This window comes from Metopolophium dirhodum, chromosome 1 (genome assembly GCF_019925205.1).
Source record: "Metopolophium dirhodum isolate CAU chromosome 1, ASM1992520v1, whole genome shotgun sequence".
In the NCBI taxonomy this organism is placed as follows: domain Eukaryota; kingdom Metazoa; phylum Arthropoda; class Insecta; order Hemiptera; family Aphididae; genus Metopolophium; species Metopolophium dirhodum.
This window is the reverse complement of record NC_083560.1, coordinates 142,252,401-142,323,043: the sequence shown is the minus strand read 5'-3', so window position 1 is coordinate 142,323,043 and position 70,643 is coordinate 142,252,401. Positions and strand designations below refer to the sequence as shown.

Genomic DNA, 70,643 nt, shown 5'->3' with positions numbered 1-70,643 from the left:
TGACGACGTAACCCAGCCGTCGCACATTGTCGGATAGCCTACCCTTATTACTACGGCGAACGTCATTCGAGGTGATTGACCTGCTAGACATCCATAAAAAGACGGAGGCTATATGATTTTCATGGACCCCTAATTAATATAGAACTATAGGTACCTAGGGTAGAATGTGGTAAGTTGACGAACTTAAGGATTGAGTAATATTTACATTGTTAAATAATAGTCAGAAAATCTTCAAATTCGATTTAGTAATTATACTTATGGTATTCAGGAAATCGTTACTTCAAATGAACCAACCAAAAATGTTCTCAAAACGTGATTGGGGGAAGAAACATTGATAAAATATTTAATTCTCCTCGATATCGAGAAATGATTTGTTCGTAACATCATGTATGTAATCGGTTACTAATATCTTCGACCATATAAACTAATAGACGCGCCTTATCATATACTAGTACATGAACAATTATGTAGCCCACATGTTTAGTGATATGACGTCACGTTTGGGCAAAACAATTAACATTAATGATGAATAATAAGAAATAACTCGATTCACTACTTGACTTTTTTAGGTCCGTTACCCCAGTACCACCAAACTAAAAATCAAAGTCAAAAAGTATCCTATCGATTGTTATTTCATTTTTACACATTTGTAATACTAATTAAAACATTTGTACACCTCCCCAAACTTGGGAAAATCAATTTTCCTTTGGCGGTACTGGGGTAACGTTACTCCAGTACCACCATCGGCTTGTATTGGTTCCACCAGGCCCGTATTGAGGGGAGGGCCAGGGTGGGCCATTGCCCCTCTTGGTGGGACTTGGGGGTGGTAAATTTTTATGAACTTTTTTTATTATTAAGCAAACATACTTATAACTTTAAAATTATGTAAAATAATTTTTTCCTTATGTATAGTGATTTGGTGGAGATTTCTCCAAAGTTTATTTTAGGATGATATTCTTTCAAATTGATTTTATACTAATAATAATAATTCTTTGGATAACTGACAATGGCATGATAACAGCCCACAGCTAGCGTAGTTGTAAATAAGTAAAAAACAACATAATAATAAGGTTTATTTTACAAAAAAATATACATTTGTAACAAAAATGTATAATTGATACACAATCTAGATTTTAGATATGATAAAACAATCAAATTTGATAAACAATGTATTATTTAATAAAAAAATCTTGATAAGATTTAAATATGATTAAAAAAACTATATTGATTTTGGTAAATATCTTGATAAAAAATGTATATAACATAAAATAAATTTTATAAAAAAAATATGAATTTTAAAGAAAAATGTATATTAACACACAATTATTGAGATTCTAGATATGATGAAAAATACAAATTTTATAAAAAAAATATATTATTTCATAAAAAATATAAATAGAATAAAAAAATCTAAATAAGATTTAAATAAGATAAAAATCTATATAAATGTTGATAAAAAAATCTTTAAAAAATCTAAAATTTTTAAGAATTTTGATAAAAAAATGTATACTAAATAAAACAAATCTAAATAGAATAAAAAAATCTTGGTAAGATATAAATATGATAAAAATCTATATTTGATAAAAAAAAACTAAATTTTATAAAAATCTTGATAAAATCTTTTTGATAAAAAAAAAATTTGATTAAAAAAATGTAAATTTAATAATAAATGTTTATTTGAAGTACAATCTAGATATAGAATCTACTGGGAAATTTTTACTTTTGGCCCCCCAAAGCACTAACTAGATTCATTTTCCTAACAGAAAAACTACTGTTGAAGAAAATCCAAGTACTTTTGCTGTCCTAATAGGTAATAGCAGACACACAAAAATATACATTTTTCTTTCAAATTTATTTATTTATTTTATAGATTTTTTATATATTTTTAGTTTAGTTTTATTTAATTTTATATACATTTTTGTATAAATTAAAGATTGTTTTATCATGATTTTTATCAAATATAGATTTTTTATCATATTTAAAACTTATGAATATTTTTTTATTCTATTTAGAGTTGTTAAATTTTATTTAGTATACATTTTTTTATTAATATCTTTACCAAATTTAGATTTTTTAAAGATTTTTTTATGAAATGATAATTTTTTATCATATCTAGAAATTCAATTGTATATCAAATATACATTTTTCTTTCAAATTTATATTTTTTTTAATCAAATTAATTTTTTTATTTTTAGTTTAATTTTATTTTATATACATTTTTTTATCAAATTAAGATTGTTTTATCATGATTGTTATCAAATTTAGCTTGTCTTTTATCATATATAGTTTTTTTATCATTAAATCTTATTCAGATTTTTTTTATTTTATTTTGATTTTTTTATGAAATTATACATTTTTTATCAAATTTGGATTTTTTATCATATCTAGAATACTATATTTTCCTTTCCAATTTATATAATTTTATCAAATTTATTTATTTATTTTTATAGAGGTTTTTTATTTATTTTTAGTTTAATTTAGTTTAATTTTATATACATTTTTTAACAAGATTTTTACCAAATTTAGATTTTTAAAAAAAATTTTTACCAAAATCAATAGTTTTTTTTATCATATTTAAATCTTAACAAGATTTTTTTATTAAATAATAAATTGTTAATCAATTTTTTTTTTTATCAAGAAGATTTTATCAAGATTTTATTTTATTATAAATGTTATTTGAATAAAAAATATTAAATCAATAAAAAAATCAATATTCAATAAAAAATCTTGATTAGATTGAAAAAATTAAACAAATCTTGATAAAATATTTTTTATTATAGTTAATTATAGTTAATTCTATTATTTTTGTTGTATTGTTTCGAGAACGTATGAAATAATTGATAACTTAACTTTATAAAATTGAACTCAACTCTCCTAATACAAACTATGCTTACAGGGAGTGTTGCATATTGTTCTATGTATTTTACTTTTGTTTTTACTATGTATAATTTGTCATTTCGTTTGTGAATTAGTTATATTCAAAAAATATAATTTACAAAATAAATAAATAAATATCATACTATTAGTCCCAAAAAAATACTGTTACTATTTTGAAACTATCACATTCCAAGAAAACCAATTTCATTATTTCCTAACCAATTAAACCTGTCAATACCGTGAAACTTTTGCTCAGTTTCTTCATGTGTGTTTTAGATGGCTGGGAGAAAGTCTAAAATTGACAAGGATGAACTATTTAAACTTCTAAACACTTTTAAGACGGAAATTGAAAACGCTCTGGGCAAAAGTACTGATCCACTATGGAAATCTCTATGTGGGAGATTAGACAACAACATTTCACCATCAGGATTATATTTAATTATACAAAATATCTGTTACAACTGTCATGACATTTTACAACTCGATAAAAATGAAGTACTTTCAGAATGTTACGACTGATGATTCTACGACCACACAGACTTTACAGCAGTCAAATACATATGATTTAATCTTTGAAAAGTGGTTGGACTCATGTTTTTTTTTGATCATATCACGTCACAACTGAAAACATCCTGTGTTTGGATGTTCAAAAGGCATGCATTAAATTCTACTGATCTCGGCTGTTACTTCAAATGTCAAGGTTATTGTGTTGAATGTAAAGCGTCAATAAATGTTTGGTGCTCAAAAAAACCTCAACATTTTGAAAATGTGACATTAAATTTAAAAATGGACGATGTGAATGAGCAAAAACATTCCTATCTTAAGAAAAGACCATTGTCTGGACCAAAGAGAAGAGATATATCAAAAAGACTTTGTGATGGGAAAATGGCAGTTAATTGGAGGAGAGAAAACATTTCGGAGTATTCATCTAATCGTTGTCTTTATTCTTTAGAAGTCTTAAGGAATGCTAGACAAGAATTTAAAGAAAAAACTGTGTTCAAAGATGTTTCACCGAATTTATCGGGATTAGATTCATTACTTAACATGAAGTATGAAGAACATTTATACACAATTATTCATAAAATTGGATTAGACCCATTTTATGTATTTTATTGGACACCTGCTCAAACTATAATATTTAATGAATACGTAAAAAATGAAAATATGAGCAAGCTATTCATTGATACTACAGGGTCAATATGTCAAAGAATAGAACGACCCAATAAAAACAAATCTTCTCACATATTTTTATACCAAGGTGTTATACATTCGGGAACTATCAGTGGCCAGTTGCCCGTAACTCAAATGTTGTCGGAATGTCATAATATTAATCAAATAACACATTGGTTATCAGAATGGTCAGCTAATATCAAAATTCCGAAAATAATTGTATGTGACCATTCAATGGCATTGTTGGGAGCTATTGTAAGATCATTAGCAGGAGAAATCACCTTAAAATCGTACATGGATAAGTTATTTTCAGTTGCAACCTTTCAATCAAATATGAATGTGAAAACATTCATTCGGATCGATTATGCACATGTAATGAAATTTTTGAGTAATTGGAAATGTTTTAATGGAAAGGAAACAACTGTGAAAAAATTCTATCTTAAACTCATGTCCAGACTAATCATGTGCACTTCTTTAAAAAGTGCTGAAGGCCTAATTGAAAGTATTTTAATTACGTCAAATAGCATATTTGTAGGCCACTATGAAAAAAATAATGAACTTGCAAGTGAAACAGCAAAATTATACTTGAAACAATCAATAGCAGGAATGGATGAAATTTGTGTAAGTGATGATGATGATGATGATGACCTGATCTTGTTTCAAGACATTCCCAATGACGAAAATGAAGACGGGTGTTTAAAAACATGGATTGACTCCATAAAAGAAAAATCGACGGTAAATTACGTTGTTTCGTCAAGCAATTGTCTCTATGAAAAAGAGAATTTCCATTATTTACCTGACTTTTCTACTTCGTTGTTCAAATTACTGAGAACATATCCATTATGGTCAGCGATAATGATTAAACATTTTAATATAACTGAATTAACGGCATCATCATCTTCTGTAGAAAGCTACTTCAACGATTTAAAAAACCGATCTTTTTATAACGACAATCTTCCTCTCCGTGTTGATAAATTTGTTTGTAAGCACATAAAAGAAATAGATGGAATGTTGAAAATAGCAAAACATGATCAAATATTTACAAAAAAAATTGAAATTCCTGATGAGGTGGAAATCAAAACATCTAAACCAAATACAGACGAAGAAGAAAATATGTTTAAAAAAAAAACAGTAGTACTATCGGAACTTTTTTCAGAAGAACAATGTGACAACTTTGAAAATATTGACATTGTGTATATTGCACCTTCAAAAGTCAATGAAAACTGGAAGGGGTTGGCTGAGAAAAATAAGGGAAAATCTTATTATGCTGCACCAAATCCAGATATTATGCACAATGAACACCCAAAAGAAATTGAAATTCCTGATGAGGTGGAAATCAAAACATCTAAACCAAATACAGACGAAGAAGAAATGTTAAAAAGAAAAACAGTAGTATTATCGGAAGTTTTTTCAGAAGAAGAATGTGACAACATTGAAACTATTGGCATGGAGTATATTGCACCTTCAAAAGTCAATGAAAACTGGAAGGGGTTGGCTGAGAAAAAAAAGAAGAGAACATCTTATTATGCTGCACCAAATCCAGAAATAATGCACATTGAACACACAAAAAAAAATTGAAATAGCATTAATCAAAAATGGAAATTTTGAATATAAAACAAAAACGACAAAATTAAATGGTGAGTCTATAATATTAACAAATACTTGTCCATATGACTCTATTATTCAAGCTATATCATGTGCATATATTGATAGCCAAGATTACTGTAAGCACGTCGATACTGTATTTGAATCGGTTGTTATTTACCATATTATAAAATATTTAGTAACCGAGGGCTACTCAAAAAATTTTAAATTAGAACGTGTTAATTTACTTAAAAATATATGCCCATCAGAAACTCTAGTCAATAATGTGATTTCAATTAACTGTTCAGGAAATATTTCAACGGCATATGAAAAAATCTGCAAAGGACTGGAAAGTGTAATAGAATATTATAAATGTAGTGTATGCAGTTTTGAATGGAACAATACAAAAAAGGTTATCAAGTTAGTTCTACAGAAGTTCGACGAGTTGGAAAGAAAATTAGAAAAATATTTTCACGACACTATTAGATGCAGAAATTGTCTTCATGAGAACGAGTTAGCTGTGGATATTGGTAAACAAATATTTATAGATTTTGATTTAATAAAAGCAACAATTATGGAGTTACCAATCATTTTAAATTTAAAAACAAAACTAACATTAAGATCCACCATCATACATAGTGGAACACCAAACACTGTGGGCCACTTCTACACTGTTTGTAGAAGAAATGATGGAGCATGGGAAACATTCAACGACATGCAAAATAAAGTGACGATAGCAAGAACCAGCGTGTCGCACATTTTTAGTGCACTCATATATACGATTTAAATTTAAATGTTTTTTTTTTTATTATTATTTTGTTAATAGATCATTACAGATCAATACAGTTAAAATATTTGAAAAGTTACAATAAAGAAAGGTAAAAAAAATTGTATGTTAATTTTCATTTGTCTACCATTAATATTAAAATATTATACAATAATAAATAATTTAATTCAAATTTCACAGATCTAATACAGCTAAAAGGTAACCTACCACTTATCACTACACAGTTTAGTGGTAGGTACCCATTTAACAACTATTATTTGTTAATGTTAACATTTAAAATGATATGATATCAGATACAATATAGGTATATACAGGTAAAAAGGTAAGACTGGGTCTATTTCTATACCTACCTAAAGGCCGTTAATATTTAATTATATTGCAGTGTACAACTAAAACACAAGAAAGTAAGAATGAAATAATTCTAATATTATTAATGTTGATGATTAATATAATATAATAATCATAGGTGGTGAAATTAATAAAATAATAATACAGTTATTAAAGATAATAATAATAAGCAAAAAAAAAAATTTTAATTTATATAAAAAACATTCATAATAAAAATGAAAATATTAGAAAAAAAGGATTTTCCTTCATGTTTCTTGAAAAAAGGTAGTTATACGCATATTTGATGATAAACAAAACACAAACACTTCAATTTAACTTAAAACTACGGTTTCAACGTCGAAGAAAAACTTACGTGAAAATTGGTGAGTATCTGTGTAAAGAAAATGCACTCCTTGATTATTATTTGTTATCATATAAGATTATGCTGTCCGCTATTATCAACCACACTGTGTCTAATGATTACAAAAGGTTGATATCAGTCAAGATGGGTTAACATAAAAACTAATATAATAATATTATACTTAATACAAAACTTTATAATTATTAAAACCTTTAAGTATAGACTTTAAATTGTCGTTTATTTAATTACAGGTAAGAGATTTGTATAATATATTAAAATAAATAATCATGTTATTCATATTAATAAAATAGGATATTTACTTACAGATAAACACAACTTTCTTTCAGGGATAATTAAGGAAGGGATGACTTACAAATTCTAAATTCGTGCTTACAAATACTTACAAATTTCCCTTGACGATTTGGCACAGTCAAAGTTCGAAAAGCTCGACAAATCACGGCCAACTTCCTTTCAGGGATAATTAAGGAAGGGATGACTTACAAATTATTTACAAAATTTGGAGTCAAAATTTTGACATTGTGCGGCTAACTTCACGGATTTGGGTATTACTATATACAGGCATAAATACGTGCGTCGGAAGGTTCGATTTTTTTCGCGAATCTCGCCGTTTCGACGGCGGAGCACGTCGTCCGCTTCCCGACGCGATCGCGTCCCCCTTTACGCGCCCTTTGAAGGACGTTGAAATGGCTTAAGAGTCATAGATTCGTCTTCAGTTATCAACTCAGAAGGTAGGTAGGTAGGTAAGGCGTAGGTGCGGATGACCCGGGGTCGTGGTTTCGATGCCGGCAGCCGGGATTGAAGATATTTTGCGGCGGCCGTGATAATCCGTATTTTTTTTCCAGTTATTTACCTTTTGCTATCACTTCCGCCTATATTATTCGTAATTAACGAAAATTTTAATATTTTTTTTCAAAATTCGAGTTTTACCTCCTTTTCGTACAGTTCCGTTGAAACCTTATTCGCGTTGCCTCCTAGATGTAAAGGTTGCTCGCGGCCGCGCTTCGTTCGCGACGAGTCCCGGGGGCCGATTGACATCGCGGAGAGCTCCGCGGTCGTGTCGCTATTACTATCTTATACAGGCTTGAATATATGCGCCCGAAATGTTTTGAATTTATTACTTAATTTTGTGTTTTCGGCGACAGTAATGAACGCTGTCCGCTATCCGACGCAGTCGGATTGTATACCTGACGACATGACCCGGCCGTCGCACATTGTCCGCTATCCGACGAAGTCGGATTGCCTACTCGGACCACTGAGGTGACTGACCTGCTAGACACCCTTAAAAGACGATTGCATTATTACTATTTAACTTATAACCATGTAAAATAAATCCACATGATTACCTAAAACTCCCATATTATTATTTAACACAATCTCTTCCCCAAAATAAATTCTCGGCATTCAGCTTGCCGTTGCGTGTAACAAAGCCACCGACTTGGCCCTCGGGTCATCACGCGGTGCGGCTCATAGGTCACGACGAAAGAGTCCCCCTTTGGTCGTGGGTGGTTTTTGGTAGTCTCACAAACTACCAGATTCTCACAATGTATACTATATGACCTAAAGAGGATCTATTTATTTATTAATATATATTATATAGTAACTGTAGCAGTATTTGTATGTTACATTAAATTATCAATTACCAAAATAAGAAAGTGGCTATTTGATTACCTCAAACAGTTAACTCACCTGACAACTGTAATATTATATTGATTTGTATGTATTTATCAGTTCATATATCATAGGTATCTAGGTATATACAATATGTTTTTTTGGTTTGTGTAGTACCTATATCGTTTGCATTGAGTGTAGTTATATACTACGGCGAACGTTATTCGAGCTGTGACTGCCCTGCTAGACACCCCAAAAACACGGCGGCTATATGATTTGCATGGATGCCAGAATTTTTTTTCACGTAATGTCACGTTTTCAGCGGTAGTAAAGAACGTTGTCTGCGATCAGACACAGTTGGATTGCATACCTGATGCTGTGACCCGGCCGTCCCACATTGTTCCAGACCAAAAGACCACTGCAGCTTCCGACATCGGTTAAAACTCTTCGCCAAGTCAGGGGATTTGGGGGTCTACACCAGCGACGCTCGGAGAGCCAGTAGATCCTTAAATTAAAGTTACTAGGTACCAGGTCTGGACATAAACTAGTTAAAAAGTTAAAGTTAAATTAATTTTAACTTTTTAAAATTTAATTTTCATTAACATAATTTTTAACTTCACTTAATTTAATTGATATTTACTTCATAAATAAAGAGTTACTTTTAATCAAATTCGAGTAATACGAATATGGATATTAAAAAAAAAATAATAATAACAACTTAAGTTAATAAGTTAATTGAAAATGTTCATATAACTTTTAACTTGACTGAGTTAAAACAAAAATTAGGTTAACTGCTAAATTTAAACTTTTTAAAATGTTATCCTTCAACTTAACTTAACTTAGTTAAAAATTATCATTATTTTGCCCAGTCTTGCTAGGAACCACTAGCTTTAAGCAACGAATGAAAAAATAGAGTTAAGATCTTTGTGAAAACTTAACCTTTGGAAAAGTTGTAGCAATAAGATTATTTGGATAGTTTCAATTCATCACATGCAATATAATAATTTTCAAAATCAGGGTTAACACAACATCAAAAAAAATACATAAGTTACCCAACATTAAGCAGTTGAAACGTGTAATACAATTTAATGTAAACGAATAGTTCAACGAATCTAACCTTAAGGGGATTCCACCCGACCGTGATTTTTACCAAAATATACCTATATTTTGCCAACTGTACAGATTTTTCTAGTGATCGGAAACAAATTCTGAAAACATATTTGAATTTGTCATGAAGTTTACTTTAAAACGACTTTTCAGCATTTTTGAAATTGATCGCTTAAACCTATCAAATTTTAATCTAAAATTTTGAATTTTAAGAATTTTTAAATAATAGTAATATTGAGCTAAAAAAATTATTTTAAAAATGTAAGAAAGTCGTTTTCAAGTAAACTTCATGACGAATTCAAATATGTTTTCAGAATTTGTTTCCGACCACTAGAAAAATCTGTACAATTGGCAAAAGATAGATACTTTTAGACAAAAAAAAATAGTATATATTGTTCGTCAAGCGCGCGACGCTGCGTATTTGACATGTGACTGCGCGTGCGAAAGTGTCCCGTTTCCATGAAACTGTACGTCGCACGAGTAAACCAAATATAATAATAGTTCCAGCGCGATGACGTCACGCCTGCGATAAAAATGAAAATATCCATAAACTTATAAATTAAAATTTATAAATAACAAATATTATGCAATTGATATTACCGGAGTATTTCCTGCGCACTGCACATATTATGACACGGTACGCAGCGGCCACCAGTACAAAGTACAGGTACCACAGCGACCAGTCTACATTTTTCGTCAATCGCCACTACGGGCTACAGCGCGACAACGCCAACTCCCCCACCACGCCACAAAGGCACAAGGTGGGACGGGAAGGCGAGTCGCGTAGAACGAGTACCAGCCGTCGTAGACTAGTCACTAGTGAAAAAGACATGTTATGAGCATATACCACGACTACGCATATATATTTTCGTATAACCCGCCGTCCGTTGTTCTTTATTTTCTTTGATATTTTTCTTATATACATATCTTTATATATATCTATACGTGAACCCGGAAATAAACACCGATCTGCTTCACCGAAATTGTGTTTGTTATTTTAAACGAACTAGTGTGCCATCCACTCACACACAACCAACGACCGGCTCACCGCGGATCACCCGCCACCACCGTCGTAGCCGCGTCAATTATTTATTAGCGGCTACGTATATGCTACGGTAATTATTGCCAGTTGCCTACTATTTTGGCTTCTAAATTATAATAAATTATAATTCATAAACGTTTTACGTTATTCTTCTTATAATGGAAAACGTTTTACAAATTAAAAAACGACGAAGAAAATATTTATCCAAAAAACACAAGGGAAATGTCGATAAACTAAAAAAATGGCGAAAAAGTCTTAAAACTGACAGTGACACGGTAAGTCAAAATAATTTACATCTTATATATAGGAATACAATTTTAGTATGTGCATGTGATTTTAATTTTGTACGTATGATTATAATATAGGAAGAAATAAATAATCTGTCGACACCGGAGAACCATCCTAATACTATCGATGATACTATTATAACAGAAACGGATAATGCACAAATGTACGTTGGTCTCCAATAGATATTGCTAATACTGGTTATAGTTCCCTATGATCGAGGTCCACTCGACACCTACTATACAGCAGAAAGACATCCTCGATTTTTTTTATTACTCAAATGTGTATATTTAAATTTAATAATAACATACAGCGATGGCCGATGAGTTTCTACTATAGAATAATACATATGAATTACAAAAAGAGTGGATAAGTGGATGTCACTCTGCTGTACAATAGGTTACAAGTGGGTCATGGATAGTATTAAATTTGAATTCAACAATATAATATCATTGTATACGAAAAATGATTCTGATATGTCAGTATAGGATATTTTACATTATGTTTGTATATTTTTAAATTTTTTATTATTATTATATTGTATTGTACTTTGTATAGTTTAGAAAAAACAGATTTTTTCAGTTTTTTTTTTAAGACTTATTTTTGTAATAACACCATTATGATTATTTAAGGGTTAATGATCATAGTATGGTACAATACTTTTATCCATTATCACCAGAAACTTCCACAAGTATATTCGAACCAATATTCAACGTAAGTACCGTAGTCTCAGAAAACGGTTCGACTTCAAGGTAAGAAATTATATTATTACCAATAAAAATATATCAAAGAAACATAGACACAATTTTTTTGCAGTGATGAGTATTTTTTTGGCTATCAAACAAATACAATTTAAGTAGTATACAGGTAGGTAATAGGTAATTACATAAAAATATAAACGAAAAAAATTAAGTCTAAAAAGCGTATAAAATAATCATAAAAACTACTTAATTATTTGAAATAAACGCTTGTTATTATTGTATTATTAATACATTATAAGTTACAATAGTTATATACTTATTTTAACTTTATTTTCTTTATATTTAATTATAAAAATGCCTGCGATCAATGTTTGTTGGGTAAAAAATGAAAATGTAAAATTACGTCAGGCAGCGAATGATATACTATCTAGTTTTAATAATAAATAAATTGATGTACTATGTATATTTATTATATTATTTTTATACAGATAGTGTAATTACGGGACGCCGTCATAATCGAAGATAAGAAATATCATTGTGTAATGGCGGGCTGTAGTAGTCATGTGGGCGGGCGGGGGCACTAACACTAATGATCGTTTACTACAAACACAAATACACGCCACGCACGCACGCACTATGGAAATTGCATTAAAATTGCCTATACTCAGCTCCTTAAAAACGATCGGTATCGAATCCCCTTAAACGAAAAGCTTAATACTTCGTTAGGGCAAGGTTGGGGTGACGAAGTGTAACCACCCCAACGAGAGTAGATTTCAAAATTAAGGGTTGAAAGCTGTCATACGAATTCATGCAAATGGCGTACAAACGAATGACGGTGACCAATCCAAATTCCTTTAAGTGGTGGGTCCGGGTGACATCACACCAGCCCACCACCATTATTTTGCTTATAACTTAAAAACCAAGGTCATACAAATGGCGTACTAAAGGCTGAATATGAAAAACCATAAATTTTTCATATGGGGTGGGCTGGTGAGACTTACGTAGTTATTCGTTTTTGAACAATAAAATAACAAAACCACTACACGAGAAATCGAGTGAATATCCAATATTGTAAAAAAATGAACTTCAAACGATTATAAAAATGTAATTTGATTTGCTAGTAGACATTTTTTTTTTTTGATAAAGGGTGACAAACTTATGAAGAATCTTGTATTACGTTTTCGAATCTTAGGTTTAAAAAGAAAATTTTTTATGAATTTCTAACTACCGTAACACGGGGTCAGTTTGCACCTTTGTGGTTAAGATTGCACCAATTATAATATTTGTTTTGGTATTATCTGGCGTTACATTTGTGGTTGGTAATACTGGTTTCGAGTACGCAGTAATGTTCATCATGGAATAGGTTATGTTTCTAGAAACAGTTGATCGTGATAGCTGTTATCATAACCAAATAATAAAATCAAAACTGTTTTCTGTTTACATTTTGTTGTTATCACCACGTTGAGAAAAATCTTTATTTTTCAGGAGTATACAACATTATTACAAGTAAGTGACCTATTCATAGAAGTTTTAAATTTTCTTAAATAACTAAGTGATGCACTGAAATATTTCTTAAGTATAACAATAAAATAAAACAAACCTCGATCTTATAATCTCCCTTATACCTACTTATGTAGAGTTTTTTACAATAGGGTGCCTAGAACTTATAAAAGAGCTGTCGGTTCAAGACAATATGGTAATTATTCAACAGAAAACCTAGCAAAATGTTTAGATGATATAAAAGAACGCCCTTTAACTTAGAGAGAAGCAGCCAAAGTATACAATATACCTCGTAGGACAATTAACTATAAATTAAGAGAAAAGCATATTAAGAGTATAGGCTCACCAACTGTTTACACTGACCAAGAAGAAAACTGTTTTGTAAAATGTATAATTTCAATGAGCGATTCTGGTTTTCCTCTAGGTTAGGTTAGGTTAGGTTAGGTTAGGTTAGGTGAATGACTTAAAACTAATAGTAAAAGATTACCTCACAAAAATTGGAAAGTGAAAAAATTCAAAAACAATATTCCTGGGCCTGATTGGTCTAAACAGTTTTTAAAAAGGCATCCAGAACTGTCAGTAAGGTTTGTAGCTAACATTAAAAAAAGTCGAGTAGCTATTAGTGAAGATGTTATCAAAGATTATATTAATAATTTGTCAGTTGTAGTCCAAAATGTCCCTCCTCAAAATATTTGGAATTATGATGAAACTTATTTGACAGATGACCCCGGCACAAAAAAATGTATGATGAAACGTGGCACTAAGTATCCAAATAAGATTTGTAACAGTTCTAAAACTAGTATATCTTTAATGATATCAGGTAGTGCAGCTTGTGAAATTTTGCCTCCCTATGTGGTATACCATTCAAATTGTATGTGGAATACTTGGACTGAAGGTGGGCCTAAAGGGGCTCGTTATAGTAATACCCCAAGTGGTTGGTTTGATGGATTAACATTTGAGGAATGGTTCATCAGCCTAATGTTACCCAGACTAAAAAAGCTTGATGGGAAAAAAAGTGTTAATTGGTGATAGCCTATCATCACATATTTCAGTAAAAGTACTTGAAGAATGTCAATTTGCGTTTGTGTGCCTTCCTCCAAATAGCACCCATTTAACCCAGCCTTTCGACGTCGCATTTTTTAGACTAATGAAGTGTGCATGGAGACAAATGTTATCGACCTACAAAGAGACAGGCAACGGCTCGAAAAATGACACTCTTCAAAAACAAGATTTTCCACGATTGTTACAAGCCTTGATGACATCAATTGAACCCAATCAAAGTTCAAATTTAAAGGCTGGATTTAAGAAATGTGGAATATATCCAGCATCTGCAGATGAGATTCTAAAATCCTTTACTAATTCAGAATGTGATCAAAGCCCTATTGTAGACAGTTTTAAGTCATTTTTAAAAAATAAAAGAAATACAATAACTGGATTAGACAATACAAAAAAAAAAGAAGAAAAAAACTAAATGTAGCTCCAGGACAAAGCATTTCATACGAAGATCTCAACAAACAACAGCCATCAACATCCAATGTTCCTACCAAAGCCATAAAAAAAAAAACCACCAAAAAATATTAGTTGTTTCAACAGATTCTGATTCAGCTGACAGTGTACAATACAAATAATCTTCAAGTGAATTTAGTGAATATGATGAAAGGAATCAACCAAACCAAAAAGTACTAAGTGGAAGCCAATAAAAAAAGAGGTCGGAGAGTATGTGGTCTTCACTTATGAAGGTGAGCTATTTCCAGGAAAAATCATAAATATTGAAAAACAGGTGGCAACCATTTCTGCTTTGCAGAGAAATGGGAAATTGTGGAAATGGCCAAATTCTCCTGATATATTAGATTACCCATGGCAGGATGTAATTGGTCATGCAGAAAATCCAAAACAAATTGGCAAGAGCATTTTTTCTGTTCCTGAATTAGATGATGTTTGGGGCAAAATATACGACTGAAATTACCTACATATGACTGAATAGTAACTATGATTCCTATGTACCTACCTATTAATATTAAAAAAAGTGTTAATTTTTTTCCCAATAAGATAAATTGTTTATTTTGATTTAGATTTATAACTACCAAGTTAAAAAAATGTTGATGTTAATTTGAAATTTGTTATAAAATAATACCTATTTTATTATGCAATACAGGGAGAATTGTTATTAAGATTAAAATGTGTTGATTTTTTTTTTATATTAAGTTAAATTGTTTATTTTGAATAGTTTTTATAATTAATTAAAAAGTTGTTGATATTAATTTGAATTTGATATAAAATGTTATTTTTTATGCAATAAACAGAGTATCAATCGCTTAAATACTAACAAATTGTGTATGTTTGTTTTTTAAATAAGTAATGATTGATAACATTGCACCAGAGACGATATTTCATTTAAAACAAGCAATTTTTAGTAGTTAAGTAAGCAAAGTTACCCAGGGGTTGGGTTTTCTCTGCACCAAGAAAAAAAAATTTTTTTAATAATAAAAAATAAATTAATTTGACCGAAATTATGTTTCTTAGGTACTCTAGAGTAACCAATAAAAGTTTTAAAGTTCTAACTCAAATATTATTTTTTTTTAATAAAAAAATAAAAAATATATATTCAAAATTTGGTGCAAACCGTGGTTACGGTACAAAATAGTTTGCACATTTTCGTGGATTTTACGTATTTCGTCAATATTTGAATTATAAATGCTTATAAAAAAAATTGTGACTACCTATGGATTTTCAATATTTTTCATCTGTCTGTGAAACATTATATTAGGAGCCTTGTATTAAATTTTCAAGCCTTTTTATCCAACAAATAAATTTTTATTGATATTTATTGAATAAAAAACTAAAACAAATGGAAACTGAAAACGTCCCTAAAAAGCTCAAAATAAGTCAAAATATTTTAAAAATTGCTTGAAGTATAGAAAATGCTAATATAAACATTCAGTCAACATTTCATGTATCTACGGTCATTTGTTTTAGAGTTGCACCAAAAACCAAAATCAATTTTCTCAAAAACAGATTTTGCGTAAATTATAAAAAATCCCGTTTTTCTTAAATTTTTATTTTATTTTTCACGTCCCTTTTGAATACTACTGGGAAATTTTTACTTTTGACTCCCCAATATACCAACTAAATTCACTTTCCTATCAGAAAAGATACCGTTGAAGAAAATTTAAGCATTTTTAGTGTCCTAAAAGGTGATGACAACCACAAAAATCTAAAAACAGAATTTAAAATAAAATTATAAATTATATCATATTTGTTGAACTTATATTAATTTTTTTCATGGTTAAATAACAAGAAATTATTGCTCGTTACCCTTTTATTATATTAATGTAGGTAATTGATTATAATTTATTTTTAAATTAAAGTTTAGCGATAAATATAGGGCACATATTAAATCTATCGATTGATTTTATACATTTGATAAACTGTAATTCATTGAATTGTGTAATACTTATACATATAGTAGTTAAAGTTTGTATAGTAATTTTAAACAAACAATAACCTACATAAATAATTTTTTGCTAAATCTATGTTACAATTTGTTAACATTATATTATACAACTATACATTTTAAATTAGTTTTTCTTAGGCAGTGAATGTACCCGATCTTTTCAAAAATTACAGAATGATAAATAAAGATTTTAGAGTATTACAATTATCATATTTTAATATAACAATAAACAGTTGAACGTAAAATATATAACGCGGAAAATTAATATTAATTTACTATTTATTAGATTTTACTATAAGTATTATATTTAAATGAGTTATAATCCAATAACTACAAATCAAGCTATGATACAGTTTTTACGATCTATATATTGGGACATAAATTTAGGTAAGCAGTATCTTAATTTATAATCGGTAGTTCATAGGTACGCGAGGGTATTGAAAATATTACGTCGGCATTTGCGTATAATGAATTTTATGATACAAATCGTACCGGACGAACGTTCATACTTTCATAGACAAATAAACGGCGCTCCCGAACGAGCACTCGTCGACCGGTTTCAAATTGCAAATAGTAGGAGTGACTTAAACACCGCGTGCTTGCGGATCGTGAAAACACCTAACAGCGCATCCTCTCGGTCGTTGCACGAGTACATTTTTCGTGACACGTCATCTTAATATAAACAGAACGGCACCTAAACGGGTGATAAGAGAAGACATTACAATACCAATTAAATATGGATGGTAATGTAGCTGCTTATCGATTTCCATATCTATAAGTGGGTGATTTATTGGTTTTCAAACAAGAATCAGAGTACTACGAACATTTTTACATTTTTACAATGATACCATGGGTTTATTATGTCACAATAAACAGACATTTAGGTGATTTGATAGTTTGATAGATATTATGATGAGTGATAGCGAGACAGCAAGAAAAATATCATTAAACGGTCAAAAATAGAGAATATTTAGCGATTCATAACATATTAGAATATTACTTACTATTATTTTAAGTAAGTTCAAGCAGACATTCACACCCGCATGTATTTTCTCGGTCTTACAATAACAAACATATGACATAGCAAATTGGCATTCAGTAAAAATAATGTTGTATTGTTAGCTTAAATATTAGTGTGAATTGATTCATCAAACTTTAAGTTATAAACATTAAGTGTTTGTTCATCAGTTTTCTACGATATTTTAATTTTAAAGCAAGTATTATGGTTATGTAAAATATTGCAATTTACAAATGCACATTTAAAAAATTAAAATGGGTATTTTAATAAAGGCATGTAAACACAGTTAATGTTCTTACTTTTATATCTAACTAGCTGATCCCGGCACTTCGTTGCCTGTAAAATGTACCAACTCTATACGACTAACTTTGTTCAGTTGGTTATTTAATATTCGGTACAGTCGTTTAATTACGAAAAACAACAGCAAATGCCTTCAAAATCTAAGAAAATAGTGTGCTAAAAAACACACACACATCAGTGTAAAATCAATACATATAAAAAAATGTTTAAACGATTAACAGTAATTATATACACAAATTCAAATTTTTATTATTCAACTATATCCATAGATAAAATATATGTACACAACAAAAACCTAATTCTGTACAAACTGAATTTTATTTGTATTTAATCAAATTGGACAACAGTCTAAGGGTATAACATATAAGTCATAACTAATATGTACAAAATATAATTTTATTAGGCAAGATTCGCTATTCACTTACAAAAGCATTCTGGAGTAGAAATATTTTCATTGATATTAAACAGTGGAAGGAGAAGCAATGCATTCATAAATGTAAAGTGCACGCAACAACATCGCCAGACAGTGAGCATTGAAGCTACTACACAACGAGTGATCGTCGTCGACAGTGTGAACCATATGGTTTTGCTTATGCCCAAGCATAGGTATTTAAACGTTTAAGATGAAGTGATACATTGATCGCGTTTTATAAGTCGAGAACCCTTACTGCGATGATGGGACATTTTCATATATAATTTGATGTTTATAGTTTATTTTTCTTGATAATGGATCATACGACAATAATAGTTCATAAATATTCCTTATGAACACCTAGTGTATGTGTTCTACAGCCACTGCTTGATGAAAATTTTTTTCCACAAAAACCGCACTCGAATGGTTTTTCGCCGGTGTGTGTTCTATTATGTATAACCAAACTATCTTGTCTGGCAAATGATTTGCCACAAAAATTGCAGGCATATGGTCTCTCGCCGGTGTGTGTTCTATTATGTATAACCAAACTATCTTGTCTGGCAAATGATTTGCCACAAACATTGCACACGTATGGTCTCTCACCGGTGTGTGTTCTTATATGTCGAACCAAATGACTTTGCGCGGAAAACGATTTTCCACAAAAATCGCAGCCATATGGTTTCTCGCCGGTGTGCGTTCTTTTATGTATAACCAATTGGGATATGTAGGTAAACGTTTTAAAGCAAACGTCGCACCAGAGAGGAGTTTTTCCAGTGAAAACATTTTCGTGACCATGTACACCGTAGGCGTTGTTAGACGTTTGATTACAATATAGGCCAAAATACATACTTGTGTCAGTCATGGTGCGATATCCCGACGTCTGATCGTCCAAAGAATCAATAAATTCTAATTTCTTAGTAACGTCTTCTCCAATATAATTATTAGTAACATATGTCTCCATATCCGTATCCGCTGATTGAGGGGTATCGTTCTTCGAATATTCTTTAAAATACGTCCGCCGTTTACGTTTATTCGATTTTTTCGGTGACATTACTTCTTTATTATTTACAACCTATTAAATATTAATTCAAAATATTCATTAGATATTCTCAAATTACATACATGGTATAGTAAAGAAAACTTCCTTAATTGTTTTGAACAGTATATTACAAGTGGGTCACTATAATGGAAGGTGTACAATTTTAATTCAATAATATAATATCATTGTATAAGAAAAACTATCCTGAGCGAAAACGGTCAGTCGTCAGACAGCCTATGTGATATAACTAGGAATATTTGTTGATATTATTGTGATTAAAGTAATTAAATTTGGAACTTTGTCTTAAAATTTCAATCCTTAGCTATAAAAGTTAAACATTTTATAAATTTTTTTACGACACAATACATTTTAAATTTGAACTTAAAATGTTATTAAAAATACATATGCACTATTTTTTTTTATAAACATTTTAGGTTATGTTTTAACTACTATTGTGATAATATATCAGCAACCTTGTAAAACATTTTCACGTGTTTTTTCCACAGCAAATTAATTTTATTAACTATAGAAAAAAAAAATCGAAATTCTCTGTGAACAGCTCAAAACGAAGCAAAATACTTTGAAAATTATATCAAGTATAGGAATTGATAAAATAAAGATATGGTGTAAATTCTACAGTATCTACATTTATTCGTTTTTCAATTACAATAAAATAATAAAATCGACATGATAAATCGAGTGAATTTATCCAATTTTTGTTGATCAAGATTAAGGATTCTTACGAGGAATCTTGTATTACATTTTCTTATCTTAGATTTCTATAGAAAAACTTTTATGAATTTTTAACTCAAAATAATTTGCGCATTATCGTGCATTTTACGTATTTTGTCAATATTTGAACCTTTAATTCTTTTAATAAAAGTTACTATGGATTTTTATTTTTTTTTCATCTGCCTTTGAAAAAATATACTGGGAGTCTTCTAATAAATTTTCAAGCAATTTTAACAAACAAAAAAAATTGTATTGAAATTTATAGAAAAAAAAATGAAAAATGAAAATGTCAGTAAACAGCTCAAAATAAGTCAAAATATTTGGAAAATGTTATGGTGTATAGAATACATTTATCAACATTAGAGAAATATTTCTTATAATTCAGATAAATTACAAAAAAGTATAAATAAATAAAATATTAAATACCTTAGATATTTTCTTCTTTTTCTTAGTGTTTTTTAATTGACTTTTTAACCTAAAACAAAAATATAGTTATTCACTAAAGAATGAAGTTAAATTATAATATACTTATACGTATATTTCAAACTCTAATGTGTACAAGGTAAAATACAAATCAGAAGTTAAATTATCTATGTGACCCATAAATATGTCCAAACTAATAGTGTTATAGAAAATAAAATAAATAATTATTTTACTAGTGACATCTATTTAGTAATTAAAATATACTTACAACACAAAATTAAAATTAAAAAATCTTAATACTAAGCACATTATAGAGCAGATACTTAATTTTACTATTGAAAAGTTAAAAGTTAAATTATCATAATTCATAATTTGCAACATAACCCTGCATAACATAGTAATTAAGTTGTGTTGTCATACTCATAATGGAAATTATGCTTTAATCTATTATGCACACTTGTTAGGTACATAATCTAATACTTGTATTAAAATACTTTTTTTTTGTTTCAAATACTTTTTGACCAATGTATTTTTAATACTTTAAAATTACTTTTTATTCTGTATCAGACGTCTGTCTTTCATTTGATGCCATTACTTCACTATTTACAACCTATTTTATATTAATTCAAAATATTCATCAGATATTCTCAAATTACATACATGGTATATTTATGAAAACTTTCTGAAATGTTGTGAACAGTAGGTTACAAGTGGGTCACTGTAATGGAAGGTGCAATTTTTCTTGATTCAAGTTCAAAATGTGATGTTTCAATTGCCTCGGTTATAGTACCAATCAGGATTTTAGTGTACGGGCAGCAAGTTTATCATATGAAAAAGGATTTACTTTTTTGTATTTCAAATACTTTATGACCAATGTATTTTAAATACTTAAAAACTACTTTTTATTTGTATTTTTATTCTAGAATACTAAATACTTTTTTTCATTCTCGTTGTCTACTCCAAATTTCAATTACTAATATTTTGGAATATACTATTTTAAATATTGTTTCTTAAATATTATTTTTAAATTTTAACTTCCGATAATTTATAAATGTTTCGCCAAAATACAACCACCAAACAAAATGACTGAACAGTGAACACTGAAACTCCTGCCGTGCGTCGGCTTCTCACTTCCATACTATACCATGGCATACAATACACTGACAATCACTGGTTGGATTGGCATTTATCTTGAATCTTTAAATAGTCTATTTTCTTCTTTAATGGGTGACACAGTAGTAGTAGTTTATAATTTGGATATAAGATATTGTTATTGAACTTTTTTTTTTTGTCATATTTTTTTTAATTTGTACAATCTGTATAAAATATTTGTACAATAAGCACAATAGATGGAGGGATACATAAGAGGATTTGGTTGCCTTGATTTAAGAAACTATTCAATAATAGTACTTCATGATGTGGTTAGTAGTAGTGAGTCGACTAGTAAAGTAATTGAATTGATTTTTAATTATTCATTTATTGAACCTAAAAAAAAGTATTTGTGTAAGTATTTTGAGTTGTTTTTTTAAAAGGTATTTGTATTAATATTTAAATACTTTTAAAATAAAATATTTGAATATGTATTTTAAATACAAATCGCTTCCAGTATTTAAATACACATTCTGAATACATTTGAAAAGTATTCTTTGCAAGACTGCTGTTATGACACTACTTATTAAAGGTCTGGTCATTCAAGAGTATAAAAACATAATATGAGTTTGTTACATAATAAGACTACGGTTTTTATTATGTAAAGCCATGAACCAAATAAAACTTGAAAAATTATACATAAAATGATAAAAAATTAACAAAACAAAAGTAGCTATATCAGAATACCTTAATCAACAATTTAGCTATTAAGATCCTAAACAATAATTATTCTTAAGAATATTAATAAACAGTTTTGTATATTGAAAAAACATAATATAAATTTGCATAATTAATAATAGTTGTATAACCCAATTTTTTTTTATTGTGTTCATTTTAATATACTTATAAATATGATCTATGAAGTACTAAATATGTTAATAAAAAAAAAAAATTTATTTAATTAGTTCATCAAAACTCAAGTACTCAATTTTAATTTTTGGGAAAGGAGAAGGGGCTCATGAAATTTTTGAAAAAAAGCAAATATTATTGTAAAATCAGAGTTTATATACCTTTTTCGTGGGTAGGCTAATTTTTTTTATACTTGAACATATTATGTCTAAATAAGGAAATGAAAATTATATATTAAAAAAGGTAATTTTACCTTTTCTAGATACTTACAAAGAGTCACCTTCTGAAGCATAAGCAACAGGAATCCTTCTTGTACATTCATCTAAAATTAAAACAAACATATTAAGTAAAAATCAATTAATAGTATAGATTACATAATATCATTGGAACAAAATGAACAGACCTTTGTTTAAATAAAGATCTCTTGTTTTGTCCTTATTCAAAATCATGTCATTAGTTAGGGTGTCATTATAAAACGTATCTACATTCAACGCAGCTTTATCGTTCATTGAATCTTTAACCTAAATAAAGCATAAAAGTCCTATAATAGATATATAATTATTCTTTATTATAATGTCAAAGCAGACCATTTGTTTATCTTCCTTCAATTTCATCTTCTTTTTTTTTATTCTACAGTTGGCATAACAATAAAATACAATTTCATATAAAAAATATTTTAATTACAGGTCTAATACATACTTTATATGTCTGTAATTTTTATAAGAATTGATATGAACTTGTAAAAAACAAATCCACTTTTTTGACTAATTAAGAACATAATGGGTGGCAATAACAAGAAAAAATATTTTTAAAGATAATTTTTAAATATAGGAGAAAATAAAGTAAGTTATTTATCATTAATTGTACAATACATTAAAATATGATTGTGTAAAGGGCAATTTTAAGAGGACGCTAACACGGCCATTTGTTGTCTTCGTCTTACAAGTGTGTAACATAGCAAATTTACGCTCAGGATAATGCACTAATTAAATCGACCTATTATGAAAATTGGAAATATTTACCAAATCAGTGTTCGTATGTTGGTTTTAAAGAACTTTTTTAGTTAGTTATGCGTATATAATATATTTTGAATTAAAAAAGAGCATACTTCACTTAAAAACTGAATTATCTTAAAAAAAACCCACATACAAACACGGATATTGTTCTTATCATCAAGTTTCATAATCAGTCTATTCACTGAGTTAGACGTGAACAACTGAGCATACTTTTCCTATGTTATGCACTTGTAAGACGGAGACAACAAATATCTGTGAAACGTTCTCTTACTTTTATATATACTTACAAAGAGCCATCTTCAGAGGCATCACCAAAAGGAATCCTTCTTGTCCATTCATCTAAATATATAAACCAACACATTAATCAATAATCAAATAATGACATCATAGCAGTAATATTCAGAGACAGACCTTTGTTTAAATTAGAATCCCTTGTTTCGTTTTTATTCAAATACTGGTGATTGTCATGAAATACCTCATCGTACAACTTATCAAAATTCAATGTAGTTTTATCATTAATCGCACCTTCTTCATTTTGCACCTAAAGCCAACATTACAGTCTTATGAATAACTGATATTTTTTTATTTTAATGTCAAAACAAACCATTTGTTTATCTCCCTTCTTTTTCTTCTTCTTCTTTTTAAATCTACAGTTGGCCATAAAAAAATACAATACCACACATAAAAATATTTCAATATACAGGTTATATAAAATTAATTAAGTTATTTATCATTAATTGTACAATAAATAGAAATAAGATCGTTTAAAGGAATTTTAGCTTTCGCAGATACTAACAAAGAGCCATCTGCAGAGGCATCGTCAATAGGAACTCTTTGTGTCCATTCATCTAAATATATAAACCAACACATTAATCAATAATCAAATGATATCATAGCAATAATAAACAGAGACAGACCTTCGTTTAAATTATAACCCCTTGTTCCGTTTTTATTCAAATGCTGGTAATTGGCATGAAAGGACTCAACAAAAAACTTCTCTACATTCATTGGAGCTTCATTGTGTATTGAATCTTCATAATATTGTACCTAGAGCCAACATAACAATCTTATAGAAAACTAATATTTTTTTTATTTTTATGTCAAAACAAACCATTTGTTTATCTCCCTTCTTTTTCTTCTTCTTCTTTTTAAATCTACAGTTGGCCATAAAAAAATACAATACCACACAAAAATATTTCAATATACAGGTTATATAAAATTAATTAAGTTATTTATCATTAATTGTACAATACATAAGATCATTTAAAGCAGACGGAGACAACAAATATCTGTGTAGCGTCCTCTTACTTTCATAGATACTTACAAAGAACCATCTTCAGAGGCATCACCAAAAGGAATCCTTCTTGTCCGTTCATCTAAATATATAAACCAACACATTAATCAATAATCAAATGATATCATAGCAATAATAAACAGAGACAGACCTTTGTTTAAATTAGAATCCCTTGTTTCGTTTTTATTCAAATACTGGTGATTGTCATGAAATATCTCATCGTACAACTTATCAAAATTCAATGTAGTTTTATCATTAATCGCACCTTCTTCATTTTGCACCTAAAGCCAACATTACAGTCTTATGAATAACTGATATTTTTTTATTTTAATGTCAAAACAAACCATTTGTTTATCTCCCTTCTTTTTCTTCTTCTTCTTTTTAAATCTACAGTTGGCCATAAAAAAATACAATACCACACATAAAAATATTTCAATATACAGGTTATATAAAATTAATTAAGTTATTTATCATTAATTGTACAATAAATAAAAATAAGATCGTTTAAAGGAATTTTAGCTTTCGCAGATACTAACAAAGAGCCATCTGCAGAGGCATCGTCAATAGGAACTCTTTGTGTCCATTCATCTAAATATATAAACCAACACATTAATCAATAATCAAATGATATCATAGCAATAATAAACAGAGACAGACCTTCGTTTAAATTATAACCCCTTGTTCCGTTTTTATTCAAATGCTGGTAATTGTCATGAAGTACCTCATCGTACAACTTATCAAAATTCAATGTAGTTTTATCATTAATCGCACCTTCTTCATTTTGCACCTAAAGCCAAAACATTACAGTCTTATGAATAACTGATATTTTTTTATTTTAATGTCAAAACAAACCATTTGTTTATCTCCCTTCTTTTTCTTCTTCTTCTTTTTAAATCTACAGTTGGCCATAAAAAAATACAATACCACACATAAAAATATTTCAATATACAGGTTATATAAAATTAATTAAGTTATTTATCATTAATTGTACAATAAATAAAAATAAGATCGTTTAAAGGAATTTTAGCTTTCGCAGATACTAACAAAGAGCCATCTGCAGAGGCATCGTCAATAGGAACTCTTTGTGTCCATTCATCTAAATATATAAACCAACACATTAATCAATAATCAAATGATATCATAGCAATAATAAACAGAGACAGACCTTCGTTTAAATTATAACCCCTTGTTCCGTTTTTATTCAAATGCTGGTAATTGTCATGAAGTACCTCATCGTACAACTTATCAAAATTCAATGTAGTTTTATCATTAATCGCACCTTCTTCATTTTGCACCTAAAGCCAACATTACAGTCTTATGAATAACTGATATTTTTTTATTTTAATGTCAAAACAAACCATTTGTTTATCTCCCTTCTTTTTCTTCTTCTTCTTTTTAAATCTACAGTTGGCCATAAAAAAATACAATACCACACATAAAAATATTTCAATATACAGGTTATATAAAATTAATTAAGTTATTTATCATTAAGTGTACAATAAACAAAAATAAGATCATTTAAAGCATCTTTAGCTTTCACAGATACTTACAAAGAGCAATCTGCAGAGGCATCGTCAATAGGAACTCTTTGTGTCCATTCATCTAAATATATAAACCAACACATTAATCAATAATCAAATGATATCATAGCAATAATAAACAGAGACAGACCTTCGTTTAAATTATAACCCCTTGTTCCGTTTTTATTCAAATGCTGGTAATTGGCATGAAAGGACTCAACATAAAACTTCTCTACATTCATTGGAGCTTCATTGTGTATTGAATCTTCATAATATTGTACCTAGAGCCAACATAACAATCTTATAGAAAACTAATATTTTTTTTATTTTTATGTCAAAACAAACCATTTGTTTATCTCCCTTCTTTTTCTTCTTCTTCTTTTTAAATCTACAGTTGGCCATAAAAAAATACAATACCACACAAAAATATTTCAATATACAGGTTATATAAAATTAATTAAGTTATTTATCATTAATTGTACAATACATAAGATCATTTAAAGCAGACGGAGACAACAAATATCTGTGTAGCGTCCTCTTACTTTCATAGATACTTACAAAGAACCATCTTCAGAGGCATCACCAAAAGGAATCCTTCTTGTCCGTTCATCTAAATATATAAACCAACACATTAATCAATAATCAAATGATATCATAGCAATAATAAACAGAGACAGACCTTCGTTTAAATTATAACCCCTTGTTCCGTTTTTATTCAAATGCTGGTAATTGTCATGAAGTACCTCATCGTACAACTTATCAAAATTCAATGTAGTTTTATCATTAATCGCACCTTCTTCATTTTGCACCTAAAGCCAAAACATTACAGTCTTATGAATAACTGATATTTTTTTATTTTAATGTCAAAACAAACCATTTGTTTATCTCCCTTCTTTTTCTTCTTCTTCTTTTTAAATCTACAGTTGGCCATAAAAAAATACAATACCACACATAAAAATATTTCAATATACAGGTTATATAAAATTAATTAAGTTATTTATCATTAATTGTACAATAAATAAAAATAAGATCGTTTAAAGGAATTTTAGCTTTCGCAGATACTAACAAAGAGCCATCTGCAGAGGCATCGTCAATAGGAACTCTTCGTGTCCATTCATCTAAATATATAAACCAACACATTAATCAATAATCAAATGATATCATAGCAATAATAAACAGAGACAGACCTTCGTTTAAATTATAACCCCTTGTTCCGTTTTTATTCAAATGCTGGTAATTGGCATGAAAGGACTCAACATAAAACTTCTCTACATTCATTGGAGCTTTATTGTGTATTGAATCTTCATAATATTGTACCTAGAGCCAACATAACAATCTTATAGAAAACTAATATTTTTTTTATTTTTATGTCAAAACAAACCATTTGTTTATCTCCCTTCTTTATCTTCTTCTTTTTCATAACCCTACAGTTGGCCATAAAAAAATACAATACCACACATAAAAATATTTCAATATACAGGTTATATAAAATTAATTAAGTTATTTATCATTAAGTGTACAATAAACAAAAATAAGATCATTTAAAGCATCTTTAGCTTTCACAGATACTTACAAAGAGCAATCTGCAGAGGCATCGTCAATAGGAACTTTTTGTGTCCATTCATCTAAATATATAAACCAACACATTAATCAATAATCAAATGATATCATAGCAATAATAAACAGAGATAGACCTTCGTTTAAATTATAACCCCTTGTTCCGTTTTTATTCAAATGCTGGTAATTGGCATGAAAGGACTCAACATAAAACTTCTCTACATTCATTGGAGCTTTATTGTGTATTGAATCTTCATAATATTGTACCTAGAGCCAACATAACAATCTTATAGAAAACTAATATTTTTTTTATTTTTATGTCAAAACAAACCATTTGTTTATCTCCCTTCTTTTTCTTCTTCTTCTTATTAAATCTACAGTTGGCCATAAAAAAATACAATACCACACAAAAATATTTCAATATACAGGTTATATAAAATTAATTAAGTTATTTATCATTAATTGTACAATACATAAGATCATTTAAAGCAGACGGAGACAACAAATATCTGTGTAGCGTCCTCTTACTTTCATAGATACTTACAAAGAACCATCTTCAGAGGCATCACCAAAAGGAATCCTTCTTGTCCGTTCATCTAAATATATAAACCAACACATTAATCAATAATCAAATGATATCAAAGCAATAATAAACAGAGACAGACCTTCGTTTAAATTATAACCCCTTGTTCCGTTTTTATTCAAATGCTGGTAATTGTCATGAAGTACCTCATCGTACAACTTATCAAAATTCAATGTAGTTTTATCATTAATCGCACCTTCTTCATTTTGCACCTAAAGCCAAAACATTACAGTCTTATGAATAACTGATATTTTTTTATTTTAATGTCAAAACAAACCATTTGTTTATCTCCCTTCTTTTTCTTCTTCTTCTTTTTAAATCTACAGTTGGCCATAAAAAAATACAATACCACACATAAAAATATTTCAATATACAGGTTATATAAAATTAATTAAGTTATTTATCATTAATTGTACAATAAATAAAAATAAGATCGTTTAAAGGAATTTTAGCTTTCGCAGATACTAACAAAGAGCCATCTGCAGAGGCATCGTCAATAGGAACTCTTTGTGTCCATTCATCTAAATATATAAACCAACACATTAATCAATAATCAAATGATATCATAGCAATAATAAACAGAGACAGACCTTCGTTTAAATTATAACCCCTTGTTCCGTTTTTATTCAAATGCTGGTAATTGGCATGAAAGGACTCAACATAAAACTTCTCTACATTCATTGGAGCTTTATTGTGTATTGAATCTTCATAATATTGTACCTAGAGCCAACATAACAATCTTATAGAAAACTAATATTTTTTTTATTTTTATGTCAAAACAAACCATTTGTTTATCTCCCTTCTTTATCTTCTTCTTTTTCATAACCCTACAGTTGGCCATAAAAAAATACAATACCACACATAAAAATATTTCAATATACAGGTTATATAAAATTAATTAAGTTATTTATCATTAAGTGTACAATAAACAAAAATAAGATCATTTAAAGCATCTTTAGCTTTCACAGATACTTACAAAGAGCAATCTGCAGAGGCATCGTCAATAGGAACTCTTTGTGTCCATTCATCTAAATATATAAACCAACACATTAATCAATAATCAAATAATATCATAGCAATAATAAACAGAGACAGACCTTTGTTTAAATTAGAATCCCTTGTTTCGTTTTTATTCAAATACTGGTGATTGTCATGAAATACCTCATCGTACAACTTATCAAAATTCAATGTAGTTTTATCATTAATCGCACCTTCTTCATTTTGCACCTAAAGCCAACATTACAGTCTTATGAATAACTGATATTTTTTTATTTTAATGTCAAAACAAACCATTTGTTTATCTCCCTTCTTTTTCTTCTTCTTCTTTTTAAATCTACAGTTGGCCATAAAAAAATACAATACCACACATAAAAATATTTCAATATACAGGTTATATAAAATTAATTAAGTTATTTATCATTAATTGTACAATAAATAAAATAAGATCATTTAAAGGAATTTTAGCTTTCGCAGATACTAACAAAGAGCCATCTGCAGAGGCATCGTCAATAGGAACTCTTTGTGTCCATTCATCTAAATATATAAACCAACACATTAATCAATAATCAAATGATATCAAAGCAATAATAAACAGAGACAGACCTTTGTTTAAATTAGAATCCCTTGTTTCGTTTTTATTCAAATACTGGTGATTGTCATGAAATACCTCATCGTACAACTTATCAAAATTCAATGTAGTTTTATCATTAATCGCACCTTCTTCATTTTGCACCTAAAGCCAACATTACAGTCTTATGAATAACTGATATTTTTTTATTTTAATGTCAAAACAAACCATTTGTTTATCTCCCTTCTTTTTCTTCTTCTTCTTTTTAAATCTACAGTTGGCCATAAAAAAATACAATACCACACATAAAAATATTTCAATATACAGGTTATATAAAATTAATTAAGTTATTTATCATTAAGTGTACAATAAACAAAAATAAGATCATTTAAAGCATCTTTAGCTTTCACAGATACTTACAAAGAGCAATCTGCAGAGGCATCGTCAATAGGAACTCTTTGTGTCCATTCATCTAAATATATAAACCAACACATTAATCAATAATCAAATAATATCATAGCAATAATAAACAGAGACAGACCTTCATTTAAATTATAACCCCTTGTTTCGTTTTTACTCAAATGCTGGTAATTGGCATGAATGGACTCATCATAAAACTTCTCTACATTCATAGTAGCTTTTTTGTGTTTTGAATCTCCATAATTTTGTACCCAAAGACAACATAACAGTCTTAAACATATCTAATATTCTTTATTTAAATGTCAAACAAACCATTTTGTTATCTCCCTTCCTTTTCTTCTTCTTTTTTTTAAATCTACAATTATTGGCCACAATAAATAAAATATCACTCATAAAAATATTTTAATATACAGGCTATACAAAATTGAATTAAATAAAATTGAATATATAATTTTATCAATTTTTTGATCCAAAGATAACATAACAATAAAATAGTTTCATACTAATTGTGTCCATAAGTCAATATGGTCGATAATATTATACAAATACCTTCTAGCTATATAAATAATTGTCTTTAACATACCATACATTTTAAATTGGACGAAAAGGTGCTAGGCACTAGTTATACGTCATGAGCCCAATTAAAAGTCATAATTAGTGGGCAAATTAACCAAAATTGAATTTGATGAAAGAAAATCATTTTTCACATTAAAGAATATTTTAGAATTATATTGGAGATTGTTTTATTGTTTCATATGTGATTGAATTCAAATAATTTATCAGAGAAAATGTTGTTATAATATGTATAGGTAAATAGTAAATATACACATAAATTATTTGAAGTAAAAAAAACATATTTTCTGTATATTTAAGAGGTTTAAGGACAATTAAGAGAACATGTTAAGTTTTTTTTTAGAGCATATTAGAATCATATTTTAAACTTTTAAGAACCTAGAAATTTGTTCTTGTGTTATAAATAATAGTAAAACTAGTTTTAATGTTACATGGACTTTTATGATGAGCTTAAGCACTCCTTTGTAGTTTTGTTTTATTATTGATAATAATGAACAATAATTAAAACAGGTATTTAAATGTTTGTAAAAGACATACAAAACTAAATCTCTACTCACTAACAGTTACTGAGTAACTTATTATGTATACCGGGGGTTTTTTTTTTTTTTTATATTGGTTAAGCATCAATTACATAGGTTATTAGCTTACAGGTGTTAATTTCTACATTAAATATTATATGTTATTGTACAATTCAATTTTTTTTTTAAATAAAATTATGTTATGAAAGTTTGAAAATGGACCAATTGCTTCGTACAGGTTGTCTGGGATGTTGAGATCTTTTCTGGCTTCGTTGAAGTTTGAGCGGAATTATTTTAATATTTAAAATAAATACTAAATTATTTCATTAGAAAAAATATCTATAAAATGATGACACAACACAATTAAAAATATAATAATTATGTTATATTCCATCAGTAAAATGTACAATTTATATTTGGAAAAACACGAACCATTTTAGAAAAATTAAAAAACGGGGAAAAAGTTAAACCTATTGTGAAATACGAGTTTTTTTCAGATTATTTTATTAAGAAATTTAATTTGTCATTTGGTAACCCAAAATCTGATACCTGTCAGACCTGTGATCGTCTACAGAATTTGATAAACGCAGAAATCAACCAAGAAATAAAATTATCGCTTATTGAAGAAAAAGAAATGCATAAAAAAAAGCTGATATATTTTATTCTGATCTTAAAAAGTTAACCCTGGAAACAAAAGAAAATCCTAAAATGGAAGTACTATCTTTCGACTACCAGCAAAATATGCCACTCTCTCCCGTACCCTTGTGGCGACGTTTTTTACAAGAGACAAATCTGGTCCTATAACTTTTGTATAAAAATCATATTTTTTCATGTATGACGAATCGATTGCAAAAAAGAGCCAAAATGAAGTGATAAGTTTTATTCATTACTATTTAGAAAATCTACTTCAACAAGGAGTGAAAACCCTTTATCTTTTTTCTGATAACTGTTCTTCGCAAAATAAAAATAATGCAATGATTCAATACCTCTACTCTGTAATACGGTATAAAGCGTTTGGCTTAGAGACTATAACACAAAGGTATCCTGAGCCAGGACAGTTTCCTTCCGTGCGATCGTTGTTTCGGATTAATAGAACAGAAAAAAACGAAAAATAGAACGAGTATTTTTGCCACAAACACATCAAGCCATAGTAAAAGAAACCAACCCAAACAAATTTTACGTCATCAACGTGACTCAAAATATGATTTTGAATTTCTTCGAGTATTTTAAACCATTTTTTTAAAAGTACATCACAAACTCAAAAAAAGATAAAATTTTCTATTATGTCTTATCGCCAGATAGATTATTTAATATACGGATTATTTTGTAGTATTACTGCAAATTCTACTGGTAAAGAGCATTACATACTTCATAAAATTGACAATAAAAGCCCAATTGAAAATATTCCAATGCTGTATCATAGAGCACTTGAAATTAAAGCAGCTAAGTTAAAAGACGTTCAGGAACTAGCCGTGAAATATGTACCACCTGAACATGTGGTTCTACAGACAGTTTGAAGACAATACAGATAGTAATCCTGATCTATCTGATTATGAATATTGATGACATTATTTTTTATTAATATTTTTATGTAACTCAAGCAAAAAAAAAAATAAATAGGAAAGGGAACCCTGTTATTATACTATTATTATTACTTTTGATAAACATAAGATTTAGTTTTGTTGTTAAGGTATTGTTATGTTAAATTATTTATATGACTAATTTTGTTAAAAAGTTTTTATTATTTTTTGTTATACAAAAATATTGAATTTTAAGAAATAACAAGGAAAGGGAATCCTGTTATTATACTATTATCATTACTTTTGACAAACATAAAATTTCGTTTTATTGTTGTGAATTTAATCAGTTTTTATGCCACTTGTTTTGTTATAATTCAATTTAAAACACAAGGCACTGTTTTATTATATTTCAAAGTAAAAAAATTAAAATTTCAATTTTTTGAGCAATTTTTTTTTAAATTTCTATTAGTATACCCTCAAAAAACAATATGTTTGGCGCAATAACCAGATAATTCCATACATTTCTTAACTTTGGACATTTTTTAAGTCCATGGTATTATTTTTCAACATGGTAATTATAGAAAAATGTAATTGTAATAGCTTAAGTTAAACTGTTTTTTATCAGCCCTGAACAATTTCAAAAAGTGGATTTACCTGGTTGTTGTTCCAAGCCCTTCAATTCGTTGCCATCTAAGCTTTTTAAGTAAGTATTAATAAATACAATTCGTTATGAAATACTAAATTGCCAAACACTATATTATACTTGTTTTTAACCCAGTGTTTGGCTAAAACTGCCAAACTTTGGTACTTGGTGAACCCGGTTTTTGGCAATTTCATTTATGATTTTATAATTTTAATAATAATTGTTTGTGGTAGATTGTCAAAACAAATGGTGGTATTTACTATGTTGGTTCGATTTTATAATTACCTTTAGGTAGATTCAAACTAAGAACTTAGATTAATTTAACAAAATGGCTTCAAAAACCAAAACATAGACATAGAAGATACGAAAAAGGCTGTTTCTGCTGTCAATAAAAAAGAAAAAATCTTGTTCCAAGCTAGCAAATTGTATCAAGTTCCCCGGTCCAGTTTACAGAACATTTTTGATGGAAAAGCTACACTAGGAAATACAAAATTTGGACCTAAACCTGCTCTTGGTGATTATGAGCCACTTTTGGTGCATTGGATAGAAGCAATGAGCCAACGTGGATTTCCAATAATCAAACAAAATTTATTAGTTTTAATTGGGAAGATTGCTCCTTTGCAATGGGTGTTGATCAGTTGTTTAATGGAAACCCAAGGAAGAAATGGTTCAAACTCTTCATGAAAAGAAATCCAAGTATAGCCAAAAGAACTGTCGAAAAAGTTACTAAATCAAGAAGTTTAGTTACAAAAACACACATATTAAATTGGTTCAAAATGTCCAAGACTTTTTAATTGAAAATAATTTGATGGACATTCTTGAAAATCCGTCAAGGATTTTCAATACTGACGAGTCTGGATTCATGCTTTGTCTAAAAGGAGAAAAAGTACTTTGTATGAGGGGAGAAAAGAATGTTTATGAAGTTTGTGGAAACAATGATAAACAGCAGATTACAGTATTGGTGAATATTTCTGCAGATGGGGTAGTGGCTCCTACCATGTTGGTTTTCTATGGAAAACAAATGCCAAAAGGCATAGCAAAAACAATACTAAGTGACTGGTTCATGGCAGTTAGTGACAAAGGATGGATAACTGGAGAGACATTTTTTGAAAATGTGGCCAACGTATTTTATCCATGGTTGATGGAAAAGAAAATACAACTACCAGTCATTCTATTTTTAGATGGTCATGTGTCTCATCTGACATATCATCTTAGCATGTTCTGCAAGGATAAAGGGATTCATATTATAGCTTTTTACCCAAACTCAACTCACATACAACAGCCTTTGGATGGGTTCATGGACAGATCCCCGTTACCGTTTCCCCGTCAAGTTATTTTTCCCGTTTGATATTTCCCCTTAAAAGAAGTCCATACTGTATATGTGTATATATCTTATAATTGCACCCGGTATATGAACAAACTATTTATTTTTGTTGCTTAATCTATAAATATTCTTATGGTTTTAATAAAATAGTTTACACTTGTACCCATAAAGGTAATAAGATCAGTACCCAGTACACGACCAAATCTAACAATTAAATTGAAATAATTGAACAGTTTGTTGATAACCGTCTTGTCGTTATATCATCGCGATCGTGTTCGATTATATTCGTATTAGGTACCATACAATTTTTTTCCAGTTAAATTCAAGTTATTTTTTTATTACTAGAAAATGACTTCCATAAAAAGTACTAAAGGTCAAGATTTATTAGTACATGAGGAATTTATTTTTGAAAAGGACTATACGAATGAAACAAACGAAAAGACCTATTGGAAATGTATTAAATATAATACGTACAAGTGTACAGGACGGGCACATACAAAAAATACTTAAGTTGTTCTGCACAAAGACACTCACAATTACACACCAGACGTAACAGAAATTAGTGCTAAAGTTATTATAAACGAATTAAAAGATACAGCATCCAGCCAAGTCACTTCAACTCCTTATTAAAAAGTTGCTAATAGTATATCTGCTATATCATCTCAAGCCATATCTCGCACTTTACCTTCAGTAGCCGCAATGAAGAAAACTGTCCAAGAGTAAGGCGTTGTAAACCACCCGTAAATCCTTCAACTCAATTTATTATTATTGAGCCGTACACACTCACATTAAGTAATCACCCATTCCTTCTTTATGATAGTGGTGCTGATGATGCTAATCGAATAATATTGTTTTCAACTGAATAAAATTTAAAAATATTAGCTTCCGACCAGTCATTGGTTTATAGTAGGGCTCTCGGTTTGGTACGTGTATTGATATACACGTGTACACGTAGTCCGAACATGTACAATAAAATGTAGTAATACCCGTGTATTTATTTACACGTGTTTTTAAAGTTCGTGTGCACGTGTATCTTAATACACGTGTATTAAAGGTCCAGATACCCGTGTATTAAAATTACCCGTGTATTTAAAGTCCAGAAACTTTTTATTTTTTTATTAATAATATTGCCATGTTATTCTGACGTGTGCTATACAATTTTCGTGTACTGAATTATTTTGTCTCTTATATTGTTTGTTATCGGCCGATAATTGACATTTACTAACAGATAGACGAAGCCAGTACGGCAAGCTGGTCAAAGTCTATAGTTAATATTTTTAACTTTAATTTATGGAACGACGTCCTTGAAGCAACTTTAACGAGTATGATAGATATTTAATAGTGAAGATAACAACATTATCGCAAATTCGTAAATACGTTTTATTAATAAAACTTAAATTACGAGTTGGGTTCTTTAATTTGGAGTGATGTTATTTCATTTGTGTGTTGTTCACGTCTTGTGCATTGTCATATGTTTCCATACTCAAATAACAATAGATAACTATTTTATTAATTCATAAGATGAGTAATAAGTGTAAAAGTTGGGTGTGGCTGTATGCTAAACGGCATGGCGATAAAGCTTACTGTGATTTGTGTACCGAAAATGAAAACAATGAATTTTGTTGTATTGGTGGAACAACAGGATCTTTGGGCAGACATTTAAAAACTATACATAGTATAAAACCACCTACAACTGTAACACGAAGGTAAGTACATTTAATATATATTATGTTCATAAACCGTAAATTATCTTTTTTTTTACAAAGAATATTTTTTATATATGACGTATCATAATTAAACAAGTAATAAAATAATAAAATAACAATATTAAATTATATTAAGTCTGCACATAGTTATTGAGTGTTTCCACTTATCCTGATCACACTGTATTTATTTAGAAATATAATCTGATTTTTAAAGTAAAATTATGTTTTGCTGTTTTATTTAACAGAAATATTATACCTATTATGTTATATATATATTAAATATTAATATGTATAATATAGAATATAGATAGGTAAAGACTTAAAATTAGTAAATAATAGTTAGGAATGCATCGAATTTTCATCATAGTTCACAATATATTTAAAATAAAAAATTCAAAATTTTAAAACACTAATCATAGGAACTTATCTATATATTTTGTCATTAATAAAGGGTTGTTTCTGGTCATGAATTTGTTAATTCCGGTATCTTAACCAGTTCAACTACGACTGCAAGTTCTTCAGAATCGCAAAGTTTGGAAATTGACGCGCCAATACCTAGGAAACGACGACGAACTTTTATAAATCGGGAGGACAAAATTTGCAATTCTGAAAAAACCGAACAGATACATCAAGCATTGGCAAAAATGATAGCCGTGAATCAAATGCCCATATCTTTTTGTTCAAGTGAAGGTTTTAAACAATTTATGGCTGTTGTTGAACCTAATTATAAAATTTGTAAAGAAGGAGCAATAAAATCCAGAATGAAAGTGTTAAGATCGTCAGTAACAGAAATAATACAGAAAAAATTAAGAGATTCTAAAAGTATAGCATGTACATCTGACTGTTGGTCATCATTATCTCAACACAGCTATATTACAGTTACTACTCATATAATTGATGATCAATGGTGCCCGAAGTCATATACACTTACAACACATGCAATGGAGGAATCTCATACTGCTGTAAATCTTGCTCATCAATTAGAAGATACGTTTGATAAATGGGAAATTGGTGGAAAAATTATGACAGTTGTCACAGATAATGCGAGAAATGCAATAAATGCTGTACAGTTACTGACAAATATCTCTGAAACATACGATGTAACGTGCGCTGCTCATAGCATTCAACTCGCGGTCAACAATGGATTAGGACAAGATGGAATCACTACACTAATTCAGTTAAGTAGTAAAATGGTTGGTCATTTTAAGCATTCCAATGTAGCTAAGCATGCTTTAACAAAAATGCAAGAGCAGCTTGGATTAACACAACAAAGTCTGATCCAAAGTTGTAAAACAAGATGGAATTCAGTATATATGATGTTGGATCGTCTTTATGCTAACAGGTGTGCTGTGACAAACGTCTTAGCAGATCGTAATACAACAAATGTTTCAATAGCAAAAAAGTTGGAAATTACGGAAAGTGACTGGACAAAAATGGAAACTTTGATTATCTTGTTAAAACCATTACAAATTGTCACAACTGTGTTTTGTGCCGAAACACATTCTCCTGTATCAATGGTTAGACCACTTCTTTCAAAAGTGATTGAAAAACACTTTCAACTAAACAAAGATGATAATGAAGTCGTTATAAATTTCAAACAGACAGTAGTGTCGCAATTGAAAGAACGTTTTAAGCTTAACAATTTAGAAAACATAGTATCTACAAGACAAGTCTCATCATTTTTTGACCCGAGGTATAAAGAATTGGAACATGAAGAAATAGATGTAAGGGAAAATATTCGTTCCAAAGTAAAAAATTTACTGGTTGAAATGAATACTCCGGATAACAGAGAGGAAACTAACGTTTGTGTTCAAAAAAATAAGGGTGCACTTGAATTTTTATACGGCGAAGAAGTTCGTGACATCAATGATGCTTCGACACAATACCATTATTACTTAGCAGAACCACAACTGAGGTACGATTTTGATCCATTTGAATGGTGGAAGTCACATGAAAAAAAATATCCTTTAATAGCCGAGTTAGCAAAGAAATATTTGTCAATACCAGCAACATCTGTAAGTTCGGAACGATGTTTTTCAACTGCCGGGAATGTCGTTACGTCCAAAAGGAACTGTTTAGCACCAGAAAATGTTAATATGTTAGTATTTTTGTATCAAAATCGTCAATTATTATTATAGAACATTTAATGTACATTTTTTCTTTCATAATTATACAGTGACTGTGTTTAATTATTATTTCATATTTTTGTTTCTTTATCCTAAATTATTTATTCATAGGTTATCATAAGAAAAAATTCTCTACAGTTAATTTTTAATAATTGTATTTATATTTTATAGTTTAAGAAATTATTTTTGTTATTATATTGTAATTTTTTATTTCTAAAAAATATTCATTGAAAAAGCAAATACGAAAACATTTATAATTTATATTATTATTTATTATGTATGAATCTAATTTGTAATTTATTAAAAGAATTAGTTTGGGTTTTGTCGTATTTATAAGTTATCTTTATAGTGTTTTACTGTCAAATATATTATAATACAATCGTTAAATAAAACTCAAATTAGTAATTATTTTTATAAATGACAATGGGGAGGCCGGAGGGGCAAAGGCACGTGTCCCTTTTACCCATCCTTGTATCTAGTATCTACCACTGATCATAACGTAAGGACTTTGAATACACGTCACACGGGTATATGGACTCTAAATACACGTATACACGTGTATTTGAATTACACGGTCTTTAACACCGTTTCCATAAAAACACGTACGTTCGTGTTCTTAAATACACGTGAAATAGTGACCCCTAGTTTATAGATGGTACATTTAAATCATCTCCAAAACTCTTTACTCAGCTTCTTACAGTACATGCAATCAAATATGACACAGTATTACCGTTAGTGTATGCACTTATTCCAAATAAAACATGTGATAATTATATTAGGATTGCACAAGAGCTTCTAAATTTGGAAAAAAAACTACGGCTAGCAAGTATTATGGTCAATTTTGAACAAGCGCTCTTTGGCGCACTTACAGACGTTTTCGATGGCGTTCAAATAAGGGGCTGCTTTTTTCATTTTGGGCAATGTATATGGAGAAAAATACAGTGTATTCCTGAAGTACAAGAAAAATATATTTCAAACGCTGACTTTGCCTTAAATATAAAGCAGTTAATGGCTTTAGCATTTATTCCAATACCTGACGTCGAAGAAAAATTTGACGAGTTAATGTCACAACATTTTTTTGTAGAAAATTAAGAACTGTTGCTTCCATTGAGACAGATTACTTTGAAGAAACATGGATCGGTAGACCAAATAGACGTAGAACTCGACGCCCACCTACATTTAGTTTAGCTCTATGGAATCAATACACGATGCAACACTCTCAGATCTGCCAAAAACAAACAACTCCGTTGAAGGTTGGCACAGAGCATTTTCTTCATTGTTAGGAGCATCTCATCCAACTATTTGGAAATTAATAAACATAATTAAAAAAGAACAAGGTTTAACAGAAATAAAAATTAATCAGTTAATAGCCGGTCAAGAACAGCCAGCTAAAAGGAAAAAATATATGAACACAACTACACGCATCAAAAAAATTGTAAGTGCTTATCATGAACGTAATCTTGAAGAATATTTAATTGGAATTGCTCATAATTTACAAATGTAAGGTATTTTTATCATGGAAACATTTTTATAATTAAAACATTAACATTTTTATATATATATTTTTTATAATTATTATTATTAAACAACATTATTATTTTTATACCTGTGGAATTATAAAAAAATTTAAAAATTTTAATTTTATTTTTTACAGGGAAGAGTGACGGGGAAATGTATTACGGGGATGTGACCTGTAACCTTAAGATGTTGCTACTTTTGGACCCTTCAAAAAAGAATGGGCAAAGGAAGTTCATGATTGGCGAATGAAGTCCCAAGATTCATTAACCAAGTATGAATTTGCTCCTCTGCTAAATCAAGTCATAAATACCAGGGTAACTAAAGAAACTGTAAAGAGTGGATTTCAAACAACAGGGTTGTTTCCATGGGATATGAGTGCCATTGATTATTCCAAGTGTGTCACAAAAGAAGTAGAAAATGAAGTTTAACTAGAAGTAGAACCTGTTAAAGGCGTACCATTGCCTTTCAAACGAAATCTTCTGCGGCCAAAATCCACACAAAAAAAATAACCGTACGACGTAGATTGGAAATGCCATCAGTTGTCACTTCAAGTCAGTTTCAAGTGTATGAAGAAAAAAAAAATTGGACAAAATTAAAGCAGAGGAGTTGAAAGCAGGGAGAAAGCGAAAACGAGAAGAAAAAAAAACTCAGGTCCTATAAACAAATATAAACAAAAGTGCAATTAAAAAAAAACAGTTATTGATTCAGAAGAAGATTGGACCTGTGCAATATGTTTCTGCAGGTATAGCTCAGAAATAATAAGAAGGTTAACAAGACAATCAGTTGAATGTGATGGGTGCTCCAAACAGTTTCATGTTGATTGTATACCTAAAAAACATCAAAAAGAATTTAATTTAAATTATGTAGATGATGAAGTTGACATTATCTGTCACTTGTGCATTACTGATGACAAGGATTGCATGTCAGATGTGGAGGAATTAGAGTCTGGAGAAGAAGAGTCTGATGGTAATTAAATGTAATCAAGTTCCTATCATTCATATTATTAGTTATTAGTAGGTATTCTATTATTATTATTTCTATTATTTTTCAGAGTTCCTAAAATGTGAACTTACCAGACTTCATTTCTGTTATTTGTTATTATATTATTTTCTAAAAGTATATTTTGTTTTCTAATGTTAATACCTAATTTTTAAGTATTTAACTAAATTTTTTTTGTTTTAATATATAAATATTTGATAGGTAATATAGGTGATAATATGTTATAACTAATGTTTCATAGAAAATAGTTAATGAATATAATTACCTAATAATTTCCATGTTAATAACTTTTTTTAATACCTAAGTACATGTTTATTTATGAATTATAAATATTTTGAAATAAAATGCCAAACACTGGATTTTTTGATTGCCAAAAACTGGGTTATGTCAAAGACTGGAATTTAATATTGCCAAAGATGAGATTTTTTTAGTTATACACTGGTAAATAAAAAAAGTTACATAGTAACAGTACAAGTAACAGAGCTACATAAAAGTAACTTTTAGATCTAAAGATATATGTTAAATACTTACAGTTAATAGAGTAGAACATTGCGCAAAATTAGGTATCAGAATCTAAATCCTAGCATGATTTAATAAAGGTTAATTTATCGTATAAGATGAATGTCAAATAATAATACACTTAACTGCCAATTACTGGTGCCGTTACCCTAAATAATATACATTATTTTATATGTTTTTATATAAACGACAAAACTTCAGGAGTAATGTCAGGAGTAATGTACAAAAATCAATTTGACAATGAATGGGAAAAATGTTCATAATAATTTATATATTTTATTTTTTAATTTATATATATGTCAAAGAAAAAAGATAACATTTCAAGGTTTGAATTTAAATCATATTATTAGTAGTACGTTTTAAAATCATAAATGTGAATTAGAATCAACTACACATTGTATCATTTTGTACTTGTATACAATTTTTAAAAAATTATTTTATTTATTAAGTACAATATAATAAAATATAATAATTTTAATATGATGTTGCTTTCGGAAACAATTAGAAAAATGTCTAAATTTTAAAAAACTTCAGCTGTAGACATTATGGCACATATATTAACTGATTTTGTTTATTTAGGGAGGTAAAATCCCCAGATTCAGGTAGATTAATCAAAAATTGTATTAACTACATGAATACAATAATTTAATTTAATTCTAACTATTAATGCAATCATGTTTTTTAAATGTACAATACTGCCGTGCTAAGCCAAAAAAGGGTATCTCCAATTTTGGTCAAAATGATTTTATTGGGTAAATGGGTTTATATAGTGATATTTTATCAATTTCAGAAGCCCAAATGTCGTATATTCCCTTTTTACTTGTCTAAAACATATGTTTAAATTAGTAACTTTAAAGGTATGTCCATAAATATTCACAAAACAGAAGTATTTTCACAGTAAATCCTAATAATTAGCAAAAATAGGGACATGAAAATTATTGGAGTTAAGTGAAAAAAGCTTATTTTTACATTGATTTTGAAAATAGTATCTCCAATCTCCATAATATTACCAGACATTTTGTATCTGGTATAAATTATAATGATAAGTATTTAATTCTAATTTCTAGTGATAGGTACATCAATCCTAAGATAAAAATATATAGTTACAAGTTATAACTAGAAAATATTATGTTGGTAACACTATATTTGAGTTATAATATTTTTATAATATTTATATTTGGTGCAGTTTAATACCAGAAATAGAAATAAAATATTATTATATGATAAGGTACGTAGTTTTTTGGTTTTCTTGCTTGTTAGTTGATCGATGAAATTTGTCTAGTTCTTTAAACTCGTATAATTGTTTAAATATATTATTATAATCTAACGACAATCCTCAAGTATACATAAAATGAATAGTCGTACAAAGAAAATGTTGAATATGACCACAGAGCACTGAGTTCCAACTAAAAATGTAAGTATCTATTTAATTTACTCAATTCATAAATTAATATAAGTAGGTACCTAATATTAACATTAACAATATTATGCATTGTAGAGTGTAGACTGTGCATATGCAAATCATAAAGTTATGGTATTAGACCCATATTGTTTACAAAATGTACCTCGAAACAACTCTATAAATTGACCAAAATAATATATTAAATGAAGTAGTACTACAGGAGAAGCAAAATATATTATTTGAAGTAGAACAAAAAAAGCAAAATGATGTATTATTACCTGCTTCATATTCCATAACAAATGAGGTAATTAATTAATCTTTCTTAATTTTAAATTTTACAGATTTTCCTACTTAAATTTTCCATACATTTAACATTTTTAACTACCTATGTATAAAATATGTTTTTTTTCACAGGTAGTGTCATCTATCATGATAATTCATATAGTTCTGAAAGTGATAAATATGAGAATCAAATCTTACCTCAAAATAACTATGTAGTTGACCAAAATATATCATATGATGTAGAACTGGAGAATCAAAGTACATTATTTGAAGTAGAACAAGAGAACCAAAATGATGTATTATTACATGCATCATATTCCAAAAGAGATAAGGTAATTAACTAACCTTTCTGAATTTTAGATTTTACAAACTTTCCATACATTTAATATTTTAAGTATGTATAAACATTTTTTTTTTTTTAATTTAACACAGAATAGTATCATTAATCATATTTCTGAAAGTGAGGATGAGTATAAGTTGGGTAGTAGCAATGAAAATTAGCACAACAATTTAACAAAAAAAGGGACTTAAAGGAAACGCAATAAATATCTGACCAGTGTCAGAGAACGAAATCAAATTAAATTTCAGAAAAAAGTTGAGAAACACAATTTGAAACCCCCCTGTATTTCATGTAAAAAAAATTGTATTACACTGATACCTGAAATGTTAAGACTTAAAATTAATAAACAGTTTTGGAGTGTGTCCAAAGATGAACAAAGGATGTATGTAATTATTTCAGTTGAACGAAGAGATGTGAAACGTAGAAGAGGACATGATGAAATAAGAAAAAAATGGTCTTTTTATTATACCCTTACAAATTTGGATGGCATTAAAGTATATGTCTGTAAATTATTTTACCTTGCAACATTGGGCTTTTCATCAAAAAATGAATATTTTATTCAAAATATATGCTCAAATATGACTGAAAAAAGTGTAATCGTGTCTCCTTTAAATAAAATAACTAGAACTGCATGGAACAAATGTGATTTAGAACCGATAAAGGAACACATTAATTTATTCAACCCAACAGTGGCTCATTATAGGAGGGAACATGCTCCCAACAGGAAATACTTGCCAAATGAAATCAATGCGACCTACATGTATTCAGATTTTAAAGAAAAAAATCCAGCCATTAAATTTTCATATGATGTCTATAGAAGAACATTAAGGAAAAAGCATATATCTTTTACCAAACTAGGCCATGAGGAGTGTGAACTTTGTGAATTATTTGATCAACATGATTCAACTGACACAAAACAAACATTAAATGAACAGTATAATATTTGTGAGTAGTATATAAATGTATGTCCTGGGACAGTTTTCAATTTTCATATTATATCAATAAAAGATCACAAAGAAAGCAATGTGCAAAAAGATCAGAAAATCTAAATGCAATAATAATTAAAATATTTTTCGCAAAACTTATGAAATTAATTAATTAAATTCCAAATGAAATATTTCTTAAAATATTTTTTAAGAAAATCTAAATGCAATAATAATTAAAATATTTTTTAATAGAATTGTTCTATTTAAAATAAAAATCGAAATAACATATTTAATTGCAAAAATGTATTAAAAAGAAATTGAAAAAATTAATTTAAAAATTAAAAATATAATAAATAATAAAATAATGGAAAAAACTATAAATGATTTTAATAAATTACAAAAAAATGAAATGCAAATCGAAATAGAAAACTCAATATTTAATAATTAAATCTTTGTTAAGTTTTGTAAATACGAATACTATAATACTAATAATAATAAAAATATTAAAATTATGAAATATACTCTAAATAAAATTCCAATTAAAGGAAATATTTTAATTGTCGATCATGGACACAATATTTCTGGAAATGGAAAACCTTATGCTTCTAAAATACTAGAATCGCCAACATGGCTTGAAATTTGTAAAATAGCTAATGATTTAATAAATACAACCGATACTTATTTTTTCAAATATCTCCATGATATTTGTGTTGTTCAAGATTTAGGAAATATTAAAATATGTTGTCTTAGCATGGGAGGTACAGATTCCGATCACAAAATGCTTAGAATATAATAATATAATTAATTAAATTTTTAATAGAATTGTTCTATTAAAAAAATGTTCAATATTTAACACTCACCCAAATGGGGCACGTGTTATTAAATTCCAATATAAGTGGATATTCATATAAATGGATCAGGAGTTTATTCACTTATATTAATCCTTCAAGAATATTTTTCGTAAAACTTATGAAATTAATTAATTAAAATCCAAAAATCTTTGAAAACGATTTTACACTATGATACTATGAGGGCGACTTATAAAGAATTAAAAACAAAAATGTTTGATGTAAAAATAAACATTCTAACATAAATAGCAACGGAGTTATACTTAAATGAAAAATATGAAGCGGGGGGTAAACTTTTAATATATAGTGTAGATAAGCATATAAAACATATCTGTGTTGTTCCGACTTGATAATATCAAATATCAAATGAAATATAAGACTTGTAATATTTAACAAGGTCAAATTATACGACCGTGTTAATAATAATTTAAATCGAAAAAAAAAACGGAAAAAATTTACAAAAGTAGTCCTATTGTACAGACATCGATTTTTTTATTTTATATATTTTTTTATATTTTTTTATTTTTTTGTTGACATCTGTACAACAGAACTACTAAGATATATAGCCGTCATCGTATCACAACACAATGAGGAGGCGTTATTTGTAGACTCCAGGGACCAGTGAGGAGAACCTAGATATGATATCACAGGTCACACTATTGTCTTAAATCCGACTATACTCAACATATAATCGAACAAGCCACGTGTCGTGTAGAGCTGAAAATACCACAAATAAATTCCCCCCAGCCAGTATCGAACCTACTATGTATGCATTACAAAGCCTAACGTTTCCCCACTGCGCCACGACACTCGGGCTTGTATAATAGTATAACAAACATTATTTAAATAGTGTTAAGCTAGTATAATTGTATCATGGTGTATACTCTAATATATAATACTTATGAAGTATTATATTCACACTGTATAGTAGTCAGCAGATAACATTCTACAACAGGATGTTAAAAAATAATCAGTCTAGCCATATATTATTATTATTATTATTATTATTATTATTCGAATCATGTAATTCCTCTTGTATTAATTTACGTAGTTTGTTTAGTGAAAGTTTAATTTCATTATAATATAAGTTTTTAATAAAACTTAAAATAGTTTCGAAACAACAATTATTAATTAAATGGAAGTTAAATGATTTTAATTGATTATTTAATTCGAGACCTGAATATATAATACTTCGTAAGTATTATATGTTTAAAAAATAATTATTATTTATGTTTTTTAAATTTAATTCTTTCTAGTCGTTTAAAATTCTTAACATCATCATCATCACTATCATTATCATCACTATCATTGTCGCTGTCAGTGTTATTGTATTCATTCATCATATTAATGATATGTAATATTTTATGTTGTTGTTCAATCAACTTTAAAAGTAATTCCAATTTTTTATTTACCATTTCTATTATTTATTATAATATAAATATATTTTTTTTTAACATCGAATTATTAAAACATACATATGTGTACATCAACGACTCGTTAACGTAAAAAAACGACTCGTTAACATAAAAAAAACGACTCGTTAACGTAAAAAAACGACTCGTTAACATAAAAAACGACTCGTTAACGTAAAAAACCGACTCGTTAACGTAAAAAAAACGACTCGTTAACTCGTTATTTTTTAATAGAAATATTTCTATTAAAAAAAAATTATGATATTTAAATAAATTTTTTATAATTTTCAATAAATTCTAAACATAAATGACCACATATAGGTGGATCATTATAGTATTGAAATTGGGAAACAGTACAAAAAAGATTATCTTTACCCAAATATTTTAAAAGTTCTTTTGGTGGCTCACCAACTATATGACCAAATGGGTCAAAATATATTTTAAATGTATTGTTTATTTTTTTCCATGCAACCCAATGAGAACCATTTTGAGTAGAATCATTTAAATTAAATACTCCACATTCATTTTCCCATGGTGTTGTAGGTAATTCATTTAACATAAAACACGCTCTATAATTTTTTATTTTATTTCCAAAGTAATTTATATCTATATTACTCAATGGGTCAATTTTTATATTATTTTCTTTAATCCAAAACCGTGTATAAATACCTTCAAATTTTTCAATATTATTTCTAAATGTTTTTATTTCAAATTTATTCATTTTTTTAATTTTTTTTTCAATATTTTTTTTTTTTTTTTCAAACCAGAACCTTGTGATCTAATTTTTTCCATCTCTTTATTATGTCGAATTGTTTCTTCTTCCAATTTTTTTTTATGTTTAGCATCAGTTATTGCTGTATAAACTGCACTTGCACCTGCAGCCAAAGCACTTACGCCTTCAATCACAGCAATAGCTATTGGTAAAAATCCACCTTTTTTAATTTGAACATGTTTAAGTTCTAATCTTGATCTGGTATTATTTTTTTTAGCGTTTTTTAATTTTCTTATTTGTTCTGGCTCAAGAATAAATTTATGTTTTCCACTATCAATTTGATTATTTTCAATTAGAATTGATACATCTTTATTATTTTTATGAGCTTCCAATATTTTATTAAATTGTTTTTTATTTAAATTTAGATTCATTTTATAATACAAAAAAAATAAATTAAATTAAATTCATTCCAAATCGTCTTTTAACATTCATTACATTTGCTGTAAAAATGGCTGCAGTTTTTTCACCTATAGAACTATGAGGATCATAAAATCTTTCCATTGCTTTTTGTTCTAAAATTTTATCAGCAATATGTCTTGTTTTAGTATCTTTATTATCTTTATAAAAATAATCATGTTCTCCCGCAGCTTCATCTAATTTGTTTATAGGTTTTTATTTTTTTCTAACTTTGTTCCCGGTCCTAAATAATTATAACCAGGCCAATGTATTTGAGGTAAACTTGAACAATTCAAAAGAAAATTAACAATTCCTGAACCTGTAATAATTTTCTTTGGTAAACATGAAACATATGATGATAAATAATCTGCACCAATAATAGGTATATCAATTAATTTTTCCATTTCTCTAATACAAATATTAAGAATATCAAGTTTTTCATCATGGTAAATATTATTTCCTGTACTTTCTTCAATTGATATATAATGTATACGTTTAATTATTTTTTCTTTTGATATATTTTTCACATCATTTGGTAAACAAGTTACATATTTTAGTAAATATTCAATACCTTCAGGAGTATCAATATGGTTTTTCATAATTATTTTAAACAAATGAAGAATACCAAGTTTTTCGTTTTTAAAATTATTATTTCCAGCTCTTTCCTCTGCAGAAATAAACTGTAAATTATCTATAACTTGGTTTACATTACTAATATAACGATATTCAATACGATTTTCTGTGTATTTCTTTAAACCCTCCCCTATTTGATTATCTTCAGCTAACATTTCATTATTTTCTTTCTTTTCATTAATTTCATTATCTTCATTATTTTCTTTCTTTTTATTAATTTTTTTATTATTTTTTTTATTATCAGTATTTTCTTTCTTTTTATTATCCATAGTTTCTTCATTATTTTCATTCGTTTTAATTCCATTCATTTCTCTCCAAATGTTTTTAATCATATCATTATATTTTTCACCACGACTTGATTTAGCTCTTTTCGTTGAAGGATCATTGTTTTGATATATAGAATTAGTTTCAATTAATATATTTTTATAAATATTAAAATCATCATCTGTATAAAATTTCGGATTGGTAGTATCTACATGAGTTAATAATCTCCACAAACCTAGAGTTCCTGTATATGTTTTTCCATTTAAAATTACATTATCATTTTCAAAATTTATTTTATCTTTTCCAATCATATGAATATCATCTTCTTTATTAAAATATATTCCAAAAGAATTAGTATCTTTTACAGTTGGTAAATATCTTGTCGAAATAGCACCTAAGTTTATAACATTTTTAGGTAATGGAGAATTACTTGTTGATTTTTGACTAGAATATTTTGGAGTTCCAAAAGTCTCTTCTGAACTTGTTAATCTTTTTAATTCTGGATTTCTAGGTTGATAATAATAGGGTTTAATTTAATTTAATTTTTGAATGTCTCCTTCAGTTTTAATAGCAACATCTTTAACTGCATTCATTGTTGTATTAACATTTGTTAATGCGTTTATTATTGGTCCATACTTTTTTTGTTGTTCTTCAATTACATGTTTTTGTTTTACAATTGTATTTCTAAATCTATCCTGTAAATTTTTTTGAATATTAATTATTTTATTTACATCTGTAGATTTATGTTTTTTTTTTCTTTTTTAATATTATCTTCATCTTCATCATCTTTTTTTATAATAACAGTCTCTTTTTCATTAGGTTTAAAAAATTTATCTTTAAACCTATTTTGTAATTTTTTTTTAGTATAAATTATTGTCTGAATCTTTACATCTGATGTGTTTTTTTAACTATTTCCTACCTTGGAATTGTTTTGTGTTTGATCTTCAAATGTAACATTTTTTTTTAATTTTTTTTTTTAATTCTTTTTGAATTTGTTTAATATCCATTTATTAAACAAAATAAAAATAAAACATAATCATTCATCGATATATAAAATCTTATTACCTTTATTGTCATAGATTAAATTTTTTATCAAGTCTATTGTTATGAAACCATATGATTTTATTTTAGTTTTTTTATCATATTTTTTACAATAAGTTCTATTAATTTCTTTAAATTTTTCTAAAGCTACATCTTCACTAATCAAATCGGACCATATTTTTTCAATATAATAATTTGATTGATTAAAAACAATTAAAACATTCAAATTATTTCTTATTGTTTTTATATCTACTGAAGTATAACTTTGTGTTAAATAAATAACACTAATATTCTTTGATCTTGATATTATAAAATATTCAATTATCAAGTCTTGTTTTTCTTTTAGAAAATCATCAAAAATCACTAAACTATTTGGTTCACAATCATCTACAGATATTTTTTCATCATTAGAAAAATGTGTGTTTATAGAAGGTATATCATCAAATATTTTTTTTATTTTTTTATAGACTGGTTGCTCAATATTTTTTGTAAAAATATATAGATTTAAATAAGGAATCCAATAATTTATAATCAGATTATACAACAAGGTTGTTTTACCACAACCAGATGGTCCTATAATTAAAACACGTGAAGGTAATTCAAATAAAGATTTTTTTTTATTTTCATCTTCAATAAAAAATTTTACTTTTACTTTATCCATTTATTTAAAAAAAAATATATATATATATATATTTGGTAATATAAATAAGAAATGGAAAATAATTTAAATAAGTATGATAACTATATAATAAATAACCAATATGAAAGTTATATACCTCAAATCACAACAGAATTAAATAAACCTAACCGAAATACAATAGTTGTAGTAAATGGTAAAGATAAATTTCTGAATGTTAAAAATTCAAAACTTTATTTATTATTTAAATATGTACAAGAAGATGGTACTAAATATCCAGCAAAATCTAATGTTATGTTATCTGATAATAGTGGAGCACATGTGTTTCAAAAAGTTACAATTAAATTAAATAATAAAATTATAGATGAAAGTGAGAATACTGGAAGACTAAGTACACTAAAAGGTTATTTTAGTTATGCTGTTGATGGAAATGGTCCTACACAAAATTCAGGATTTCAATCTACATCTCAAGGAGGAGGAAGTGTTGAGTTCATCATTCCTTTATCACACTTAGGTTTAGGGTCAATGAAAGATATAAAACAAATTTACAATGCTAGATTTGAAATAATTTTTACAAGAAACACTGATGATGATGCATTGATTCTAGAAACAAACACTGAAGCTACAGCAGAGTTAAAAAATATTAAAGCAAAACGTGGTAAAGTTAATATTTTAGAATTAAAAGTTCAAATGCAAACAATAGAATATGATGAAATAACAAAAATTCAAATAGTTGATGAATTAATTAAGAATCCATTTATTTTAGCTTTTAAAAAATGGCAATGTATTGAATTCAGAAATCTTACTGGAAAAAATATAAGATGCGATTTATCACCTAATTATCGAAATAATGAACATCCATTGTTTGGTGTTGTTTTTTTTCAAAAAAACAGATTAGACAATCAAGATAGTAATGCTGCTTTTTTTGATGATTGTAATGTTGTAAATTATTCTTTTAAAGTTAATGGAAAAAAATATCCTAATGAATTGCAAAATCTTGATTTTAATGATATGAAATTTTGTCAAGCATATGAAGATCATATGAGTTATAAAAAAACCTATTATAAATCACATGAAGAAAATCCATTAATGTATTTAGATAAAAAAATGTTTAGAAAGAGACCATTTTTTGTTGTTAACATGAGTAGACACCAAAGTCAAATTGCGATCTCCAACTGTACAGTAATTTTAAACGTAGATTTCAGTCAAAATTTACCTGATAAAACAATTTGTTATATTTGTTTAATTTCTAGGTCAGTGTATACGTTTGATATTGAAAGAGGAATAGTTGATGAAAGTTTTTAAAAAAAAATCATTCCATACTTTAATTTTTCAAGATATTTTATCTTGAAAAAAAGTTTTTCATATTTATTTTTTGATTAGATCAAGAACACCAATAAATTCTTCATCAAAATTAACAATATTACCTTTCAAATCTAAAATATAAATTTCTATTTTTTGAAACCGATTTTTACTCACTGGTCTATATATCATTTTATGAGGTTTAATCAAAGCACTTTTAGAATTATATTGAAATAAAAATAAAACTTCATCATAATGAGATAGCTCATCAATGTCATGTGTAATAGATTCTTCAATTATATTACAATGTACTTCTAATATTTTGTTGTTATTATTTAATGATGAATTTTCTCCATAATGTGTATATATTGTATCAATCCCTCCTAAACTTAAATTTAAATCTTTATCAAATGAAAAATAATCTTTTGTTATTATTTTAATATAGTTATCATTATTTTCCAACTTCATAATCGAATTGAATAAGATATTTTAATGCTCAATTGAATAATTTCCTTTTAATTCAGTTTTACTATTTTTAGTAGAAATAATACCTTTAATATTTTTTATAAAACCTTGTGTATAAATCATTACTTTCTTTGTACCTATTATTTTATAAAAAATATCTGGTGCTACTTCGAATGAAGCAGGCCATCTTTTATTTATAGGGATTGCATTTGTTATAAAATCTCCAATATAATCAATACCTAAACATTTTGATAAATATTCATCAAAACATAGACCGATTGAGGCTGAAATATTTATAAAACCATCAATTAATTCAAGAGTTATTTTAGGAAAATCGTAACAATTCATTAAATTTTCAATTTCATTTATTGTGTATATTCCTTTAAGAATTGTGTCCATTGGTATTTCACCATTTCTACCTAATCTAAATCTACAATCTTGTTCTATATTTATATAATTTTCATTAGAATTAGGATGATAAATTATTGGTTTACTACTAACCATTGAAAAATCAAATTCACTGTTTTCGAAACCTAAATATTTTTTTAATTTTTCATCTAAATTATAATAACAAGGAGATTTAATTGTAATTCTATTAGTTTCATCAGAGAATGATATAATAAGTGGTTCTATTTCTTTGTTCAATTGTTCAATACTATATCTACCTGTTTTTATATCTATTATATTCTTTTTAATTGTTATACAACACTCTGATTCAATATTAATAAAATTGTTGCCTTTCAAAACTAATGAATAGAGACCTAAAAAATGATCGCTATCATTATTGTGAATAGGTTTGTTTAAATGAATACAACCCTTTTTAACTTTTATAAATACCATTTATAAAAGTAAATTAATTTTTTTATTTAAAATCAAAATCATGTCTTGTTTTCCCATTCTTTAAAATTTTTTCACAATTATAAATAAGATTCAATTTTGTTTCCGAACATGTATTATACCATGTTATTTTGTTTTCTGTAAATTCTTTTGTATATCTTTCTGGTAAATTTAACATATATTCATCATTTAATACAACACTTATTCTTTTTCCAAACTTTATATCAATCATTATGAACTTATTTACTTTGTATGGTTTTCCTTGTTCCAAATCATTAAATTTTTTTAATGTATATCCATTCTTCATTTTATTTAAAGCATCTTTAAAGTTTTCCATTTCCATTTCTTATTTATATTAGAAAATATAAATTTTTTTTATTTTCAATAATTTTTTTAAAAATTTTCTATTTAAAAAATTTTTTTCAATATAAATATAAAAAATGAACGAAACTATATATTGTCTTAAATGTAAAATTCAAACAAAAAATATTAATGCAAATAAAATTCAAACAGTTAATGGTAGATGGAGAATTTCATCAATATGTTTTAAATGTAACACAAATAAAAGTAAATTTATAAAAAATCCTACAATTGGACATAATATTTCCAATAAAAAATTAAATGACACAGATAAAATAATATTAGCTAAAGAACTTCATAAACCAGTTAGAAAAAAATTTTCTAAACGAAGAATAATTACTAAAGGTATTGATGATTTATGGGCTGCTGATTTAGTTATAATGAGAAATTATTCTGATGAAAATGAGGGTTATTCTTATATAATAACTGTTATAGATACGTTTTCAAAATTTTCTTGGGCTTTAGAACTCAAAAAGAAAGATGGAATTAATGTTTCAGAAACATTTCAAAAAATAATAAAACAAGCTATATCACAAAATCATCAAGCACCAAAATTACTCCACGCAGATAAAGGTTTGGAATTTGAAAATAAACATTTTAAAAAAGTTTTGCAAGAATATGGAATTAAAATGTATCAGACCCAAAATGAAGAAAAATCGTCAATTATTGAAAGATTTAACAGAACATTAACAGTAAAATGAGATTACATTTTGAAGTTACAAATTCTAAAAAATGGATTAAAATTTTAAAAAGTTTAATATATGAATATAATTTCAAAGACATACATCGATCTATTGATATGAGACCTTGTGAAGTAAATAAATCTAACGAAGATGATGTTTTTCATAATTTATTTTCTACAAAAAACAAACCTAAACCAAAAATTAAATTTAGTGTAGGTGATAGAGTAAGAATAACAGCTTCTAAAAAAACATTTGGTAATAAATATAGTAATAATTGGACAAAAGAAATATTTATAGTTAATGAAATTTTATACACAAATCCTATTACTTATAAACTTATAGATTTAAACAATGAAGAGATTATAGGGAGTTTTTATAACCAAGAGTTACAAAAAACAAAATTTTAAATGATATTTTTTAATAGAAATTATTCTATTAAAAAATTGAATGTAAAAAAAAATAATATTTTATATAATAAATAATGGATGGATTAAATAAAATTGAACCTTTAGTTAAAGAAATTGATATCAATAATAAAATGGATGTATTAAATAAAATTGAATCTTTAGTTAAAGAAAATGATAACAATAATAAAAAAATATATCATGCTAAAACTTGTGATAAATGTAATTTAACAGTTAAATACAGCAGTTGGTCTACTCATTTAAAATCTTATAATCATCAACAAAATTATATAGATCAAACAGTTTTACCTTTTAGATTTAATAAAACATACAAGGGTATACCAATTAATCAATATAGACTAAACAATTTTAATTATTTGAAATTAATGCGAAATAATATAAAAAGAAGTATAACAAAAAATAAATGTTATGTGAAATTTTGTGCTTTTGAATACTATGAAAATTCTGTGAATGTTAAATATAATCTAAATAAAATTCCAATTGATGGAAATATTTTCATTATTAGTCAAGGAGATGTTGATTTTGGAAATGGAAAGCCTTATGTTTCTAAACTATTACATTCACCAACTTGGTTAGAACTTTGTAAAATAGCTAATGAGCAAATTATTACAACAGGTGATTATACTCACCTTTTTCTAGATGATATTAAGTTTATTCAAGATTTAGGAAATATTAAAATATGTGAATTTAGTATGGGATCTTAATATTATTTAAATGTTATTTTTAATAAAAATTATTTTTATTAAAATATTGAATGTAAAAAAAAATAATATTCTATATAATAAATGGAATATATAAATAAAATTGAACCTTTAGTTATTTAAATGTTATTTTTAATAAAAATTATTTTTATTAAAATATTGAATGTAAAAAAAAATAATATTCTATATAATAAATGGAATATATAAATAAAATTGAACCTTTAGTTAAAAGAAATGTTAACAATAATAAAATGGTTAACAAAACTTGTGAAAAATGTAACTTAACAGTTAGTTACAAAAATTGGTCTAGACATTTGAAATCTATTCGTCATCAAAACAATGATCCAGATCAAACAATTATACCTCGATTTAGAGGAACATACAGAGGTACAACAACAAAAAATGTAAGAACAAAACAAGAGAGAATACCAAAAACAGATAAAACTTGTGATATTTGTAAGCTAACAGTTAAATACAACAGTTGGTCTAAACATTTACAGTCTATTCGTCATCAAAATAATGGTATAAGACCAAGAATATCAAGAGAGATAATACCTAAATCACATAGAGTTTTTAATTTTAATGAAGAAATATTTGAAATAAACAACACGATTCGACCTATTTTAAAAAATGAAGAAACAGCATTTCAAAGTAGATTAAAAACTTATATTATTAAAAATAATATGGGTATTAAAGATATACAAACATTTTTAAATCGTTTAGATAATCCAGTAATAGGACGACTTAAACAAGAATTAAAAATAAAAAAAATAAAACAAACAAATTTAAAAGTAAATATTTGGTTGTATGCTATATATAAGAGAGGTACTAATAAAGAAAATATGGAATATGAGGAAAAAAGTTTTAAAACACCAAATAAAATTTTAACAAAAAATTCTAACTTAAATATAATATATTAATACAAATTAATAATATTAATACAAATACAAAAATTAAAATTGTAAAAGAAGAAGATTTTATAATGAAAAAATCTCAATAGAGACTTCATGAAATTTTAAGTTTGGGAATAAATATAAATAAATATGTTCCTTTTAAGGGTTCTTCATATATTCCATTACCTAAAAACATTGGAAATAAAAAAGCTATTATAAATGTTAAAAATAAAGATGATAAATGTTTTCTTTGGGCAATACTCTCTGCCTTACATCCTGTTGAAGAACATGGAGAAAGAGTAACTAAATATAAAAAATGGGAACATGAATTTGATAAAGAATTTAAAGATATTGAATTTCCAGTAAAAATCACAGACGTTCCGAAATTTGTTAAAAGAACAAAAGATATTTCTATTAATATGTTTTGTTTAGATAACAAAGTAATTGTACCTTTAGAAATGAATGAAATCGAAAAAACTAATCATAAAGATTTATTATATTTGACAGTGGATGATAAGGATAATAAAGGACATTATTGTTGGATTAAAGATTTAGGGAAACTAGTAGGAAGACAAAACACTAAAAATACTAAAAAAAGATTTTACTGTAAAATGTGTTTAAATAGTTTTGGTACAGAAAATATGTTAAATGAACATAAACATTATTGTACTAATAATAAAGCAGCTAAAATAATTCTACCAGAACCCTATAATAAAACTTTAGAATTTGAAAATTATAATCATTTATTAAGAGTCCCTTTTGTGATTTATGCTGACTTTGAATGTACACTTCAACCAATATATACTTGTCAACCAAATGATACAGTCTTTTACAAAATGTTATCAGAAACATATACCTAATAATTTTTGTTATTATATTAAATATAGTAATGGTGATTATAAACCACCTGTAAAATATTCTGGTCCAAACGTAGCTAAAGAATTTTATGAATGTATGAAAAATGAAGAAATACTTATTTCTGAAATATATGATAAAATAGTTCCTATGAAATCATTGAATGTAGAACAATTAAATAATTATAATAAATCTAATAAATGTCATATTTGTGAAAGATATTTATCAGATTTACCTCCAATGTTAGAGAAAAAATTTAAAATAATTAAAGACACTATTGAATATTATAAAAATACTGATGATGTTAAAAAATTTAAATTGTATGAAGATAAACTTAAAAATGAAATAGAAAATAAAAATAAAAATATGAGAAAAGTTCGGGATCATGACCACTTAACTGGAGAATATAGAGGAGCAGCACATTCTATATGTAATCTTAATTACCAAAATCCTCGTTTTATTCCAATTGTTTTTCATAATCTTTCAGGTTATGATGCCCATCTATTTATAAAAGAATTTGGGAACGATACTGAAAAAATAAAATTGCTCGCAAATAATGAGGAAAAATATATTTCTTTTTCAAAAGTGATATCACGTGTAGTAACTAGGAATGGTAAAGACATAAAATTATCTACAGAATTAAGATTTATAGATTCATTCAAATTTTTACCTAGTTCTTTAGACAAATTAACAAATAATTTAAGAAATGATTCGAAATTAAATTTAAAAAATAAATTTAAAGAACTTAGTAAATATTTTCCTGAAGAACATTTAGATTTAGTTACTAGAAAGTTAGCTTATCCCTATGAGTATATGGATAGTAAAGAAAAATTTAATGAAACATGTTTACCTCCTATTGAAAAATTTTATAGTTCTCTCACTGATAAAAATATAACTAAAAAGGAATATGAAAACTCACAAAAAATTTGGAAAGTGTTTAATATACAAAATATGCGTGAATTCACAAGTTTATATAATATGATTGATGTTTTATTGTTAACAGATATAATAGAAAATTTTAGAGATATTTCTTTAAAAAATTATAAATTAGATCCTATGTGGTATTTTACAACACCAGGATTTGCGTGGAATAGTATGTTAAGAATGACAAAAGTAAAATTAGATTTATTAACAGATGTAGATCAATTGTTGATGTTTGAAAATGGAATAAGAGGTGGTTTATCTCAATGTAGTCAAAGGTATTCAAAAGCAAACAATAAATACATGGAAGATATATTTAAAAAAAAAGAGGAATCAATATTTTTAGAATACTTGGATGCAAATAATCTTTATGGGTGGGCAATGAGTAAATATTTACCTACTGGAGATTTCAAATGGGTTGATAATCTGAATGATTTTAATGTAATGAATATTTCTGATGAATCATGTAAAGGTTATATTTTAGAAGTTGATTTAACTTACCCTAAAGATCTTCATGATCTACATTCAGATTTCCCTTTAGCACCGGAAAGACGTTTTGATGACAAAAAACTCCCAAAATTATTAACAACTTTGTATGACAAGAAAAAATATATAATACATTATGAAACACTAAAACTATATATTAATTTAGGTTTAAAAATAGAGAAAATTCACAGAGTGTTAAAATTTAGTCAATCTCCTTGGTTAAAAGTGTATATTAATTTTAATACTAATTTCAGATCAGAAGCTAAGAATGAGTTTGAAAAAGAATATTTCAAATTAATGAACAACAGTGTTTATGGACGTACTATGATGAATGTTCGAAATCATGTTGATATAAGATTATGTTCTAATGCAGTCCAACTAGAAAAATTAATTGCAAAACCAAATTTTGATCGAAGAACAATTTTTACAGAACATTTAGCTGCAGTACATATGAAAAGATGTAAAATAACTTTCGAACAACCAATATATGTAGGAATGTGTATTTTAGATTTATCTAAAATGTTAATGTATGAATTTTATTATAATATTATAAAGAAAAAATATGGAAATAGAGTTAGATTGTTATATACAGATACAGATTCACTTATATTAGAAATAAAAACTAATGATTTTTATCAAGATATGAAAATTATGTTAGATCATTTTGACACTTCAAATTATCCAAAAGATAATACAGAAGATAATATTTATGGTTTACCTTTAGTTAACAAAAAAGTCTTAGGCAAGTTCAAAGATGAATTGAATGGAAAAATTATGACTGAATTTATAGGTTTAAGATCTAAATTATATTCACATCGAATCTTAGATACTGAAAAAAAATTAAAAATGTTGTAGAAAATAAAATATGTTTTAATGATTTTGAAAATTGTTTACTAACAAAAAAATCAAAATATATTAAACAAAATTTATTTAGAACTAAGAAACATGATATTTTTACTGTAGAACAAAACAAAAAAGCTTTAAGTGTTTATGATGATAAAAGATTTATTTTGGAAAATTGTATTGATACATTAGCTTGGGGACATTATAAAATAAATATAGATAGAAATGATTTTGTAAACCATCTCAATACACTAATTAGAAATCAAAATCAAAAAGATTAGAAAAATAGATAATAATAACGCGTCCCCTATTTGGGTGAGCGTTAAATATCAATTTCTTTTTAATACATTTTTATTTTTAATAGAACAATTATATTAAAAAATATTTTAATTATTATTGTATTTAGATTTTCTTAAAAAATATTTTAAGAAATATTTCATTTGGAATTTAATTAATTAATTTCATAAGTTTTGCGAAAAATATTTTAATTATTATTGCATTTAGATTTTCTGATCTTTTTGCACATTGCTTTCTTTGTGATCTTTTATTGATATAATATGAAAATTGAAAACTGTCCCAGGACATACATTTATATACTACTTTTGTAATATTTGCAAAATATACACTTTGCAATTGGAAAAATATATAAATGCTTGGGCTAAGTATGAGAGCCATGTCGTTCAAAAAAAGAAAGGTTATAAAAACTTAGATAAATTCTATTAAAATTCTATTAATTATATAGCTAAATATATTTTTTATTATTTTCACAGATGATGCAATTTATGTATCAGCCGAGGTATCAGCTGACTTACAAAAAGTTACCTAGAATGTTACCTAGAATGGAAAACTTTAAGGCAGCTATTTTTACTCAAAGGGTCATTGCTTTTAATGAAAGTTTTTTACCGATTGGCCCCAAAGGATGTATTAAGCCATTAGCAATAATATGGCACGAAGGTATACAAGGAAGAAAACAAGAAGATTTAACAAGTTGTTTTCATGCATTTTTTTTACACTTCACAGACTTGAAAAAAATAACAATTTGGTTAGATAACTGTTCAGCTCAAAACAAAATTTGGTGCTTTCTTACATTCTTAGTTCAAATAATTAATTCTCAAGATATCCTGGCTCTAGAAATTGGTTTATTTTATTTCCAGCCCGGGCATAGTTTTATGTCTGCCGACCATTTTCACCACCAGGTTGAGTTGTTTATGAAAAAAATGGGAAAAATTATATGATTATTCTGATTTTGAACAATGTATCAAATCAGCTAACAAAGGTTTTGTTGATGCAAAAGTCATGAGAGTAAAAGACTTTTTTGATTACAAATCAGAATGTTCAGTGTACAAATTAAACAAAAAATTAGACCTATGTTAAATGACATAGTTCATATTAAAGCCGAAAGAGGATTGGATTACTTAATGTATTCCACTACTTAAGATGATTATTCACCACTTCAAAAACTTGATTTTCTTAAGCAATCCACGTTAAAAAAAGGCATTGAACAACCACTACAAAAAGTAAGCCCAAGAGGAATCCATCCTTCAAAAAAACAAAGTATTATCCAAGTTCTATTGCCTTTAATGCCACAAAATCGGAGGAAGTTTTGGTTGGATTTTCCTACTTCAGAAACAGCAAATGACCTATATGAAGGAGACAGATTTATATTTATTTATTTTTGCTAAGTTTTATATACTGACATATAAGTGTAGATAAGATCGTTATTTTTAAATATTTTTAGGTCCCTATATATTTGTTTTTATTAAAACTAACTAATATACATTTGTCAAGGAAGATATTTAAAGAAATTTTGATTTATTATTTAAAATTTTTTCTTTTAGATTAATATTAAAGTTTTTCATATGGGTTTCAAAATATTTGGTATTATTCAATGCATAAATTATAATTTGTTAAATACTGGTTGGAGTTATTGTATTTAATATCTTGAATAAATCTTTAATTTTTAAAGTAAATCACAGTAACTCCAGTATAGCGGATTTACTGTTTTTTAGCTTCTTATTCCGATTAGAAGTTTAAGGTTAAGTCCATTGTCTTATACTTAGAGTTATGTTAGACAATTAAAAATATCACCAATCAATTCTACGGATAATATTTAGAATATTGAAAAAAAAAATTGTCAACAAAGATTTAAGGAACAGTGCATGAGTTCATTACATTTCAACTTGTTATGTAATTTTACCAACATTTCAATATTTGGAGATACCCTTTTGAGGGTTAAGGCGGCAGAATATGTATCTATTAAATTTCTAAAATAAAATTACAAATATTTTTAAATGTTTGAAACATTCTATATTTGAAATAAAAACATTGAAAAATATGTCTTAGCTGTGGAGGTAAAACTGTAGTTCAGAGCACTCACAACAATTGTGTGGGTACGATATTATTACGATAAACAATCGACAATTATTTAGCCCTACAATACAATTTACGGGACAGAAACGAACGCTTGCATCTCCCCGGGTACAATCGAGTGTCGGCCATTATAGACACATCATATCATTATTATTATCGTCGCCGATATCATATATCATAATAAATATAATAAAGCACACGATAAGTCCACTGTTATTCCGATAGGACGTGGAACGGAAACGTCCGTTTCCGGTGTTTACACAAGGTGTACTCAAAAACCATTAACGGAGAACGCGTGTGATTCGGGAAAATCGATGGTGCGGGCGCAATAAATCGTGCACCCCCCTGCCAACACGAAAACTATAGGTCTTACACCATTCACCGCCCAATTGGGCTGTCGTGCGGGCCCACCGATTTTGTGGCGGTGGGCCATATACATGTACCTATTATAATAGTTACGTAAATGGGTACCAACCGTTTTTCGCGCGCCCAAACGACGCCGAAAATAGAAGGCATCCAGGCGATCTATGTCGCCCTTAAAGCGGTAGACGAAGAACACGGTGAGAATATAGAGGAAAACCATTATTATTCATAAACATACGGAAGAGATAATACAAAAAATTAAGAGAACAGTCTACCTTGTGTGCTGCGTTTTTCCAAATGATTTTGAGCGCACGATGGCGAAAATATTGAGTGCGTTGAAGTGAGTGACGGCGAACGAGGAGAAACAACGGAATGCGGCAGATATATTGTTTCCCTGAGAAAAGTCGAATTATATCTCTCACGGAGCAAAAACGGTGTCGTAAACACAAATCGGGACACTGGTGGGAAAAACTGAGAACGGAACAAAGGCGAGATAAACACCACGAAAATATGTACGCGGAGCTTAACGGTATTATGGTAGAAAAATAAAGATCACCGATCACTGAAGAACCTCCGCCGCGCTGCAGTCGTCAATCGCGTTGCACGACCGCTCTACAGTCGACCATTGGCGAATAGGGAGCCAGAGCTAGCGCGCGCGTCGGTCGATACACGAAACCTCGGCTTAAGATATACAGGTTAGCTGCTCAGCTGTACAACTCCAAAACACAGTATCTGTATTTTTCATAATTTGATATGAAAATGATTTTTGTAAAGTACGTCAGGCCGCCAACTTAACTTCATCCTTATGACTTGAAACTTCATATCGTTATCAAGGAAATACATAGAATTCAATTTAAATCGACAAAATGCCAAAATGGTATTTTTAGCAGTTTCATTAAGCTGTAATTGTAGATACTGTGTTTTGAAATTTATAGAAAAATTTGAAAATCCTATCACATTTAATTGAAAACACAGTATGTGTAAATTATATTTTTGATATAAAAACTAAGGCCATTTAGGGGGGTATTTAAGAGGGGTGATGGGTCAACCGTCTCCTCCTAGATCTATATTTTGTATTCAATATTTTGAAAAATCATAAATCCTATTTATCAATCGGCAAGAAGACGTGGCATAGTGAAAAATCGAGTCGCCCTATTCCTCCTAGAATGAAGTCTAAGTACTCCCCTAACTCCAATGAACTAACAAATATTTAAATTGTTTTATAAGTGGAGTATTTTCACAAACTTGTATGAAAGTTAACAAAAACCAATAAACAGTTTTATATAATAATAACAACAAAATAATATAAACAAAATAAATAATAGTAAAACATAATAAAATAATTGTAATACAATTAAAAAATTAAAACAAATATGTGTCACTTTCTTTATTACATAAAAGATATAATTTGAAAATACCTAGTCTTCAGGTAGAACAATTTTTACAGTTTTATATAATAATAACAACAAATATAAATAAAATAAATAATAGTAAAACATAATAAAATAATCACAAAGTACTTATTCAGTCTTTATTAAGTCTTATTCATAATCAGTTATGAAAGCATTACCAAGGTCCATCTCATCAACCAAATCTTCTGAAGTGGCAGACACTGGAAGATTTATCCAAAAATGTTTCCTGTTTTCTGGCATTACTGGAACAAGTTTGTCAATGATTCCTTTTTTTTTACTGAGGTTAATTCTTCTATGTTGATCAATTTTTTTAGGAGCATATGTTTTAATGCCTTTCAAAAATTTTTTTTGTATGAAGTCTAAAGTCTTTGGCTCTCCATTAAAATCTGTCCAGTATTCCATAGAAGTCGATCCTCTTGTAAATTTGGCCATAACAACACTGTTAATTTTAAATCCATACAATGTATCTGTTTTTACATTGGTAGTCCTTTTTTTGTTTTGCCACTCATAAAAATCTTTCAATTCTAAAATATTTAAATTTTGTCGGCTTTGGGAAATACAATTCTTAAGGTCTTCAAAGTCATATATATGCCTTATTTGTTTAAATCGCCGGCCCGCTATTCGTTCAGATTGTGTTACGGTTCAGTAGTTTATATTTCCACCACACGCGTAAAGCGCTAGTATAAACTTTAGGACACGATGTAGAGAAGAGAAGGTGATAACACTCGGCTTGGCCAGGAGAAAAAAAGCGGCTTAGTTTTTGACGGCAAATTCGTAGTTTAAATAATATCCACCTGGAGCACCACAAGCTTCAGAGGCTGGGTGTTTGAATAATTGCATTAGACACTATATCTTTGGTCCCGGGTAGAAAGGGCATAAGTCAATTTGACCAACTTTTTGAGACAGCAGTAACAATGTTTGAAAATTCCTACGTGTAAGTTCATTATATCCTTAGATATATAAGGTATTTTTATTTTGTATATATTACATTCCTAATACATGTAACCATTAAAATTCTTGATACTATGAATATTTAACGAGATAACTGTAGTTATGCCCTTTTGATTTCACTAGTTTTGACTTAAGCCTTTTTGTCCACGACTTATGCCCTTTTGATTTCTCTTTTACTGACTTATGCCCTTCTTGTCCACGACTTATGCCCTTTTGAGTTCACTTATTTTGACTTATGTCTTTTGTACATGACTTTTCAAATAAATAAATTATCAGATAAAAATATCACTGAACAGGTACACTAATGTCTAATACATAGAATATAGTAATAAACTAATAACCAATAATTATAGTATATTCATTTATTATTTTTATGAAAAAAAAAAATGTATTACTTTTACAACTCTCAGATAGGTACTCACTCATAAAGTACCTACACTAATACAATATTGGCAGTTGGCACCTACAATATTATAGAAATACAATTAATACAAAACATTATAATTCAAAAAAAAAAATATTAAGAACTTTAACAATTTTCAAGTGACTCATCAAGTACACTAAACTAATTCAACATTTTAAAGAAATAAAAACAGTATAAAATAATATTATAATAATTGAAAAAAAATATTAAGAACTTTAACAAACTTCAAGTGACTCATCGAGTACACTAAACTAATACATTAAATAAAATTAAAACAGTATAAAATATAATAATTGAAAAAAAAAATGTTATATTTTTAAAATATTACAACATAATAAAATTAAAAATTGTTTAATGAATCACATTATTAATCACTTTCACTCAAGTCTGGGTCATATGAAGCATCTTCATTTTGATCGTCCTTTAAATTCTTATAAAATGCATGATAAATATTCGGTATTAATGGTAGTAAATCAATTAAATCTTTTTTTTTTTCTTTTGAAATGGGTAATGGCCCATCATAAGCTGGGATCTAATGATATAATATTTGCCATATTTTTTGAGCCTCTTCGAATCATATTTAAAGTTTTAAATTCCTCTTCTTCACTTAGACTGGTTTTATACAATAGCTTACCCAACATTGATGCACAGTATCTGACCCATGAAACATCGTGCCAAATAAACTTATTGCCATCTTCATTAGTCTTTCTCATGACTAAAGGGCCTTTTACAATCTTACCAAAGTCATATATTTCACTTTGTTTCATTTCATCTACATGAAATGGTTTTTTTTTTGTTAGTACAACTTATTAATGTAGCCCAATCCCTTGGATGAGCTACAATGGTTTCTGACTTTTTTTTTTGTTTTTCAATAAGTGAATGATCACAATCACACTCCATATGTGTATGTCCTGGCTCTAAAAATTTGTGATTGATTTCTTGTAACGTTTTCTTTTTTGATAATAGAGCAAAGAATATACTGACCATGTGGGAATTCTTGTTTTGTCCTGCACAAGAATCAGAATATAAAGTAACTGTTTTTATAGTATCTGGTAGTTTCATAAGGTCCTTGAAAACACATGATGCAATTTCATTGCCTCCCCTACGAGCAACTTCCTCATGCCACAAATAACAGGAAGCTTGTCCTGATGCGAGATTGTGTGTTGTTAAATTATATGTCCAGTACAAACGTTTATAGAATGCCACAGAGGTCTCCAAAAATGGTGTTGGCAAGCATTGTTGAAGATCAAAAGTAATGCAAATATTTGTTGAATCCAATTTTGATTTTTCTTTGTCCAGACGTTTGAAACTGTAAGCGTCATCAGCATTTTTAATATGCTTATCACGCTCATTAATTAAATTTATTTTGATTTCAGCATTTTGTTCCATTTCAATTCTCATTTTAAACGAATCACATTTGTGACAGGTGTCGGCTTTTCTCACTTTAAAAGATAAATTGGTAGTTTTAAATTCTCTTTCATATATTGTTCTTCCAACTGGTTCAGATGTTGTCAACCGGTATAATTCGTACATTTTTTTAAGATTAAGATGAGATGCTAAATACTTTTTATTATTTGTTTTACGTGTATAATGGCTTTCGTATGCTGGGAATGAAAGAATATGTTTATGTACATCTATGATAGCAGCTTCAGTTTTTTTATTTGGTGAAGGTCCAAGTCCTCGTTGATCTTTTTTTGCTATACCTGTAACTGAATTTGTGTACTTGTTTTCTAGAACTGTTCTAACAAATTTTTCTTTCTCGTCTAAAGTGATTAAAAAACATTTTTTGCAACATTTTTTACGATTACCATCAATAGTAAAGTAGTAATGATAAGTAACATTTCTTTCTTTTAATGATGTGTCGACTCTTTTTCTTGTAACTACAGTTTTTGTTTTAGTTACTGCTGCAGCGATATAGTCTAGTCTTCTTGTATTACAACCAAGACTCCAATACTCATTAAAAATAGTATTTTTATGAGGTTCTAACCAACTTTTACAATTCAAGCGACATTCTTGTAAAGGCTTTTCATTAGAATGACCAGGTATACTTTTACCTTTTGCAGTAACATAAGGTAATCCTTTTTGACGGTTTGTTGTGCGTAACTTTCTAATTTTTCTTCCAAAAGGTTTATCAGTATTAATATGTTCATTAGCTTGTGTCACTATGTCATCTTCACTATCTAAAAAATATGATAATTCATTAAATTATAGTTTGTAGTTTATTTAATATTATAATTATTTAAATACCTACCTGTAGTATTATGGAATGGTGCCTCTTGCAATGAGCCATCATGTACTTCATAATCTAATAAATTAATTTTGATATGATATAAAAACTAATCTAATAAATTGAGATTACTTAAATTCAGTTTTACAAAACATATTTATAATTATTTATATTTACCTATGTCAGCCTGAATAGTTTCTTCAGGAGATACTCTGGTATCATCACATAATACTATTGGTTGGTCTGGACCTAATTTTAATGTTAAAAAAATTACTGAAACATACTGATCAAGACTTGACTAAGACCAATCAAGTACTTAAATACCATTAAATTAAGTATTTTAAATATTATTCAAATACTTTTAACATTTATTTTTACATTTTTTATAATAGCAAAATACTAAAAATAAGTATGATAATAGTAGAACTATTATTATTACTTTTAAATAAAATATTTTTACTAAAATATTATGTTTCATAACTTTTTAAATCATTTTTCATAACTTTATATAACTATTTCAAATTAACTACTCTCTTTATTATTATTGTGCTTGATATATTGTATCTTAATAAAACTAATTTTATACTCACTTAAGTTGTTTAAAAGTGTTAAAGTTCCTCCTTCTAAATTATCTTGTAGAAAACCTATTATCAATAATTAAAAATACATAAGTACATTTTCAATAATTTTCTTTTTCATAATAGGTACCTACTCAAAATGGTGTGATCATAATATTATTATCATCATAATTTAATTTTGGCTTTACAGCATGAAATTATATTTTAAATTGTAAAAATAAAATTTAAATCACCATTAGAGGATTCGTTGACCATATTACTTATAAATGAGTCTTGCATTAATGTATGAATTTCATCTTCATGCCCTGATAAATCTGATTCCTTTGATACATATGGTTGTAAATTTGGATTAAAGTCTTTATCATTGTCAGTGTCATCCACAGAAGTATCTGTTAATAATAATTTTTTGAATTGTAATAATTATTATAATTTAATAGATAAGTATGATTTAAGTATGTTGTACTTTACCTGAATCATCTGAGAATATTCTGTTTTTCCTGTTGTAGTGTTGATTGCTGTCTATTAAGTATAACACTAATATTAATTTAATTTGTTATTATTATAATTTTATTATTTATAATATTACCTGGTTTACAATGCTTTGAAGAACTAGTCATATCGACCATTTGAATAGTTCTTTTCCTCATTTTGTTGTTTTTAACTCAAAAAAAAGGTTCAGTTCAAAACCAGAGTTATTAAATAAATCAAAATTGACCATAAAAATGTCAAGTGTCAACAATAAACTAATATTGGAACGCAAACTCATTATCATTCTATCAAAAGAATGAAATATAGACAAAAATAAATTGTTTTTTCTTATAAATAACTCTATGTAAGTACCACGGCAATGGCCAAATATTATTTTTTTTTCTGTTGGTATAACTGCTGTTTAAACTTATCATATAATATTATTATGAGAGATTAAATTCTGTAATCATTAATACCGATTATAATATTATATTTTTATAGTAATAAATTAATTTTTATCATTGACTTATGCCATTTTTACATGAGATATAATATTACACTACAAAAGGCGTAAGTCATATTAAGCCTTATGTACCTGAGCAATAAAATGGTATATATGGCATAAGCCTTTTCTACCGAACGTAGAAACGATCATGTTGAGATATGCTCTATTTATTTTTTCAATAATATAAGTAATATTCGTCACTGACTTATGCCAATTGGACCAAAAAAATCAGCAAAAATCAAGCTTTAAATCTACGGAAAAAAATTTTTTTGTGAAAAATTGACTTAAGCCCTTTCTACCCGGGACCAAAGATATATATTAGACACATGTGTATTGGGTTTTATTGCAGTGAATCAAAAATATTAAATATTATAAATATTGTATTTATGATGGAAAATACCTGTTTGTACCTACATTTATTTATTGGTATTTCAATAAGATAATTTTAACGTATGGTATTCATATTGAAAATCATTTATTGCCTTATGATATACTTTATTCAACTGCCTAGAAGTTGACAATTGAAAACTATAGCAAAATTGCAGATAACAGAATACAGACCGTTAAAAATTTAATAATTTCTACATATTATAAGTAACTCAAATCTATTTATATGTACTTACTTCTTTATATTTACTTGTGATTCAATATTTACCTAATATTGGTATTTGGTACCTTCTCTTAAAAATATTTAAATATATCTAAAACACTATTACATTAACAATAATAGGTATAATGAGCCTAAGTATATTACATAAAATAGTATACATATAAGTAGGTAGTTATCACATAATATTAAAGAAGTAGTTACAACTTGGACTGTTTTGATAATTTTTTTTGTTTCCTCAGGGTTTAAAGTGGGAAAAATTCCAGAGGGGACTAATGCCTCCATATAGTTTTAACTTTTAAGCGTTCCATTTATAATTGTATGTATAATGCCTAATGTATAAAATCCTAATTTGTTAAATGGGACGCATTTTAACCGTCATCAGAGGTAGGGTTGACTGAGTCCTCCTGCATCCCCCCCCTCCCACTTTAAACCATGAGTGTTATGTGTTGTGACTTATAAATAATATCCTGATTTGGGTAGTATTTTTTACAAATTATGTTAATATAAATAGTAATCTAGATTTACTAAAATAAACAAATGTGTTATTTTATTAAAATTATAATTATATTCCAATCAGATTATAAAAAAACATAAAACTTAAAATTAAATATGTTATAGCCTATAGGAATATTTTAATAAAGATAAATTAATATATAATACATTTTTACAAAAGGTTAAAATTCGATTTACTTAATATGTACCTAATAGTTATTTATTAACTATAGTTTATCTTACATCAAGATCAAGATATAAGTTATAAAAATATTGTTTATTACTTTATAATTATATTAAATTATAATATTTAAATTTAAAGTATGAGTATCCGTATCTTGAAAATTACTTTAAATGATTTTATGTACAA

General features: G+C 27.4%; 4 protein-coding genes across 4 annotated transcripts; 1 reads left to right on the top strand and 3 right to left on the bottom strand.

Annotated features, from left to right (window-relative positions):
- Positions 1 to 18,489: 18,489 nt before the first annotated feature.
- LOC132934987 (zinc finger protein 25-like) lies at positions 18,490 to 25,593 on the bottom strand. Its single transcript, XM_061001423.1, has 11 exons — positions 25,208 to 25,593; positions 24,680 to 25,138; positions 24,559 to 24,610; positions 24,367 to 24,409; positions 24,174 to 24,303; positions 24,050 to 24,101; positions 23,334 to 23,376; positions 23,150 to 23,267; positions 23,017 to 23,068; positions 20,752 to 20,800; positions 18,490 to 19,626 (listed from the first exon to the last, which is right to left on the bottom strand). Exons 2-11 carry the CDS (start codon positions 24,768 to 24,770, stop codon positions 18,892 to 18,894), a joined length of 1,365 nt encoding a protein of 454 aa, XP_060857406.1. The 5' UTR covers positions 24,771 to 25,138; positions 25,208 to 25,593; the 3' UTR covers positions 18,490 to 18,891.
- A 1,015-nt stretch (positions 25,594 to 26,608) lies between these two features.
- On the bottom strand, positions 26,609 to 28,521 carry LOC132932952 (uncharacterized; the record flags this gene model as incomplete). Its single annotated transcript, XM_060999294.1, has 10 exons — positions 28,465 to 28,521; positions 28,271 to 28,400; positions 28,150 to 28,201; positions 27,958 to 28,000; positions 27,764 to 27,893; positions 27,639 to 27,694; positions 27,320 to 27,385; positions 27,142 to 27,186; positions 26,728 to 26,857; positions 26,609 to 26,658 (listed from the first exon to the last, which is right to left on the bottom strand). Coding segments are annotated over exons 1-10 (759 nt in total), but the record flags the coding sequence as incomplete, so codon positions are not given.
- Positions 28,522 to 29,180: 659 nt separating this feature from the next.
- Positions 29,181 to 63,192, bottom strand: LOC132932951 (uncharacterized). Its single transcript, XM_060999293.1, has 11 exons — positions 62,882 to 63,192; positions 31,017 to 31,058; positions 30,825 to 30,955; positions 30,704 to 30,755; positions 30,512 to 30,554; positions 30,319 to 30,448; positions 30,146 to 30,249; positions 29,814 to 29,943; positions 29,693 to 29,744; positions 29,501 to 29,543; positions 29,181 to 29,237 (listed from the first exon to the last, which is right to left on the bottom strand). Coding segments are annotated over exons 2-11 (744 nt in total). The 5' UTR covers positions 31,019 to 31,058; positions 62,882 to 63,192.
- LOC132937241 (E3 SUMO-protein ligase ZBED1-like) lies at positions 36,565 to 39,749 on the top strand. Its single transcript, XM_061004076.1, has 2 exons — positions 36,565 to 36,987; positions 37,439 to 39,749. The coding sequence occupies exons 1-2, from the start codon at positions 36,803 to 36,805 to the stop codon at positions 39,123 to 39,125; spliced, it is 1,872 nt and encodes a 623-aa protein (XP_060860059.1). The 5' UTR covers positions 36,565 to 36,802; the 3' UTR covers positions 39,126 to 39,749.
- Positions 63,193 to 70,643: the final 7,451 nt, after the last annotated feature.

Excerpts from the sequence above, each read along its gene's own strand:
- LOC132932951 (XM_060999293.1), bottom strand. Across the intron at positions 30,756-30,824 it reads GGGTTATAATTTAAATGAAG|ATGAATGGACACAAAGAGTT; the intron begins GTCTGTCTCTGT and ends TTATATATTTAG. Across the intron at positions 30,555-30,703 it reads GCCTCTGCAGATTGCTCTTT|ATTTAAAAAGAAGAAGAAGA; the intron begins GTAAGTATCTGT and ends GGCCAACTGTAG.
- LOC132934987 (XM_061001423.1), bottom strand. The coding sequence starts at position 24,770 with ATGAATGTAGAGAAGTTTTTTGTTGAGTCCTTTCATGCCAATTACCAG. Across the intron at positions 24,410-24,558 it reads GCCTCTGCAGATGGCTCTTT|ATTTAAAAAGAAGAAGAAGA; the intron begins GTTAGTATCTGC and ends GGCCAACTGTAG. Across the intron at positions 23,268-23,333 it reads TGAAGGAAGATAAACAAATG|GTTAAAGATTCAATGAACGA; the intron begins GTCTGCTTTGAC and ends TGCTTTATTTAG.
- LOC132937241 (XM_061004076.1), top strand. The coding sequence starts at position 36,803 with ATGAGTAATAAGTGTAAAAGTTGGGTGTGGCTGTATGCTAAACGGCAT. Across the intron at positions 36,988-37,438 it reads CCTACAACTGTAACACGAAG|GGTTGTTTCTGGTCATGAAT; the intron begins GTAAGTACATTT and ends TCATTAATAAAG.